A 72,089-nucleotide genomic window follows, 5' to 3' on the forward strand; every position below is an offset into this window, starting at 1 on the left:
TGAACATAACCCAAAACCCGGAAATAATAAATCAAACACCCTTCCCGAACCACATAAAACAAATACCCTCTGCCACGTCCTGACCAAACTACAATACAAATAACCCCTATTACTGGTCAGGACGTGACATTGTGTTTAATATGTATTTTATATTGTATTATATAGGGCACATTTGGAAAAGAGACCTAGGTCTCAATATGTCTTCCCTGTCAAAATAAACATTAAATCAAAATCATTAGTATTCCACAGCTCTGTATCAGCATCACCAGACATGAGAACTATGTCCTGACACAGATTTGGAGGAGTAATCTGCTTAGTAATGGTCTCTGAATGGATATCTGCAGGTCACCATAACAGAGCCTACAGTGCGGTAGCATACAGAGCTCCATTCTCAGGGCTCTCCAAGCTGTGGTCTGTGAAGCAGCTTTAGAAAATATATACAACAGTCAGCCAACCTAAATACATTTGAACCAATTCTTCACAATCTGTTAAAGAGTAAACACAGTAACTGAACCAAGTTCGTATCTTAGACCGAATTGGAGCACAATAGAATATCTGTCAGAAAGGTGTTAAAAGATTACATATCGTAAAATGGAGATTAACGCGCCACTGGCATAGATAGGGTCAAATGGGGTAGAAAACAAGCTCTTTGCATATGTGGGGTACACTATCCTGAATAATCTATCAGTGAAAGCAACTGCTCCCTTCAAGCCTGTGCTATGTTGAGTATTTGCAGAGCACGCCTCCATCAAATGAGATAGGTTACCATTACAGCTTTCTCTGGGACCCCCTGTGATGATGTTTTTGCGAATCCTCTTTCCTTTTGGGTCCAGTGGCATCCATCTTGTGTCTCTCTAACTAGAGGGGGTGAGTGGAGGAGTGTCGTAGTCTACAGCACTCCTCCAGGGGTGTTTGATCGTGGCAGAACTTTTCATGACCAAACCCAAGGTAGACTTTCCACTTGAATAGTAAAATATTCAAATTTAGTTGTGAATATTTAGAGCCAGACTAAATTGTCAGTTAGGGTCTATATCTGTATGTTACTCAGGCCCATTACATCCTGTGTATGGTTAGCCAGAGAGGTACCAGATGTTGACAGGGCCAGAGTGCACCCTCACTGGAGACAGGATACAGCTCTTTCCCAGGTCACCTCCCTGGCTCCTTCAATAACGGGACTGATTCATGGGAATTAAGACCTTTGTGAATCTCCCCTGTTGCTCACATTCTTCACATGTGGCCAGTAATAGCAGAGATGGCAGAAATTATTCATAGTAAATCCCACACACCAGAGTATGATTCCTCCTTGTTTGTTGGCCCAGTTTAAGTAAAGTCCAAGTGTTGATTTGGGGGTCACCCGAGCTTGTGTGTATCTCCATTAAGCCTTGGCAGGGGTCCAAGAGGAGGGGGGTCCCCTAATCCCACTTTGCCCTCAAGAGAAAGCCACAGGGGTCTGTCCCCGAATACAAACCCCCTAATCCAAAAAAAACAGTCAAAAAACGAATAGTAAGGTTAATGTTCATCACTTTGCCTGTTGGATGGCCATAGAAGATTTAGGAGGTTGGTAAATGAATGCCTCATTTGCCTACATGCTTGGTCCATATCATAGGTAGCTTCATCCTTAATGTATTAAGGCTGGTGGAGTTAGGTTTCAGATGGGAATATATTGGATCACTTGCTTAATATGCTTAGTGAGGGATCATGAAAAACAACTGATCCATCATATTGTACTGTACAGAATAAACTGTATCTGAACAAATGAAACAAAACCACAGTAGGCATAAAGTATCTCTGGACCGCAACATTGTCAGTCCTCTGTCAGCACTTTGGGAGTGGAGGAGTGTCTTGCTCAGTGGTTCCTGGGGGCTGGTTCCCCTTGTGGGTGCGTCTCCCAGCTCAAGCCTAGCATATCCTGGAACATGACACTCTAGAGCGTCTCTCCTGTCGGACCCTGGGCCCACGAGTCAGCTGGATCTGCTGGAGCGCTCCTCTCTTAGCTGAGGGAAGTTGAATCTCTTCCCTCTGTCTGTCAGCACCTCTACGACCACAAGTCTAACAGTGTGAGCTCTGTCTGCTGCACTAGTCATATTAAATGGTGTTGTGCTAGTCAGCTGATTTTGTGTGGTAAAGCCCATTGTGAAATGTAATGTAGTTCTTGTAACAACACCAAGGAAGGAAACAGTTTCATACATGGAAGCACCTATAGTCCTTACCTGTCATCACCACAGCATTTGTCCCCATAATGCATGTTCCCTAACATGCATGCCTGACCATGTAATTCCACTTGATTTTTCCTATGTTGGGAAATCCAGACTGTTTGGTTTTATCCCTGTCTCCCAGTGGGTCAGGTGTCCAGCTCTCTGGGATCCCCCAGGAATCCCCTATCCCACCCCTGTCTGTCTGCCTGTCAGCTCTGGAGAGGAGAGGGACCCTGGTGGCAGAGGGCTGTCTTCAGTCTTCCCCTTCCCTTATTCGGTTAATATTTCCCTCCATCATACCCCATCATGTGTGTGTTACATTATCCATATATTTTAGAGGCTATTTATACAGACAATTGGTATAAAACCAATAAACTGCATTTATGATTACAGTGCATTCATAAACTATTTAGACCCCTTCTATTTTTGCCACATTTTGTTACATTACAGCCTTATTCTAAAATTGATAAAATAATTTCCCCCCTCATCCATCTACACACAATACCCCATAATGACAAAGAGAAAACAGGTTAAAAAAAAACCTTTGCTATGAGTCTCGAAATTGAGCTCAGGTGCATCCTGTTTCCATTGATCATCCTTGAGAAGTTTCTACAACTTGATTGGAGTCCAGCTGTGGTAAATTCAATTTATTGGACATGATTTGGAAAGGTACACACCTGTCTATATAAGGTCCCACAGTTGACAGTGCATGTCAGAGCAAAAACCAAGCCATGAGGTCGAAGGAAATGTCCATAGAGCTCCGCAACAGGATTATGTCGAGGCACAGATCTGGGGAAGGGCACCAAAACAATGATGCAGCATTAAAGGTCCCCAAGAGCACAGTGGCTTCCATCATTAAATGGAATAAGTTTGGAACCACTAAGACTCTTCCTAGAGCTGGCCATCTGGCCAAACTGAGAAATCGGGGGAGAAGTGCCTTGTTCGGTAGGGTGACCAAGAACCCGATGGTCACTCTGACAGAGCTTCAGAGTTCCTCTGTGGAGATGGGAGAACCTTCCAGAAGGACAACCATCTCTGCAGCACTCCACCAATCAGGCCTTTATGGTAGTGGCCAGACGGATGCCAGTCCTCAGTAAAAGGCACATGACAGCCCGCTTGGAGGCACCTAAAAGACTCTCAGACCATGAGAAACAAGATTATCTGGTCTGATGAAACCGAGATTGAACACTTTGGCCTGAATGCCAAGCATCACATCTGGAGGAAACCTGGCACCATCCCTCTAGTGAAGCATGGTGGTGGTAGCAGCATCATGCTGTGGGGATGTTTTTTAGCGGCAGGGACTGGGAGACTAGTCAGGATCGAGGGAAAGATGAACGGAGCAAAGTACAGAGAGATCCTTGATGAAAACCTGCTTCAGAGTGCTCAGGACCTGGGGCGAAGGTTCACCTTCCAATAGGACAATGACCCCTAAGCACACAGCTGAGACAACGCAGGAGTGGCTTCGGGACAAGTCTCTGAACGTCCATGAGTGGCCCAGTCAGAGCCCGGACTTGAACACGATTTCACATCTCTGGAGAGATCTGAAAATAGCTGTGCAGCAACACTCCCCATCCAACCTGAAAGAGCTTCAGAGGATCTGTAGAGAAGAACGGGAGAAACTCCCCAAATACAGGCTTGCAAAGCTTGTAGAGTCATACCCAAGACAACTCGAGGCTGTAATCGCTGCCTAAGGTCTTCAACAAAGTACTGAGTAAAGGGTCTGACTGCTTATGTAAATGTAGTATTTCAGTTTTGTATTTTGAATACATTAGAATTTGTTTTCTAAAAACCTGTTTTGGCTCTGTCATTATGGGGTACTGTGTGTAGATTTGACGAGGGAAAAAAAACAATTTAATCAATTTCAGAATAATGCTGTAACGTATCAAAGTATGGAAAAAGTCAAGGAGTCTGAATACTTTCCGAATGCACTGTATATGGCAATATTTTAGGTTGATAATAATTATGTTTCACTATTTCTGATATTTCACATGCCTTTGTTTTTTCCCCCTGCATAAGTACAATTAGGATAATGCCTCTACTGCCTTTCCAATTAGACTGGTTTGGATGTCTCCCTGACTAATATAGCTGCCATTTTCACTGCATGCTGGACATTCAAAGGTTTATGACATAGCCCCTCTAGTAATTATTATGATCTCTATAAGCTTTTAAAAATGCAAAATTATCTCAGCCTCATTGCAAAATGTGCAGAGTAGCTATAAATGAGATTAGCTATAAAACTGCACATTTTCCTCTATGTACCTATGCAATATGTGTAGAATTGCAGGAAATTAGCTTTAAAAATTCAGAATTACTATGGAAATGCTGTCAGCTATGGAGGAATAAACAGTCATGACTGGTGAAGTGCAGAAATGTTCCAACATTAAATCTGCAAAGATGAGCCTGGTTTAAATCTAAGATGCTCCATTGATAGCCTGATGTGCCTTGCCTACGCCTAGCTGACAATAAGCTACATTTCCCGGCCTATCTTTTTTTTGCGTTAGAGGAATTCTGGCCAATATCAAATCCACTGTCTAACCACACCACTTGCAAATTGCAAAGTGGTTTGACTTTCTATGCTTCCAATGATGTGAGGCTTTATGCTAGATAAATAGAACATGTGCTCTTGAAGAACTGAAACCATGGTATGAATGAAACAATCTGTAGACATAGTTACAGTTAAAGGGCTTTTGTGTTCCTTACCTGTAATTAGGAGAGTCCCTCTCACAATAGATTAGCTTCTCCTTTATTGTCCTCTGTAAGTACAACATGGAACGGCATTGAGATCCAGCTTCTGCTGGTCTATGGGAAAACTAGGCTCTGCTTCCTGTTCTTTGAGAGAAAATGGCAGGAAACATCCAGGGCCTTTTGATGTTTGCTAAGTGAGTTTTGTACATAAGTGTTTACAGTGTGCATATGTCAGGGACATCTCAATCTATACCAAGGATCTTTGCCCTTTGGTGAACATAATTCAAGGGAAGTCTAACCCACATAGATATGAGTTATTACACGTTATTTATTGCTTGTAAATATTACGTAGAAGTACAATTTATGTTGCATTTCTCCAAGTTTGAGATGGCCCTTGAAAGGGGAAATGTTCCAGACCTTGTATGTGTGGCCAGAAAGACCCCTGAAGGTAATACTATTTCCTCTCCCAGCGTTCAGTTCTGCTGTGGGATAAGAAGTTGGCAGTGGTCCTCAAAGGGTTGGTACCCAGGAATGCCAGAATGGAGATAGAATGTTCTTGACTTTCAGGAAAGGTCACCCATAATCTGACCTCTCTTCAATGTACTCTGACAACGTACGATGTCAACCACTTCTTTTTCCATCCTCTTTTCTCTTATTCATGCCTCCCTCTTATATCACACAGCCACCAGGGGGCGCTGTTAGCTCATCCTCCCCCAGTTTCAAGTTGTATTAGACATACAGTATGTACAGGATACACATGGTATACACCTTCCAACCAAATGCTTACTTGCAGCTTCCTTCTCGACAATGCAACAACAAAAATAAAATATAACAATATGAACATAAAGTAAATGGCTCAGTAGAATATAATAAACATTCTAGCATAAGTATAATACAGGAAGGCACAAGTTATAGTCCAATATTTACACATGTATCAGGGAACAGGGGATCGGGGGGCAAGTGTTTCAATTGTGCAGTGTTTAGCAATAATTATAAGAGTTTAGTAGCAGCATTTGTGATGTGTGTGTAACATGAATGTACAGTATATGTGTGTGTGTGTGTGTGTGTGTGTGTGTGTGTGTGTGTGTGTGTGTGTGTGTGTGTGTGTGTGTGTGTGTGTGCTACATTTTCCGATGTCTACCATTACAACTCTCAAACCAGCTGCTGTGTGGAAAAGCAGACTCAAACTTTTTCCATGTCAGCACTCTGTGGTTTGCTTTGTGTTGACAACCAACATTGTGCAATATTGATGACAGGGCGTCACTCAGTGAGTACCAAATGGTCCAGTAGTCTTTGTAATGTTTACCAACACACAATCAGCCCTTTCTCCGGACTGTTTGATTACTACACATTGATTGGATTCCCCCCCATCTATCAGTGAAAGCTAGAAGGTCTCTCAGAGATGATCTCACAATGCTATTTACTAGAAGGCCCCAAAAACACCCCTCAACCAGACGCGGTGATCACGGTGCGCCGGAGTGAAAATTTGATTAGGGAAATGAAATTAAGAGCAGTAAAAGTGCCATTCCACAGAGGTGGGTCGGGTTAATGAAGCAGGGGGAGGCTCTCTGGCTGGTAGGCTAATCAGGTCATTCCTGGTACAGGCCCCAGCCCCCAGAGCCCTGGTCCCCACAGATTGGATTATAACAGCCTGAGGCTGTGCTGTGCTCTGTACGAAGGTGTGATGGATGGGATGGATTTAAGTTTTTTTTTTTTCATGTGATGATGGATGATTGTTATTAGGTTTTTGTTTCTGTTTGCAGAATCAGGCAGCTAAACCATCAACAACAACACGTAGGCCTACTGTAAGTTCGGACTCAGACCCTGTTACAAAGGAGAGCTGGACTTTTTTCTGGTGTGCTTGTGCATGTTGTGTACTGTTAGCTAAAAGGTTGATATAGCTTTCCAGTAAGAATGAACACATTAGCTTTGATATGGTGGTTGCAGATTTTCTGCCAACCCATTAGCCATGATTGTAAGTGTTAGATTAGTGAGCTTTTTTGTCTCTCATGTCCTGTGGAACTAGGCTGTGGTGGGGTCAGTTGATCCTCAGTGGACACTAGTCTGCTGGACCTTGGGGTTTGGGGTTACCCCAGTATTGGGGACCAGTAGCTCTTAAGTGCCCAGACTCTATTAGTGCCCTAATCACGTTCTCTTTAAAGCACTCTCAGGGTGACCTTCAATATCCTGCTGACCACAGAAGGTCAAGGGTCGGGGTTCAGCCAGAGTACACATTTGCATGCAGGTGGAGGCTGAGGGGATGATTGGCAAGGATCAATGTTTCTGGAGCGTGCCTCCTATCTTGCTCGTTGAGAGACAATGAACCCAACAGACTGTTTTTATCGTCAGTATGAGTGACCTCGCTCTTTGTTCCTCCTCAGCATTTTTAATGCACGCTCTTTGTAATCAATGCACACGCAGGTCAGAGCACGTGTGACATATTCTTCTACGTCAGATGACCATAAAATGGAAAACAGGAGTCATTGGGTGTGAGAGGGGAAACAATTGAAAATCAAGCTAGACAAAGAAAAGGGGTTTCAAAACTAGAAATGTCTGCCCCTCATTAAACAATTATTTTTTTATTTGATTTGATTAGGTTTTCACTTTGTCTTAAATGACCACTTACAGTGAGCTAGGGCCATGTGGTTATGTAATGGAGATGGTCAGGGATGATGACATGGCCTGTGCCTGATCCCTATGTTCTAATTGAGTGACCCCTGGGTCATGTTTTCACTCCTTTACCCCTCCATGTAACCCTCATGGAGGTTTTGTAAGAGCTCTATCGATTTGTAATCCCTTATTATCAGGTCTTCTAAGAGCTGTTAGCTTGACAGCTCAATCAATTCTGGAAAACCAACTGGTCATCATGTAAAGATTCATCAGTGATCTAACCGAGCAATTGCTCTCTGTTTACTGTCCATGAGAATGTACACATTCATGTTGTACTGTATTCCTGTTGTACTAGCCCTTTTAGTGTCCTGTTTTGACTTTAGAACAGATGCATAAAGGTACTAAATACTAGAAAAAAACTCTCATATTTTAGTGTAGTGCGTTTATATTGCTTTTAGTAGGTACATTTAGCAGTGTTGTAAAGTACTGAAGTAGAAATACTTCAAAGTACTACTTAAGTCGTTTTTTGGGGGTATCTGTACTTTACTTGACTATTTATATTTTTGACAACTTTTACTTTTACTTCACTACATTCCTAAAGAAAGGAATGTACTTTTTACTCCATACATTTTTCCTGACACCCAAAAGTACTTGTTACATTTTGAATGCTTAGCAGGACAGGAAAATGGTCAAATTCATGCACTTATCAAGATAATACGTGGTCATCCCTACTGCTTCTCATCTGGAGGACTCACTAAACTGAAATGCATCGTTTGTAAATTATGTCTGAATATTGGAGTGGGCCTCTGGCTATACATACATTTTAAAAACAAGAAAATGGTGCCATCTGCTTTGCTTAATATAAGGAATTTGAAATGATTTATACTTTTACTTTTGATACTTAAGTATATTTAGAACCAAATGCTTTTAGACCTTTACTCAAGTAGTATTTTAATTATTTATTTAATTTTTTCTTACCCCTTTTTTGTGGTATCCAATTGGTAGTTACAGTCTTGTCTCATTGCTGCAAGTCCCGTACGGACTCGGGAGAGGCAAAGGTTGAGAGCCGTGCATCCTCCATAACACAACCCAACCAAGCCGCACTGCTTCTTGACACAATGCCCACTTAACCCGGAAGCCAGCCGTACCAATGTGTCGGAGGAAACACTGTACACTTGGCTACCGTGTCAGCGTGCACTGCACCTGGCTTATGCACTAGTCGCTAGTGCACAATGGGACAAGGACATCCCTGCCAGCCAAACCCTCCCCTAACCCAGACAACGCTGGGCCAATTGTGCATCACCCCATGGGTCACTCGGTCGTGGAAGGCTACAATAGAGCCTGGACTCGAACCCAGAATCTCCAGTGGCACAGCTAGCACTGTGATGCAGTGCCTTAGACCACTGCACCACTCAGGAGGCCTACATAAGTAGTATTTTACTGGGTAACTTTCACTTTTACTTGAGTAACTTTCTATTAAAGTATCTATACTTTTACTCAAGTATGACAATTGGGTACTTTTTTCACCACTGCATATTAGTAGAACATGAGTAGGTTATTGAGTACAGAAGTAGGTTATTGAGGACACATTATATTTTACAATAACAACATGGAAGTATCACATACGTCCAGGTTTTCAAACTGCTTATTTTATTTCCAAAGCCAATTGAAGTGTTTTGACTACAGAGGGTATTTTCAAAACAGTTTAGAACTATGGTGGGGATTTATGAGTCAACTCGACTGCATTTTGCACTTAGTAAATGGAGCCCAAATGGTTTTCATGTCATGCTTCGTTCTTTCCTGAGTCATCTGATAGTTATGCCTTATGATTGAAAATAGTGCAGAGGATTTCATACTCTGATATGAATATGCTGTTGGCCTCTGTTTTGAAGTGTGTAGGCCTATTGGTACGCAGAGGGGTCCAGTCACATAAGGTCTCATCAGACGCTGCTTCTGACTGAGTTTCCATTCGTCCAATTCTTCATACAGGCCTATACTTAAGCAATAAGGTCCAAGGGGGTGTGGTATATGGCCAATATAACACAGCTAAGGGCTGTTCTTATGCACAACGCATCGTGGAGTGCCTGGATACAGCCCTTAGCCGTGGTATATTGGCCATATACCACAAACCACCGAGGTACCTTATTGCTATTATAAACTGGTTACCAATGTAATTAGAGCAGTAAAAATAAATGTTTTGTCATACCAGTGGTACACGGTCTGATATATCACGGCTGTAAGCCAATCAGCATTCAGCACTCGAACCACCCAGTTTATAATTCCATTTATACTATCTTAACTGCCTTTGCCTTTCCTAGAAGAGAGCACATTTTTTACGGCTCTAACCTTTCACCCAGTTAGAGAGGGCTTTCTTGGAATCTGGACCAGAGTGCCACTGAAGGCGCTCAGCCCAAAATGTATATGTACTGCCAAGACCTCTCTCTGTTGGGTGTGCACGTGTTCTCACAAAATGATCAAACTCCACATGCAGGGAAAGGGAACCCCATCTGCCCCCTGTGTCTCACTCTCAACACACAGACAGCACTTCTCATGTGAGTGAGTGTAGTGACTCTCCCAGGAACAGAATGTACTGACTGACACTGCCGGCATGGTGTGTATTTGTATAGCACCCTGGTAGCCACTGACACCTCACAATGCTAGAGCATATGAAAAAGGGCAGGTCTGTTTTGGTAACAGTAATACTGTGCTCCAAATGTTAAAGCTACAGTCTGTGATCTGGGAATCTGGACAGTGGGCTTTTCAATTCTTGATATACACACTGATTCTTGGAGAATATACTGTAACTTATAAATCCCTCATGCGCTTACCCTATTATATTATTACTCTGTTGTTCCTCCATGCAGTTTGACTTTGTTGTGCCTTGTGGGTTTGATTGAATGAAGTCCAAAGGCACTCTAATGGACCTGTGAGCTTACTATTTCCTGGAATTATAGAAATAAAAAATACCTCACGTTTCTCTCCTTTCCTACAGAATAGTCTAGACCAGGGCTCTCCAAGCCTGTCCCTGGAGTGCCACCCTCCTGTAGGTTTTCAGTCTAACCCCAATTGTAACTAACCTGATTCAGCTTATCAATTTGCTAATTATTAGAATCAGGTGCACTACATCATGGTTGGAGCGAAAACCTACAGGTCGGTAGCTCTCCAAGAACAGGGTTGGAGAGCCCTGGTCTAGACCGTTGACAACTGCGTGTATATCTGCATATGGCCAAGTTATATAAAAGCGTGCTAGGGTAAAAGAGTTTATGAGCTTTGGCACATAACCAGGAAACATACTCTTGAGGAATTCATAAACCTTTAGGCATTGGGATGCCTTTATATATTGAAAATCAGGAGAGAAAAATAGATTATTTCTAACCCAACCCACTATCCCTTTAACAGCACATGATCTACATAGTTGGAATAGATTTTAAATAAGCAGCCTTTACCATTAGAATGAAACACGTGAGACACAATCACATACTCATACTGAATTGGAAAGAACCAGGGTGTCTTGGTAAGAATTCAAGTTCAATGCTATTTAGTTCAGTTGATTGAAAAACAAAAGCATAAAAAAATCCCTGTTCCTTCAACAACAAAGGCAAATAGACTTCATATAGAAATAGAAAGGCTACAGTATATACAATACATTGAGCAATGCAATAATCTTATTTCCACACAAGGTAAGTATTTGCATGACTCATCTATAACAAAACCCGTTTTTAAAGTCAGACCAGAAACAGGTAAAGGTTAAATATTCTGTTTTTTATTAATATTTTCTTCAATCAGCCAGCCTCTGTCTTCATAGTAAGAAGCCCTAGGAGTAACGTTACGGCAACGCACGTATGATTAACTTCTGCTTTGTAATCAAAGTATACATTAAAGCTGCAATATGTAGCTTTTTGGGTGACCCAACCAAATTCACATAGAAATGTGACTTATAGATCTGTCATTCTCATTGAAAGAAAGTCTAAGAAGCGGTAGATCTTTTCTATGTGCGCTATTTCTATGCTTCCCGATCTTAAGTTGAGTTTTTGCGTCTTGTACTTTAGGTTTGTACACCAGCTTCAAACAGCTGAAAATACAATATTTTTGGTTAATGAAAAGATATTTCACTGTGGCTTAGATGGTACAATGATTCTCTACACTATACTGTACATCGCTTGCTTTGTCACCTAAACTAAAATTAGACGAACTGAAAAATAGGGGTAGGATTGTAAAGAATCAAAGAACCATGAATGTAATAAGAAATCTTAGGTGCTGGCTTATTAAGTCCAGGAGCAATCACTACAGAATGTCCGGTCAGGACAAGGATGAGGCAGATGTTCAGCTTAAGGTGAGTTTATTTATATGTCAAAACTATGAAATAGCATATGGAATCATGTAGTAACCAAAAAAGTGTTAAACAAATAAAAATATATTTGAGATTTGAGATTCTTCAAAGTAGCCACCCTTTGCCTTGATGACAACTTTGCACACTCTTGGCATTCTCTCAACCAGCTTCTCTTGGAATGCTTTTCCAACATTCTTGAAGGAGTCCCCACATATACTGAGCATTTGTTGGCTGCTTTTCCTTCACTCTGCGGTTCAACTCATCCCAAACCATCTAAATTGGATTGAGGTCGGGTGATTGTGGAGGCTAGGTAATCTGATGCAGCACTCCATCACTCTCATTCTTGGTCAAATAGCCCATACAAAGCCTGAAGGTGTTTTGGGTCATTGTCCTGTTGAAAAACAAATGATAGTCCCACTAAGCGCAATCCAGATGGGATGGCGTATTGCTGCAGAATGCTGTGGTAGCCATGTTTATTAAGTGTGCCTTGAATTCTAAATAAATCACTGACAGTGTCACCAGCAAAGCACCCCCACACCATCACACCTCCTCCTCCATGCTTCACGGTGGGAATGGAGAGATCATCCGTTCACCCACACCGCGTTTCACAAAGACACAGAGGTTGGAAACAAAAATCTCCAATTTGGACTCCAGACCAAAGGACACATTTCCACCGGTCTAAAGTCCATTGCTCTTGTTTCTTGGCCCAAGCAAGTCTCTTCTTATTATTGGTGTCCTTTAGTAGTGGTTTCTTTGCAGCAATTTGAACATGAAGGCCTGATTCACACAGTCTCCTCTGAACAGTTAATGTTGAGATGTGTCTGTTACTTGAACTCTGTGAAGCATTTATTTGGGCTGCAATTTCTGAGGCTGGTAACTCTAATGAACTTATCCTCTGCAGCAGAGGTAACTCTGGGTCTTCCTTTCCTGTGGCAGTCCTCATGAGAGCCAGTTTCATCATAGCGCTTGTTGGTTTTTGTGTCTGCACTTGAAGAAACTTTAAAGACCTTGAAATTTTCCATATTGACTGATCTTCATGTCTTAAAGTAATGATGGACTATAATTTCTCTTTGCTTATATGAGCTGTTCTTGCCATAATATGGACTTGGTCTTTTACCAAATAGGACACTTCTTCTGTATACCACCCCTACCTTGTCATAACACAACTACTGGCTCAAACGCATTAAGAAGGAAAGAAATTCAACAAATTAACTTTTAAGAAGAAACACCAGTTCATTGAAATGCATTCCAGGTGACTACCTCATGAAGCTGGTTGATAGAATGCCAGTGTGTGCAAAGCTGTCATCAAGGCAAAGGGTGGCTGCTTTGAAGAATCTCAAATATAAAATATATTTTGATTTGTTTAACACTTTTTTGGTTACTACATGATTCCATATGTGCTATTTCATAATTTTGATGTCTTCAGTATTATTTTACAATGTAGAAAATAGTAAAAATACAGAAAAACCCTAGAATGAGGTGTGTCCAAACTTTTGACTGGTACTGTGTATTGAATAGAAAATAGCCTACCACCATAAATGAGCAATGGTAATAAATGGCTAATCGCTAACAGTCATGCTTCAGGAAACAGCAGAGGGAGCACCCCCCTATCCACATCGATGGGACCGCAGTGGAGAAGGTGGAAAGCTTCAAGTTCCTCGGTGTACACATCACTGACAAATTGAAATGGTTCACCCACACAGACAGTGTGGTGAAGAAGGCGCAACAGCGCCTCTTCAACCTCGGGAGGCTGAAGAAATTTGGCCTGGCACCTAAAACCCTTACACATCCTACAGATGCACATTTGAGAGCATCCTGTCGGGATGTATCACTGCCTGGTACGGCAACTGCACCGCCTGCAACCGCAGGGCTCTGCAGAGGATGGTGCGGTCTGCCCAACACATCACCGTGGGCAAACTACCTGCCCACCAGGACACCTTCAGCACCTGATGTCACAGAAAGGCCAAAAAGATCATCAAGGACAACAACCACCCGAGCCACTGCCTGTTCACCCCACTATCCTCCAGAAGGCGAGGTCAGTACAGGTACATCAAAGCTGGGACCGAGAGACTGAAAAACAGCTTCTATCTCAAGGCCATCAGACTGCTAAATAGCCATCACTAGCACATTAGAGGCTGCTGCCCTATATACATAGACTTGAATTCACTGGCCACTTTCATAATGGAACTCTAGTCACTTTAATAATGTTTTGCATTACTCATCTTAGATGTATATACTGTATTCTATGCTATTCTACTGTATCTTAGTCTATGGCACTCTGACATTGCTCGTCCAAATATTTATATATTCTTAATTCCTTTACTTTAGATTTGTGTGTATTGTGTGTAGTGTGAATTGTTAGATATTACTTGTTAGATATTACTGCACTGTTGGAGCTAGAAACACAAGCATTTCGCTACACCCACAGTAACATCTGCTAAACATGTGTTTGTAACAAAAAAAAGTGATTTGATTTAAAATGTCATGCATTCCAATGCAAAATGCTAACGGTAGTGCTAACGCTAGCGGGAGCACGAGCTAGCTCACAAGCTCAACACACAGTAAATTATAAACAAGAAGGCCACAATATCTCAAATCCTCCTACAGTGTCACATGCCGGTAAGAGCACATTATGAGGTTTCCATTGCCAAATAACACTTAAAATTTAAGAGATGCGCTCTATTTAAAATTATAAACTGGGTGGTTTGAGCCCTGAATGCTGATTGGTTGACAGCCGTGGTATATCAGACCGTATACCACGGGTCTGACAAAACATTTATTTTTACTGTTGTAATTACATTGGTAACCAGTTTATAATAGCAATAAGGCACCTCGTGGTTTGTGGTATATGGCCAATATAACACGACTAAGGGCTGTATCCAGGCCTTAAGAACAGCCCTTAGGCATGGTATATTGGCCATATACCACAACCACTCGGGCCTTATTGCTTAAATAACCACTGTTTCATGAGCTCCACAATTGAGCATGAGACAACAGATAGCCTACAGTAACACAAACTAATGAAAATGCTATTTTGTTATTTTATATAATGACTTTTTCATATTCTAATGTTACCCAGGACCTTCATTAACACAACCAAAATATGATTTATTCTTCTGATACCATATATGAAATAGATTTATTAGACAGTTTGAATGTTTACACACCTTGTAGAGAAGCATACTGAAACCTTGATTCGAATCTCATTGCCCTTTCAGTTTAAAAAAATGTCAATGTCATGAGCGTTCATTGACAATGGACAACAAAAACAGTGATCATGACATGTTGACCCTTTTTGTGAGGTGGAGTGACTCTCACTGTCTTCACATTGTCATTGTCTTCACGTTGTTCACATTAGCAAGTAACGTAGCGAGTGTCGTAAGGATCGAGTGTCGTATTGGTGGTCAGATGTGAGTATCCCTGGCCCTGGTAGTTCAGATGACCAGAGCCAGGGCGGCTGCCTCTATGGAGAAGAGATGGTCATCCTCTACCTCGGGACAGTACAGCCTCATGAACTCAGCCAGGCGAAGGAGGTACTCTATGTTGTGGCCCGTGTTGCCTCTGCAGATGGCAATCTGAGCAGCTATCTCTGTGGGAGTGGCAGGCCCGAGGTATATGGGGTTGTCAGAGGTGGCAATGTAGACCAGGGCGAGCAGAGACCCTTGGCACTTCTCTCTGGGAGTGAACTCCAACATCTTGGTGACGTAGCCCCCCAGCACAGCCTCTCTCACATTCAGGTACTGCAGAGACTCCTCCATCTGGGAGTCAGTGACCTCGTAGGCTACCCCCCAGGTGCAAGCCTGCAGCGAGAAGAAGAGGTGGATGTTAGACTGGGACAGGAGTTCAACTTCAAAGAGCAAGTCAATAGTCATCAAAGTTCTGTTTATCAACATGATGGACTATACCAGTGTCAATGTATTTTGCAACATACAGTACAGAACTTATTCGTGGTAGACAGGATCAAATCAAATGTGAGATGTAGGTGTGTTCTGGGTTGTTTTGAAATAAGGCCACTCACATCATGATCTTCCACCAAAGTTACCACTCTACCTGGCTGTGGACAGAGAGAGTAAATGAGGATAAATGCAGTCAGCATTTTTAACCATTTCATTTCCAGTTAGACTACACTGACATTTCCATATCCAAAATGTTTGACTTACAAATCAAACTTTTTAATTTGACTTTTCATTGGACTTCCCACTTTCTGAAGCTCCACAGTTTGATCTGAGATAAGATAATATTTTGACAATCTACAGCAGCAGCAAATACATGAATTGCATTTCTGAACGAAAAGACTTACCGTGTCTTTGTCTCCTCGATGAAAATTGTCCCCATGCCAGAAGCGTCGACTATATCCTTCGATATAACCGACTTTGCTCCTCTTGTATTTGAAGTCTGGTTTCCAGACTAAGGAGCCATATCCGAATATCCACAGGCTGGGTTTTTCTGATGTGGTAATGACCAGGAGCTTCATTATGGTTAGTTAGGGTTGAGGTAAGATGTAAGAGTAGATGTAAAGTGTTGCCTATATTCTTCTGTCAATAAATAACTGCTCTAAGATGTTACCGATGCAGCTCACATTTTTTTGTAGATGCATTCCGAAGCATGAGACTTTTCAAACCTATTCTCTATAAAAGCCTATCATCGCCTTTGACGTTTTTTCTTAGGAGTCTTGACTAGTCTTGCTGATGCGTGATAAACCTATTATAGCCTACCCAAAGGTGTCGATAACATGTGAAAGAAGTGATGCATAGACCTAGCATCTCTCACTGTGCAACTTCTATTAGTAGGCCCACAATACGTTTTGGTGTGTCAGACAATGTAAAGTACTAGCCTACTGCTACATTATTTTGGTTTACTGACACGTGTATTTGTTGTGTCCGGACGTCAGACCAAGTCGTTTCTGACCAATGATATCATATAATAGAGTACAAACCGACCAATCCGAATCCTTTTCGGGAGCAAAATATTTTCAGGAATCCAACTTTCGGATTAACTTTACAACGTTGCGACATTGTATCTCACGATTGAACAGACTCTGACTACCACAACCACCACTTGAAGTAATATACAATATGAGGGATCTGTACTGTCTGAACATAGGCCAACTTTGATTTTGAGCATCAACTGTTCTGATAAGAACGGGGATTTATTAAGTGTGTCATTTAGTCTTCACTTGAGGTGCCACTTGAAGTCATGTACAATGTACTGTAAATGCAATCTTGAAGGTATTTGATTTACTGAAAATGGTGTCTAATAATCATGGGTCACATAAAATAAACCGAAAAATAGATTCATTCATTCCTTCATTCATTCCTTCTTCCATCCATTCATTGTATGTCAGAAGATATTGTATGTAACACATGATCAGAAACGGCAAGTTATTTTTGCCCCATTCACAGGATGTTGAAACCTTATGTTCGCTGGTTAGACGTAGATTGACAGTTACACTGGCTGTCCAATGTCCAAACTTGTGAGTTGAATTAAGTATATCCTTTAAAAATGCTTTGCTTGAGATCTTGCAATTCCTCCATGGACGTTGTTAGTGATACTAGTATGTGCGAAAAATTAGTGTTTATTCACTTTGAAGTAGTGTTGGTATATCCCTTTTTTTTGCCTTGTTGCTCTGCACAGTTCAGGAAAGTAAGGAAAGCAGCAATCCTGTCTATTTTTAATCCTGTGTGAAAATGGATCTCCCTTTATAGCTGCAGCAGCAGCTAACGAAATTAGATATAAATAGAAGCATTCGTTTTCAGAGTAAGATCCAAGCATTGTATTTTTTTAAGTAATATTTTTATTCATTTTTTTTCTTACTCCATATACAAACGTATACATACGAGCAACAATTTACAGACGCACACACAATGACAACATCTCATCTGCCCAGGCCCGCATGCTCACACCCCCATCTTCAGTGCCTGCATTATCGTTTTCCACTTGGCCTTCATTTTTTATCAATTTGTTTTTCTCGGTCTTTATTTTTTTATGTGACCTTTATTGCATTTTATTATTTAACCTTTATTTAACTAGGCCGCCCATGCTATTTCAATATTTCAATAATAAATCATTAGATTTTTCCATTGTGTTAATGATGGCGGATTGATTGATTTCCACGTTTTTAGTGTACTTTTTTTCAAGATGAGAAGAGACTCGATCGGCTGGACGATTATCTCACTACAACACCATATGCCTTGAAATATGCAGACAGACGGATTAAAAGTACATTTACATTGTTATACTTCTGACAGCCAATTTTATTGCTCCGCCCACAAATTACGGGCTTTATAGTGCCCCCAAGTGGACTTTATTGGGTTGTCATAAAGATCCAAGTGTCGTAAAGCCCATTAAATGTCTGTTCTCTTCGTAGGTGCCTCTAGCACCCTATACATTTGTATCATACATGGTCAATGAATGACTCTTACTCTTAAGCAGGCGATTTACCTTCAGCCTCATTGGCCTCTGGCTAGGACAATTATGTTTTGGTCCTATGACGACACAGTCTGATAATGGTATTCCATATACTATATTTGATATCATCACAAAATCATAAAATATAGAATACTCCCTTCCCATGCTTTGCAGATGCCATTATTATTTTACAAAATTGTTTGTTATAACATTGTGATTCTTAAAGTCTCTAGTTATCCAATTGTCATTGTAAGTATTTAAAGACATTTTGGAAGTAACTTTAAATGTTTTAAGTGTGTGAAAAATGTCTCATTTTGAATTTCCTTCCATGTATGGTGTACTGCCCCCAAGTGTTAATTAAGAACATTACAAAAAGAAAAGAAACTGGCTTGTATTTTTTTACACACTTGAATGTTTCATTTAGATTTCATTCTCATTGTTTGAGCTTTGTAAAGCAGTCATTCACTATGTTTGTTCTTTATAGGCCTTCTAAGATTTTTTTGATGAATAAATACATTTTACAGTCAAGCATCGGATACTTGTGAAATACATAGAGCAATTGATCATGATGTTTGTAACCGTGAAGACTTTTCATAACAGATGCATGAGAAAAGTTGTTTGCCGTTGTCCTGTGCATTATAATCCGACGGGAAGCAGGAAATGATGTCACTTGGCCACGAACAGGATGCTTTTATTATAACACAATGAAAATACATGACTATGTGGTAGATGTCTGAAAAGGTTGTAAAATGGGACAGAATATGTGGAAAAGACAAACGTGTGGGTGTTAGTTGTTGTGACAAAATAATTAATCAAACTAATAAATATAATACTAGAAATGGATAATCAGGTGTTTTTCCAGCGGAGATATGTTATAGTCATTTAATTTGTGTGTGTGTGTGTGTGTGTGTAAAGGAAAGCATGTGATAGCCTACATGTCGTTGTTGGGAGATCAGGACTGGCCAAGGTGTTGTGTTGACTTTAACACCCCTTCAAGTCTGCTGGTAATTTGCCACTAGACTCTTGGGGTCTTCTTTTCTGTATTCATGCTTACAGTAGTTAGAGAGGAGGCATATGCTGATTTTCCCAGTGGTGTAGGGTCACACCCTAAAGCATCTGCCTGGTTTGTTAAGTAGCCTCTTTTCTAGATTGTGCCCCCTCCTTGTCTCAGTATTTTAGCTTATGGGGCAGACATCCAAGGAAACAGCTTGACATTTGAAGCCAGTTGAAAGCGACACGAATGCTTAACGACAAGGGGCATAGCGAGATTGGTGTTCTTTTTGAGGAAAAAACCCCCACTTGCATACAAATACTGACCAATTTGTGTACCGTACTTTAACATTACATGTTTTAATATATAACTTTGTCCATATTTCACACATTGCTGTCACATACAAAACTGTCCACTGAATGATTGCGAGCACATTGATTTAACATCACATTGACACACATGCCTCTCACCTCTGTGATTATTATAACTGCTACAAGGTCATACATCATCTAGACAATGAAGCCATTTCCACAACAGGTGGTGGATTTCAACTGAAGGTTCTTGATCATTCCAATATCTAGGCAAATTTATAGCTTTATAGTTGACCAATTATACTCAACATGAAACCAACAAACAACAGTGTACCAGATATTTTTTCATTGTTTTAAAAAACAACAATCACAACATTAAAAAATGTATTCAACTTTTTGGGCATCAAATAAAAAAACAGTTGTACAGAGACTTCTACATTTATAAATATACATTATATACAAAATAATCTTATAAAACATAGAAAGACCAGTGCTTCGAAATATTTAAATAACTAGTGAAATACTAATCTTAAAAATAACATTATTGGTTCAGTGAAGTCAATTCTAATTAAAGGCGTCCTTGGTATGATAGTCACTTTTGTTTTTCTTTGTCTTCATTTCTGGGCAATGTTGCATAATAACAAGTCAATATTTCTTCTTGAACACCCCTGGCACTGCATCGTGTATTGCATCAGTTGTTTTCTCTTAAGTATTTTCCCTTCATTTTTGTTGTGCACTGGATCCAAGAAGAAGCTGGGCACCAATTTAGCTCTTTAACCCACACTTAAGGCTCTATGATTCGTGATGCATACATGATTTATCAAAGTTTTTAATTAAAAAAAACCCCAATTCATTTACAAAATTGACATAGGCCTGGGTCTCAAATATTCTCATAAAATGAACCGTTTCCAGACGTTTTTATTCTCTCCTTGAAGGTTTATTAAACAAAGTCTGCCTTATTATATAGCACTTCACCAGGGTAGAGAAATGGAAGTAGCTGGCTCCTTCCATAGGCTTGTTGGGCAGTAAGTTGATTGGTTGGTTGCTGATTATCACAATAAGGTGGAGTATCTCCAGACAGAGCCCTCTCATCCTGCTGATGGGCATGCTGGCATTAACACAGGCCTGTTTCCCTTGGATATAGTGGGACGTTCTGTCAAGGGGCTGAATCTGTCAGTACACACTGCGGGTGAAATGTCCAAAAGCCCACATTATTTCTCTATTACAGTGTGTTCAGTCCTTACATTTTATTGCATTCATAGAGCACACAGGATCGGTCCAGTTATCAAGTTTTCAAGAGCAGCACTTTGCGGTTAAATAAACCCCATCTATTTCTACACCTGTAAACAGTCCAGAAGATATCCATTCTTCAGAATGTCTGATACCATCCATGTATTATACCTAGGAGAAGAAAAAAAGGAAACCAGTTTAATCACTGGAGCAATGTAATGGAAACCTTGATCAACTTTTGCATTGCTGATTGATAACTGTTAATGACATGGTGTCAAGAGTTGCAGGAACATGTTCAGAGGAAATGTGAAAATAAAAGCTTACCTCAGTTGCTATGACGCATTCATTCTTCTCCTCTGCTATCACAAACACAGACTGGTACATTGAATCTCTTGGAGAACATATCGTTGATATCCTACACTCCGGCCTTTCGCTGTAAATGAAAAGTAAAACATGTCAACACTCAACCACTATCATTTATCAAACACTGGAGGACAGGAAGTAGGTCCAAATATCTCCAGGTTGTCATCTGCAAGCAGCATTTCAACCCACGGGGCACACACTGGTTTGAATCAATGTTGTTTCCATGTCATTTCAGTACCAACGTGGAATAGACATTGAATTGTCGTCTGTCCCCAATGGGAACTTACCTGTACTTTGTAGTCAATGGCATTTTCTCCTCTATCATCTTTTTACAGTTGTCATCTTTATCCTCTTCTGATGGTTCATCCTTGTACTCCTTGGAGGTTTTGTAGTCCAAGTGGTAGTTGATGTGTTTATGGTTTTGGGAGTTCTCCCTGAGACAATCCACTTCCAGGTCCAGGTCCAGCTTTTTGTTGATGTTCTTCAGCTGCAGGTCAGATATGAGGTTCTCCTTCTGGACGTCTGATAGGTTGTTCATGGACTCTGAGTCCTTCTTCCTTTTCCTCTGCTGCTGGATGTGGCGCAGGACCATGGCCGCCATGCAGATCAGCACCAGGAGCACCACCATGCCCACACCCAGACAGATGGCTGCCCAGTGGAGCCTGTCTAGGGGCTCTCTGACACGGCTGGGGCTGGGGCTGGGGGGGATGAGTAAAGGCACATCGTAGTACTGGCACTGGGGGCCGCTGAAGTGGGCTGGGCAGGTGCAGGCAGCAGGCTGGCCTTTGGCCCCGTCGGTACAGGTCCCACCGTTCAGGCAGGGTTTGGGGGCACAGCGGTCAGTGGGCTTGTCACAGTTGCGGCCGGTGTAGCCCAGGGGGCAGATACAGGTGTAGTCGTTGATGCGGTCCATGCAGGTGGCTCCGTTGGCGCAGGGGTTCATGGAACACTCGTTGATGTTGATCTCGCAGCGTGGGCCAGTAAAGCCTGAGCGGCAGCTGCACCAGCGTGTGGTGCCGTGAATAACACAACGTCCACCTGAATAGAGCAGACCAGTGTTATCAGCGCACATCACAATCACTTTAAGTTAGCTCTAATGCAGATGTCTCTAGAGAGAACATTCCAAATGGATCTGTTTGAGTAAGTGCTTTTAACTGACAGTGTACAAAATAAATCAGACAGTTCTTGTTATTGAGATGTAGAAAGAGTGGAAACGATCACATACCGTTTGTACAGGGCAGGGAGGTGCATTTGTCCACTTTCTTCTCACAATTGAGTCCAGTGAAGCCCCCTGGGCACTCGCACATGTAGCTCCGCCCTTTGTCCCTTTCTCTGCAATTCCCATGGAAGCAGGGTGAATCGGCACAAGTCAGCATTCTGTGCTCGCAGTGCGTCCCCTCGTACCCCTGCGTGCATGCACACCTATAGCCGTTCTCAAGGTCCTGTGGGCCACAGAGAGTCAGAGGTTATCACAGCCCACTGTCATAGGAAACAATTCCAGCAAAGATCACTGTACTGTAGGTTTGTTGCTGTGCTTCTCATTTCGATGCCTTTGCGACTCCACATTATTATCTCATCATGCCTCCTTTGCCCCAGTTTGAATGACATTCATTAACAGGAGAGAGAGTCTGAACTGGGTCAACGATCTGGCTGTTGCTCTGTCTGTTGCATTTTTCTATACTGGCCCAGAGACATGGATAGAGGAAAAACAAAAACAGGAAAGCCTGTGTGTGCTGTGTGTTGTGGGAAATGGATAGGCTTTCCGGGCTTACCAAGCATAGGCCTCCATTCCGACAGGGCTGGCTGTCGCACTCCCTGACCTCGCTGTCACACGTGTCCCCTGTGAAGCCCGGCTGGCAGGTACAGGTGTAGCTCCCCTGGCCCGTGTTCATACAGGTGGCCCCGTTATGACACGGCTTGTGATGGGTACAATAGTTCAGATCTGTGAACAAATGCAGTGATGGAAAAAGTACCCAATTGTCATACTTGAGTAAAAGTAAAGATACCTTAATAAAAAATGACTGAAGTAAAAGTGAAAGTCACCCAGCAAAATACTACTTGGTTTTAAACATACTTAAGTATCACAAGTAAATGGAATTGCTAAAATGTGCTTACGTATCAAAAGTAAACGTAAAAGTATAAACCATTTCAAATTCCTTATATTAAGCAAACCAGAGAGCACATTCAAAAAAATAATGTATTGGCGGATAGCCAGGGGTACACTGCAACACTCAGACATAATTTACAAACGATGCATTTGTGTTTAGTGAGTCCGCCAGATCAGAGGCAGTAGGGATGACCAGGGATGTTCTCTTGATAAGTGTATGAAATTGACCATTTTCCTGTCCTGCTAAGCATTCAAAATGTAACAAGTACTTTTGGGTGTCAGGGAAAATGTATGGATGAAAAAATACAATATTTTCTTTAGGAATGTAGTGAAGTAAAAGTAAAACGTTGTCAAAAATATAAATATTAAAGTAAAGTACAGATACCCCAAAGAACTACTTAAGTAGTACTTTAAAGTATTTTTACTTAAGTACTTTACACCACTGGACAAATGTTTATATGAAAAACAGTTACTCCCCGCCACTCTTCTCCTTTCATAATCAGAACGCCTGATGACTCTTGTTCTTGCAATATCATAGGAACATGGCATATTTCTACTGTCATATAGGATGTCCTGTGTTTTCTGCTGTACTTCTGTATTGTTTCACAGCAGGACCCAGAGGAGCCTGAGACACTGACCTTGGTCACAGAGGAGGCCTCCCCAGCCCTCTTTGCAGGTGCACTGCCAGGGCTGCTGACAGGTACCGTGTTTACAGGACGGATGTCTCTTACACTCATCACAGAAGGTTCCCTGCCAGCCCTCTCTGCATCTGTCACAGAAAAAACACAACACTTTTAGCACTGTGTGCATACACACATGCAGGCATATACACATGCAGGCAAGCATGCATGTAAACACACACACTAAAATGACTATTGTATACTTACACACAGTCTCCTGGCCTTGAGCAATTTCCATTATTTTTGCTGCACCCTTTGAGGCATATTGCTGCATATAAAATTGAGACAAAACATGAACTTCGTTTTTTGTCAACTCATTCAACAATACATCATAAACTTCTGGTTTGGATTAGGAATCACATTTCCACTGTTGTAGCATCAAACCTGTTACCTGTCTATTTATAAAGAAACATTCATTTGCTGCTTCTGTGTTGTGTTGTATGTGACATTGATTTTGCATGGTTACAAGACTAGTGTTTAACGGCTGGTTAAGCCTGAGCAGATGCTTGCTCTCAAAAGAGGACAGCTGCCCCATTGTTGTCCGTAGGCTGTTAGAACCCTGTTTGCAGCTGCTGCCCTCCCGCTCAACAAAATAGACCTCAATTTAGTGGCGCGTGGCAGATAATAATGCTGCGATTAACTCGGCGCGTGCTGCTTTTCCACAACGCTACCCAGGATTATTCTACCCACGTGGCCAAAATTGTAAAATATCTAGGGATGGAGGGGTTGGGTTGGGAGGGAGCTACAGTTTTTAGTCGCTCATCCTTGTCACTCCAAAATACAAATATGATCCAAGCCGTTCTACAGCAGCAGCATCTTCACACGATAGAACCCATTTTGCAAATAGGCCTAATTTGAGAAATATCATTTTACTACATAATGTGAAAAAGCTTCAGAAACCCAGAACATATCACTCTTGATTGCTTACATTCTTCGCAGTATTGTCCCTTCCAGCCCGGTAGACATGATATTTGCCCTTCAGGGTTGCAGGTGTAGTGGCCAAAACGGTCGTCTCTTGGAGCACATATTTTGGAACAACTGTCCCCGTAGTAATTTTCAATGCAGATGAACCGGTATGAGTACCTTAACTCCGTCTGCCCCCCACTCTGCACATCCTGGGACCACTCATCCCCTACTTCCAACTTTCTTTGGATGGAAAAATAACTAATCAATGAGGCAGGGTTGTTTGTATCTGCGGGGATAGAGAACAAAACAAATCCGTCAAGATAGTGTGGACTAACATTCTTTTTTCATTGCCTTATCAAATAGGTGTCATTGCATGCATACAGTCTATGCTTGTTAAAAAGGTCAAAACAAACAATGCACATTGTTGTCTTGGATTATTTATCTCTATAGGATATACAGAAAGTAAATTTAATGCAAGTTTTCAGTTTATGATATACACTACATGACCAAAAGTATGTGGACACATGCTCCTCAAACATCTCATTCCAAAATCATGGGCCTTGAAGTTGGTCCCCTCTTTGCTGCTATAACAACCTCCACTCTTCTGGGAAGGCTTTCCACTAGATGTTGGAACATTGCTGCGGGGACTTGCTTCCATTAAGCCACGAGCATTACTGAGGTCGAGCACTGATGTTTGGCAATTAGGCCTGGCTCGCAGTCAGCGTTCCAATTTATCCCAAAGGTGCTAGATGGGGTTGAGGTCATAGCTCTGGGCAGGCCAGTCAAGTTCTTCCACACCGATCTCAACAAACCATTTCTGTATGGACCTCGCTTTGTGCACGGGGGCATTGTCATGCTGGAACAGGAAAGGGCCTTCCCCAAACTGTTGCCACAGAGCTGGAAGCACAGAATCGTCTAGAATGTCATTGTATGCTGTAGCGTTAAAATTTCCCTTCACTGGAACTAAGGGGCCTAGCCCGAACCATGAAAAACAGCCCCAGACCATTATTCCTCCTCCATCAGACTTTACAGTTGGCATTATGCATTGGTGCAGGTAGCGTTCTAATGGCATGCACCGAACCCAGATTCGTCCGTTGGACTGCCAGGTGGTGAAGCATGATTCATCACTCCAGAGAACAGGTTTCCACTGCTCCAGAGACCAATGGCAGCGAACTTTACACCACTACAGCCGACGCTTGGCATTGCGCATGGTGATCTTAGGCTTGTGTGTGGCTGCTCGGCAATGGAAACCCATTCCATGAAGCTCCTGACGAACAGTTCTTGTACTGACGTTGCTTCCAGAGGCAGTTTGGGACTCGGTAGTGAGTGTTGCAACCGAGGACAGGCGGTCCCGTTCTGTGAGCTTGCGTGACCTACCATTCCGCAGCTGAGCCATTGTTGCTTCTCGATGTTTCCACTTCACAATAACAGCACTTGCAGTTGACTGGGGCAACTCTAGCAGGGCAGAAATCTGACGAACTGACTTGTTGGAAAGGTGGCATCCCATGACGGTGTCATGTTGAAGGTCACTGAGCTCTTCAGTAAGGCCATTTCTATGCCAATGTTTGTCTATGGAGACTGCATGGCTGTGTGCTTGATTGTATACACCTGTCAGCAACGGGTATGGCTGAAATAGCCGAATCCACTAATTTGAAGGGGTGTCCACATACTTTTGTATATATGGTTCATCAAGGCCTGTGCGCTATTCTTTCAAATAGTTTAAGTGTACTGTGATTGAAATGTCCTATTCCTTTTTGTCAGCAAAACATTTTCAACCCATTATTCTCCTTCCAAAGGGAGCAAAAAGGTGTAAAATACAGGAAAGGCCGTCAGAGGCTTTTGGCAAGGTTTAGATATCCTCACTTAAGACTTGCACACTTTCCCACGCTTAAAATAAACCAAAGGAAGTGCGATTGTGTTGAAGACAGAGCATAAAAGAAGTGCTCTGTTGCACGTAACTCATCCTGACACATGGACATCAACACGTTCACATTTCCAAGTTTTATGTAACTGCAAAATGTCTGTATAAATTGCATGTATTTATACTACTTAATTATATAATTCTAGTGCGTAGGGCAGGGGTAGGCAACTAGATCCAGCCGTGGGGCAATTTTTGTCGGTCTCAGTCCAAAAAGAGATTGTATTTGATAATAACAATCATTTTATACCTTGATTACATTGAGACACTATCACATATTTCTTTTTTTAATTTGTGGGAATACTTGGGAACATATTTCCTAAATTAAACTAATTCTAGCTGAATTGCTGGTGATTTTACAGTATTTTTTTAACCAAAAACTAAAATACTAGTCCTATTTTTTTTTTACAAAAACTTTGGGGAGCAAAACAAATTGATTAGCGGGCTGGTTTTGGCACGCAGGTCGCCTGTTGTCGACCCACGGCATAGGGAGCATTTTTCAAACATCTGTAACAGTGCAACCTAGCGGTGGTCATGTATGGTGCGCACTACTCACCTTCAGGTAGATCCGCTGAAGGAGAATACCATGCTTCAATGATTAGAGAAAACGAACCCTAGAAGGACATGTGGAAAAAAAATAAGGGTCTACCATTTAAACTATTTAATTTGTACAGATGCACATATTTTTGTTACTTAAAAAAAAATATATATATTGAACGATATGTGTAGACTAGGCTAATAACATGTTATGAAATCTAATACACTCTTATTTCATAATATATACATCCATATAGGCTAGTGCAGTCCTTGGATGTATGCTTATGGACGCTCTTCACCACCTGCTCTTCACCACCTATCTCATTGCAAACACCGTTGTTCCATGCATCAATAGGCAGATACAGTATATTCTCAACCACTTCAATTATAGGCAGTGCATAACGTCTTACCGGCCATGCAAAGTGGGTGAGTGGCAGGCGAATAGGTTTAGTGAACGTGCCGTCCTCCATGACGCTGAACGAGTTGTTGCCTAGTACAGGTGTAACGACACTGCCGAAGTAGCAGTCACCTGGTGACACTATCGTCTGGTAGTTCTTCAAGCAAACTCGGAAAAAAGTTCTACAGGCTGGACTGCAAGCTATGCCGTTTGCCAGCAAACTTCTATTATTCTGAAATTGATGAAGATCAAGCTCGAATACACCAGATCCCAGAACCTAAAGGAGGATAATCAATTAATGCATATAAAACAATATTGCTTTGCAAACATTTACATTATTAATTATTCTAGGCGTATTAAATGCCATTTTATTGTGCATTACAACACTATTGCTGTGTCAACATTCAGGCATGAAGGATTCCAAAAATAGTTTAACTGTAAAATTACCTGCGTAAAAATCGTTATAACAATTGCGATGATAAAGGTAAACCAAGTTGCCATTCTTTTCCACAGATCGGTTCGTAGCCTTTGAAAAATAACCTGTTCTCATCAGAGAGCTGCTATTCCAAGCAGTGATGGGATGATGAGGAAATATGAAATTAGGGAAAGGGAAATAAATCCTTCTTCAAAACCCTTTAGGACTAAACCCAGCTCCGCAATCCAATACGCGCAGAAGTTGAGAATCCTTTTTATCCAGACAGTGAGATGCAGGTTAAACGCATAACTGTAACGTCAATATCCACAGTTTAGTCATCCTTCTGTCTTTACCATGACCTTCCATCATGATCCTGCTGAAAAAGTGCTTTCTCTTGGCGTGTTGATGCAACTCTTGCGCTTTGCTTATACAGAAACACGGTTCTGGTGGCGCCAATATTGTTGTGAAAATGTGGCAGTACATCAGTCACAAAGCAGACTGTTTCTTAATGAAGGGTGTTTGATGTCTCGCTTACATTATATACTTGTGTACTTATTATGAATACTGTTAATCAATAAACACCGCCCCTTTCCATCCGAGCCTATTGCAACGAACCCGCATGTCACATTTTGCAACATCATATCATAGGAAAACGTCATCATGACAAGTTTTTCCCAAATATATTTCAATTGGTCATGCTCCCAGCAGGCATTGCGGTGCCAATGGGAAAAGATGAGCATCTACTAATTGACACTTATTTCAATACATGGCATTCAATGGGAAAATCTGTGTCACATGGTTGATGCTTTTGTCAATACATTGAGGTCAATGGGAAAAGATGAGTGTCAACCAATGAACGCTTATGTCAATACATTTCAAGTCAATTGGAAAAGATGAGCATTAACAAATTGATGCTTATGTCAATACATTGCATTCAATTTGAAAATACAAGTGTCACATGGTTGACGCTTTTGTCAATACATTGCACTCAATGGGAAAACCGTTTTTACATTTATAAAGGTACAGACTCAGAGCTTCAAAATTGTATATCATACACTGCAGTTGGGGGAAACATGGGGGAATTATGTTTCTTTGAAATTTGATAAACTTGTTATCCCACTTTGGAGAAAAGTAGGATAAAATGCCCTTGAATGATTTTCACACTTTCTAGAGAGCTCTTCTTTGTTTACACCCCTATTCATTATTGTTCACAACGTCTTATGCCTCAGCCACACCAACCTCTTTAAGAATTTGCATGTGGACTACCGTTCAAAAGTTTTGGGTCACTTTGAAATGTCTTTGTTTTTGGAAGAAAAGCAATTTTTTGTGCGTTAAAATAACATCAAATTGATCAGAAATACAGTGTAGACATTGTTAATGTTGTAAATGACCATTATAGCTGGAAACTGATGATTTTTAATGGAATATCTACATAGGCGTACAGAGGCACATTATCAGCAACCATCACTCCTGTGTTCCAATGGCACACTGTGTTAGCTAATCCAAGTTTATCATTTTAAAAGGCGAATTGATCATTAGAAAACCCTTTAACAATTATGTTAGCACAGCTGAAAACTGTTGTTCTGATTAAAGAAGCAATAAAACTGGCCTTTTTTAGACTAGTTGAGTATCTGGAGCATCAGCATATGTGGGTTCGATTACAGACTCAAAATGGCCAGAAACAAAGATCTTTCTTCTGAAACTCGTCAGTCTATTCTTGTTCTGAGAAATTAAGGCTATTCCATGTGAGAAATATTTTAATGGACAAAAAGTGTGCTTTTCTTTCAAAAACAAGGACATTTCTAAGTGACCCCAAACTTTTGAACGGTGGTGTATATATATACTGCTCAAAAAAATAAAGTGAACACTTAAACAACACATCCTAGATCTGAATGAAATAAATAATCTTATTAAATACTTTTTTCTTTACATAGTTGAATGTGCTGACAACAAAATCACACAAAAATAATCAATGGAAATCCAATTTATCAACCCATGGAGGTCTGGATTTGGAGTCACACTCAAAATTAAAGTGGAAAACCACACTACAGGCTGATCCAACTTTGATGTAATGTCTTTAAAACAAGTCAAAATGAGGCTCAGTAGTGTGTGTGGCCTCCACGTGCCTGTATGACCTCCCTACAATGCCTAGGCATGCTCCTGATGAGGTGGCGGATGGTCTCCTGAGGGATCTCCTCTCAGACCTGGACTAAAGCATCCGCCAACTCCTGGACAGTCTGTGGTGCAACGTGGCGTTGGTGGATGGAGCGAGACATGATGTCCCAGATGTGCTCAATTGGATTCAGGTCTGGGGAACGGGCGGGCCAGTCCATAGCATCAATGCCTTCCTCTTGCAGGAACTGCTGACACACTCCAGGCACATGAGGTCTAGCATTGTCTTGCATTAGGAGGAACCCAGGGCCAACCGCACCAGCATATGGTCTCACAAGGGGTCTGAGGATCTCACCTCGGTACCTAATGGCAGTCAGGCTACCTCTGGCGAGCACATGGAGGGCTGTGCGGCCCCCCAAAGAAATACCACCCCACACCATGACTGACCCACCGCCAAACCGGTCATGCTGGAGGATGTTGCAGGCAGCAGAACGTTCTCCACGGCATCTCCAGACTCTGTCACGTCTGTCACGTGCTCAGTGTGAACCTTCTTTCATCTGTGAAGAGCACAGGGTGCCAGTGGCGAATTTGCCAATCTTGGTGTTCTCTGGCAAATGCCAAACGTCCTGCACGGTGTTGGGCTGTAAGCACAACCCCCACCTGTGGACGTCGGGCCCTCATACCACCCTCATGGAGTCTGTTTCTGACCGTTTGAGCAGACACATGCACATTTGTGGCCTGCTGGAGGTCATTTTGCAGGGCTCTGGCAGTGCTTCTCCTCCTCCTCCTTGCACAAAGGCGGAGGTAGCGGTCCTGCTGCTGGGTTGTTGCCCTCCTACGGCCTCCTCCACGTCTCCTGATGTACTGGCCTGTCTCCTGGTAGCGCCTCCATGCTCTGGACACTACGCTGACAGACACAGCAAACCTTCTTGCCACAGCTCGCATTGATGTGCCATCCTGGATGAGCTCCACTACCTGAGCCACTTGTGTGGGTTGTAGACTCCGTCTCATGCTACCACTAGAGTGAAAGCACCGCCAGCATTCAAAAGTGACCAAAACATCAGCCAGGAAGCATAGGAACTGAGAAGTGGTCTGTGGTCCCCACCTGCAGAACCACTCCTTTATTGGGGGTGTCTTGCTAATTGCCTATAATTTCCACCTGTTGTCTATTCCATTTGCACAACAGCATGTGACATTTATTGTCAATCAGTGTTGCTTCCTAAGTGGACAGTTTGATTTCACAGAAGTGTGATTGACTTGGAGTTACATTGTGTTGTTTAAGTGTTCCCTTTATTTTTTTGAGCAGTGTATATATATATATATATATATTGTTATTTTAGTGTGTAGAGGGAACATCAGTTACTCTTAAAGTATTTGGTTGTCCATATTTGCAGAATTTGGACGGAAAACAGTCTCTCTAACTTGTCTATCAATATATGAATGTGGCTCAAGGTCTCAGTTTGTCAACCCTTTAAGCTCAATGTTATGTTTTTGCAACACTTACAAAACTACCTCTAGCTCTGACACAGAATATTTGTTTCTCAATTAAATTTTTCTACATTTTAAAGAAGACAGGAAAAAATATTTACTTGTATGGATGGCCTACAACAAATGCTTGTGTAGGTGACCAGTATGGTCTCGGTGGACAAGTTTAGCTTTCAGAGGCTACTGATGCCACAATAATCATACCAACACACTACAAATACTACTGAGAGATACAGTGCATCTGGAGCTAAAGAGATGCATTATGTAGTGTTGGACATTACTTTTGAGTTTAGGACCTGTACAGGATGCAATTTAGGAAGTGTTGCATTTTTCCAATGTTGGGTTAAAAATCTCCAGGAAGATGGGGCTCCTTATGGGCCCCGTAGGTGCGTGGGCCCTAGGGCGGTCGCACCCACAGCCCTCGTGCTACCTGTGCTTATCTCTATCGCTAACCCTAGCTTCATGTCCACTTCCGGCTCAACCCTAAAATGAGTCTAAACCTTGCTTCATTTGCACATCTTGGCTCAACCCTAGCCATAACCCTAGCCCTAACTTCTTGTCCACATCCCAGCTCAACCTTAACTCCAACCTCCACCCTAACCTTTAGGCTAGGGTTAGAGTTAGGGTTGAGCTGAGCCAAGATGTTGAAGGTTAGGGTTGAGCCAAGATGTGGAAACAAAGTTAGGGTTATGGCTAGGGTTGAGGTTAGAGTAAAGTTTGAGCCAGGATGTGGCCGTTAAGCTGGGTTAGGGTTAGGTTTGAGCCAGGAGTGGAAATAAAGCCAGGGTTAGGGTTAAAATTGGGGTTGGGTTAGGGGTTGAGGCTAGGTTTATATAGTTGTGCTGGGATGTGGACATGAATTCGGGAAAGTATTCAGATCCCTTAATTTTTTACACAATTTGTTACGTTACAGCCTTATTCTAAAATGGATTATATTCTTTTTTCCCCTCATCAATCTACACACAATACCCCATAATGACAAAATCCAAAATAAGTTTTAAGACATTTTTGCAAAAAAACAAAAAATAAAACAGAAATATCCTATTTACATAAGTATTCAGACCCTTTAATCAGTACTTTGTTGAAGCACCTTTGTCAGCAATTACATCCTCGAGTCTTCTTGGGTATGACGCTACAAGCTTGGCACACATGTATTTGGGTAGTTAATCCTATTCTTCTCTGCAGATCCTCACAAGCGCTGTCAGGTCTCTCCAGAGATGTTCGATCGGGTTCAAGTCCAAGCTCTGGCTGGGTCACTCAAGGACATTCAGAGACTTGTCCCGAAGCCACTCCTGTGTTTTCTTGGCTCAGGGTCGTTGTCCTGTAGGAAGGTGAACCTTTGCCCAAGTCTGAGGTCCTGAGTGCTCTGGAGCAGGTTTTTATCAAGGAACTCTCTGTACTTTGCTCCATTCATCTTTCCCTCAATCCTGACTAGTCTCCAAGTCCCTGCCACAGCATTATGCTGCCACCACCATGCTTCACCAGGTTTCCTCCAGACAAGACACTTGGAATTCATGTGCCTTTTACTGAGGAGTGGCTTCCATTTGGCCACTCTACCATGAAGGCCTGATTGGTGGAGTGCTGCAGAGATGGTTGTCCTTCTGGAAGGTTCTGCCATCTCCACAGAGGAACTCTGGAGCTCTGTCAGAGTGACCATTGGGTTCTTGGTCACCTCCCTGACCAAGGCCCTTCTCCTCCGATTGCTCAGTTTGGCCAGGCGGCCATCTTTAGGATGAGTCTTGGTGGTTCCAAACTTCTTCCATTTAAGAATGATGGAGGCCACTGTGTTCTTGGGGACCTTCAATGCTGCAGAAATGTTTTGGTACCCTTCTCCAGATCTGTGCTTCGACACAATCCTGTCTTGGAGCTCTACGGACAATTCCTTCGACCTCATGGCTTCGTTTTTGCTATGACATGCATTGTCAACTGTGGGACCTTATATAGACAGGTGTGTACCTTTCCTAATCATGTCCAATAAATTGAATTTACCACACATGGTAACCACACAAGTTGTAGAAACATCTCAAGGATGATCAATTGAAACAGGATTTACCTGAGCTCAATTTCAAGTCTCATATCAAAGGGTCTGAATACTTATTCACATTAGTTATTTTTTTTCTTTATTTTTAATAAATTAGCAAAAAAAACACGAGCAATGGACATTAGACCGGTGGAAATTTGTCCTTTGGTCTGATGAGTCCAAATGTGAGATTTTTGGTTCCAACCGGTGTGTCTTTGTGAGATGCAGACAAGGTGAACGGATGATCTCCGCATATATAGTTCCCACCGTGAAGCATGGAGGAGGAGGTGTGTTGGTGTGGGGGTGCTTTTCTGGTGACACTGTCTGTGATTTACTTAAAATTTAAGGCACACTTAACCAGCATCGCTACCACAGCATTCTGCAGCAATACGCCATCCCATCTGGTTTACGCTTAGTGGGACTATCATTTGTTTTTCAACAGGACAATGACCCCACACATCTCCAGGCTGTGTATGGGCTATTTGACCAAGATGGAGAGTGATGGAGTGCTGCATCAGATGACCTGGCCTCCACAACCACAATTGAGATGGTTTGGGATGAGTTGGACCGCAGAGTGAAGGAAAAGCATCCAACAAGTGCTCAGCATATGTGGGAACTCCTTCAAGACTGTTGGGAAAGCATTCCAGGTGAAGCTGGTTGAGAGAATGCCAAGAGTGTGCAAAGCTGTCATCAAGGAAAAGCGTGGATACTTTGAAGAATCTGAAGTATAAATATATTTTGATTTGTTTAACACTTGGCTACTGCATGCGTTTTGATGTCTTCACTATTATTCTACAATGTATAAAATAGCAAAAAAATCTAGAAAAACCCTAGAATGAGTAGCTGTGTCCAAACTTTTGACTGGTCCTGTATATATATTTTTTTACTTTACTCATGTTTTTGTTTTTGCATTTGATTATGGTTGTGTTTCATGTAAACTAAGTGTTAATTACCCTGTTCATGTTTTGTTTATTTCTATGAAATAAATGCCCTGTAAAATACCACAGCCACCTGCTCAACCATCCAATAGCCCCATTACATGACCTTCACTGGAAGACAGCCAATTCTGGAAATTGAAGTGGAGGTAAACTGTAGCCCTACTCACTGTATATTAGTTTAACCTAAACAGCTATGTTTATTGATCATATAGTATCCACACAAGCTATTAAATAACTTTCTCTCTTTCGTTTTTAAGATCAAATGATTGTCCAGAGACGGAAACTAAAATGAACCCAATAAAGTAAATGTAGGACTTAATTGAAACCCTTTATACAGTTTTATCACACATAGACTAATGCTGGGTGACAGAATTGTTGGCTTTATCACTTATTGAGCAGATTGCCTTGTCCAGCAGGATTTCCCTTACAAATAAGTCCTACAGGAATCCTGCAGGAATTCAACTTTTTGGGTCCTGTAGTAATCCTGTAGCATTGACACAACCCTGCAGGAAAAGTCCCCGATGTTCCTGCAGGATTGTCCTGCAGAAATGTTGAAAATCCTGCACAAACATGACAATTACTGCAGGAATCCTGCAGGACCGAAACCTGCAGGATTTTTACATTTCTGCAAGATATGGCAATTCCTGCAGGACCAAGTAAATTCCAGGTCGAATTCTGCAGGACCATAACCTGCAGAATTTTGATATTCCTGCCAGATGGCGTCTCACGGCAGAACACTCCTGCAGAGATGACCTCATCTACACCCCCCACCTTTGACTAGTGGATGGCGATTCTGTTGAGCACAGGGACAATGTACTATTGAGTCTGAAACGCCATGTGCATAATCCTGCACATCTCACATCTCCACTGCACTGGAGCCCTTTTCCCACCATTCACCGTGGCACACTGGACTGGTCCTGTGGAGAATCGCTGGAGTCCCTCAAACTGGTTGGTGTGGAGGACAGGTTAACTCAACACGTACGTACAGTATTAGTGATGCTCAGAATGCAATGAGATCCGAGTCTTAGTCCCTGAGCTCAGCCTGACTACTGTAGCATTATGTTACTTATTTCTAACTACAGTAATAGCATTTGGATGCAATCAGTAAAAAGCCTGTTGATTCTGACTGAATGAAGGAAACTGGTGAGCTTCAGTATTGTGCTAACAAGTCTTACCCAAGGCCCCATACACATTTCCAAACATCTATACACATGAATAATTGAAGAGGTGGTAAATTAATATCTCTGGATTTACCTGCCATCCCTTTGCGATCCATTGTAAAGGCATAGCAGTACAAGTTAAGCTGCCTGGATTTGTAACCTACATCCTCTAAATATCACAAACAAAAACAGACAGCATCAGATATGGAGCTGAATCTCCAGTATTTACACATTCTCAATATTTACCCATCACCTCCTACCCCAATCCCATTTTATCACTCTTTCTGTGCCCTTATTTATTTCTGCATTTTAAGATTCAAAACCGAGCCTGAAATAATATGACATTTCAGCCTCCGCCCCTAGTTGTATTTACACTCGGCCAATGCAAACAATAACCTAACTGGCTCTATTCTCTTCCCTCATTGCAGGCCTTGTGTAAACACAGCTTTGGAAATGAGACATAGGCCGTCCATAATTCCATCTGCAGTAACCCTTTATTGCACGTCATTTTTCTTTGTGGCAGTGTTTTGTAAAGCTGCTCCCCTCTTGGATCTGAAACCCTTAGAAATAACATTTTCATTGGGAAACAGAAGGTATGAAAGTGCATTTGGATTTAGCTTTAAGCGCTGCTGCTACTAATAGTTTCTACTAATGATAAATTTCCTGATGTAATCTTTTCTTTGGCCAGACTATCTTATATAGCCTTTAGGTCAGAATGGGCAGTGTATCATGTCTACATGAGCAGAATTCATCATTAATTAACATAACTCCCTTGACATCTCATTACAAATATCTAACCTAAATCATCATCTTCCCACTGGGCACAGACAACAGTTCAACATCTATTCCACGTTGGTTCAACTTAATTTCATTGAGATGACGTGGAAACAATGTTGATTCAACCAGTATGGGCCCAGTGGGTTATTACATTGATAAGTTTTATATGATTCTTAACTGTCATGTGAGTGTACCAGCACAACACTGACATTACACGTCTCTATAAGCCTCTATCGATGCTAATATATTTACAAAACATATTCAAGATGAAGGTACCCTTCAACACCTGTCAAGTCAAGGGGGATCAACAAATTTTCATAACTGCATTTCTTTCATCTGTGTCCACTTCTTTTTTTCCTTTTTTACTGTAAATCTGTATTTGGCAAATACAATGACATGGGACATGGCTCAAATGACTAGGGTACTCAAATTACTTTTTAAATGTCAGATTATGACAGGCAGCTGCTCAAAGCAAATAACGGCGGCCACAGGTAAAGGACAAATAACCAATATATCTTGCTGCTCAATATTGCTGTTTTTTATGTAAGCTTGTAGTTTGAGGACATAGTGGGTTTACATAGAAAATCCAATATAAATTAATTAATAAACAGGGCGTTTACATTATTGTGGTGTCTTTGAAATAGATTTTTTAAATTATATAGCCCTTGATTGTATCTCCTTCTTCAATTGTCTCATTGCCAATGTCAGTACTGTGTCATGTGTGATGTGTGCCTATTAGATTCACTGTTCCAACAGAATCAACACACTGGGCATATGCAATGGGAAATTAGCTACTGTGTTAACAGGTGGCCCCTTTTGTCCAAAAACCTGCCCTTGTTTGAGGCACATCAGTTTAACACTTCTTAACAGCACATTTGATCTCTATGCTCCAATCCAACGAATCAATTGAGCTTTTGATGTGCTCTGCCAATGGTTCTGAGGTATCTTACCATTTCGCCCTATACGAAGAGAAATCACCTGCTGTCACGACTAGAGAACCCAGTGCTGTTTGTCTCTACTGCCTTGTTTCATCTGAAACTGGAGCTACACGTGGAGCTATTCAATGCTGCAAATGCAAATCCTCTGCAGAGTAGAGTTTTAATGTTGGTGTTGTTTGTATAAAATATTTCAATCCAGAAGTCAACCTCAATTAGTTTGAATTTTCAAAGTAGTAATGGCAGTATTTTTAAGAACATAGCGTATTTGCAAGTGAATATGAATGCAGTGCAGACTCCATTGATTGACAGGTTTACAGCACCAAGCACAGTTTCCTGATAAACCCTTAAACTGGACAGGCAGCAGGGTTTATACCTACAGTATATCAGGGAGCGGTGGGTGAGATAAACTAACACATGGATGTGCTACAGCATAATGGAATCAGATGATGGATTATTCTCCACTTGGTTCCAAGGGAGCATGTGGAGATGCACTGAAGATGCAGTTATAGAAATACACAAATGTACAGTTTCAATTCTATTCTACAGTAATTTCCATTTTGTTTGTCACTCTCCCGTCCTGAGATTTGTAATCTTGATCTTTATCAACTTCATAGTAAACCATAAACTTAGACTATCCCGTAGGTGAGTTCAGAGCACCTTCAAATGGCTGCTGGCTCAGTCAGACATATTACAAATTAGAGCCCAAGGCTGTTTTGGAACTCTCCAACCACCCTATTGGTGTAGTGTTGACTAAACAGTGTCCTGCCAGCACTCTGCTACCCCTACGACAGCACTGACAACACTCTCTAATCACTAGTGCTGTTTAGTTCTGCCTGGGCTGCCTGGGATTTAGATGACACTGGAACAAAGAGGATATGGCCTATTAAGTAACTAAATGTTGTCTGGACACACTTTAAAAGCCAGTTGGTTAGCATGTTGAGTCATGTTTACAATGTGATACATGAGGATTGAGCCATTCGGAGCTGTTAGTAATAATAATAACACAAAATGTGTACAGTGACGTATGAAAGGTTGATGCATAAACAGTACTGGGGTTAAAACTAGAAAGTGTCCTTTTCTTAAAGCAATGTTTGTAAGGTCGGAGCCTTTTGGGGCCCTCAGCAAGGTTTGGTTGGGGGGCACCCCACCTCGCGGGCAAAACATTCTAGAGGCTCCCTTGATGGCAGAGAGAAAAAAAGGTACATTTTAAAGTTCATTTCCTGCATTTCTACACATTTTGCTATGGGGCGTAGAGCAAATGTTGCAGTTTTAAAGCAAGTTTTTTGCTATTCTACACATTTTGCAATGGGGTGAAGAGAAAATGTTGGAATTTTAAAACAAATGTCCTGCAATTCTACTCATTTTGCCATGGGGCAGAGAGAAAAATGTGGTGTTTTACAGTTAATTTCCTGAAATTCTACACATGTCATAACTTATGCTGTGGTAATATGATATCTGAGTGAGAGTGACTAACAAAATCAATGGGGGCCCCTTGGAGGTTAGGGCCCCTGGGCACGTGCCCTTCGTGCCCGGTCGGTAATTCGGCCATTTAGATAGCTGGTTAGACTAATTTACCAATCAATTTTTTTTAACCTCAAATGTTCTAATTGAATGACTGTCAGTGACTGACATAACAAGAGGAAAACTGCTGATGCATGACCAAATTTCGAAATTGCACTTTGTGTATTCTACTATTCTAACTCTCAACATTAAGTTGAGAACCTGACTGAGCCCCCCCACCACCACCAAATAAGTGACCACTTATGCCCAGGGCTGGCCTAAGTGACCGGCCCTGGGATGGAGAAGGTAAATCTGTTTGTTGTGTCTGAGACCAGTGGGTGTGTGACAGCTGCATGTGTGCCAGCCCACAGAGCCCCATGGCCCAGGGCCAGCCTGGGAAGAGTGATCCATCCACAAGGACAACAGGACAGGGACAGCACACATCACTCCTACCTCCCACCTAGGGACCATTGCCCCAGCCAGCAGTTCCAGGGCAGGGCCCTTCAATGAACCCTATTGATCACCCCAACTCTGCTCTGTTCAGCTCTGCTCCAGGTTTTACACATGGTGGGGCAGCAGGGGCGGACATACGGCCATCAGGACATCTGTCACTGTAGGGCCATGTCTCCTCCTACTCATTTAGAGGAAGTATATTTCTGTGTCAAGTTGAAAAAAGTCAAATATAGTATGTGTATTGGTCACTGTCATCCAATTGCAGGTGTTACTACATGTGTATTTATTTCTGCCACTGTTTGTGTCGAAGTGACACTTGAAGGACCACTATGAAAGCTGCATGTGTTATTTTTGAGTCACGATAATGTTTTTGGTGTGATGTCTGACTGCAGAGCTAATTGTGTGGAAGTTGTGGACCTTGAGGAAATCCTCCCCACAGAGGTCAAGGCATCGCCTAACAGAAGACAAAACCCTCCGACAGGAAAAGGAAATAGAAAAACGGAGGACAGGGAAGAAGTCTGACTGTGTGAAGAGGGCCATTAAAGATGTCCTCCAGTGATTTTGGACTTTTACTTTTGAAAAGCGATATCCCAAGTATACCTCAATATATTGTTTGGCAAAATAGTGTTTTGTAGACACAAGTGAAAACTTAGCGGAGTTCTTTGCAGAGGGATAGAGTTTTAACAAGAACCGCTTTGATCTGAAGAACCCCTTTTGGAAGACAATGGTTATTTTTAAGGCAAAGGGATAAACCTTTGGAAGAAAGGGTTATTTGATTACTCTTAGGAAGGCAAGAAGGGTTCTATATTGAACCATATATCATATTGCCCAGCATGCTCTATTGCAAGGGGATTTTCAGAATTGTTTATTTTAATTTGTTTTGATTGATACATTTTATGCTACACAAAGATAAATAGCATACATTAACTAAACTAATCCAATCTGTTAGTAGGTTGTTCCTGAATGCAGGTTGTGGGTGATAAGTAAATCCTATTGTTGGATATCCTAACTCTGGCTGGATTCCAATAGGAATTAAACATCCCTTTGCTAGCCAGGATAAGTCATTTTTCCAACAATTGTTTACAGACATTATTTCACTTATAACTCACTGTATCACAATTTCAGTTTGTAAGAAGTTTACATACATTAAGTTGACTGTGCCTTTAAACAGCTTGGAAAATTCCAGAAAAAGTTGTCATGGCTTTAGAAGCTTCTGATAGGCTAATTGACATCATTTAAGTCAATTGGAGGTGTACCTGTGGATGTACATATTTCAAGGCCTACCTTCAAACTCAGTGCCTCTTTGCTTGACATCATGTGAAAATCTAAAGAAATCAGCCAAGATCTCAGAAAAAATTGGAGACCTCCACAAGTCTGGTTCATCCTTGGGAGCAATATCCAAACACCTGAAGGTACCACGTTCATCTGTACAAACAATAGTACGCAAGTATAAACACCATGGGACCACGCAGCCGTCATACTGTTCAGGAAGGAGACGCGTTCTGTCTCCTAGAGATGAACGTACTTTGTTGCGAAAAGTGCAAATCAATCCCAGAACAACAACAAAGAACCTTGTGAATATGCTGGAGGAAACCGGTACAAAATTATCTATATCCACAGTAAAACCGAGTCCTATATCGATATACCCTAAAAGGCCGCTCAGCAAGGAAGAAGCCACTGCTCCAAAACCACCATAAAAAAGCCAGACTACGGTTTGCAACTGTACACGGGGACAAAGATTGTACTTTTTGGAGAAATGTCCTCTGGTCTGATGAAACAAAAATAGAACTGTTTGGCCATAATGACCATCATTATGTTTGGAGGAAAAAGGGGGAGGCTTGCAAGCCAAAGAACACCATCCCAACCGTGAAGCAGAGGGGTGGCAACATCATGTTGTGGGGGTGCTTTGCTGCAGGAGGGACTGGTGCACTTCAGAAAATAGATGGCATCATGAGGATGGAAAATTATGTGGATATATTGAAGCAACATCTCAAGACATCAGTCAAGAAGTTAAAGCTTGGTCTCAAATGGGTTTTCCAAATGGACAATGACCCCAAGCATACTTCCAAAGTTGTGACAAAATCGCTTAAGGACAACAAAGTCAAGGTATTGGAGTGGCCATCACAAAGCCCTGACCTCAATCCTATAGAAAATTTGTGGACAGAACTGAAAAACCGTGTGCGAGCAAGCAGGCCTACAAATCTGACTCAGTTACACCAGCTCTGTCATGAGGAATGGGCCAAAATTCACCCAACTTATTGTGGGAAGTTTGTGGAAGGCTAACCGAAACGTTTTACCCAAGTTAAACAATTTGAAGGCAATGCTTCCAAATACTAATTGAGTGTATGTAAACTTCTGACCCACTGGGAAAGTGATGAAAGAAATTAAAGCTGAAATGAATCATTCTCTCTACTACTATTCTTACATTTCACATTCTTAAAATAAAGTGGTGATCCTAACTGACCTAAGACAGCGAATTTGTACTAGGATTAAATGTCAGGAATTGTGAAAAACTGAGTTTAAGTGTATTTGGCTAAGGTGTATATGTCACGTCCTGACCATAGTAAGTTGTTATTTTCTATGGTAGAGTAGGTCAGGGCGTGACAAGGGGTGTTTGTCTGTTGTATTTCTATGTTCAGTTTCTAGTTTTGTATTTCTATGTTGGTGTTGTTTGGGTTGATCTCCAATTGGAGGCAGCTGATCCTCGTTACCTCTAATTGGAGGTCATATTTATGTTGATGTTTGTCCCACCTGTGTTTGTGGGTGATTATATTTTGAGTAGTGTGTTTTCTCTCTGCGTCACGGTTTGTTGTTTTTGTGAGTTCAAGTATTTAATGTAGTGCATTACGTTTCACAAATAAATAAAGATGTGGAACTACGAACACGCTGCATTTTGGTCTGATCCTTCAGACAGCTGTGACAGAATCACCCACCAAAAAAGGACCAAGCAGCGTGGTAAGGAGTATCTGGAGGAATGGATTTGGGAGGAGATTTTGGATGGTAAAGGAGCCTGGAGGCAGGCTGGGGAGTATCGTCGCCCAAGGTAGTAAATCGAAGCAGCAAAAAGGGAGCGACGATACTACGAGGCTCTATATGCACCGAGAGGCAAAGCTGAGAGGCAACACCCAATTATTTGGGGGGGGGCACACGGGGAGTTTGGCGATGTCAGGGGGAGACCTGATCTAACTTCCCGTGCTTATCGGAGAGAGCCGTGGAGTGAACCGGAGCCAGTCAAGGAGTCAAGCGCGGAGCTCGACGCAAGATTCCGGTGAGAGGTACTGGCATCGAGAGCACTGCGGGCGTGCTGAGGAGAGAGTGGATGAACGAGCAATGGGTTATGGTGTGATGCGCACTATATCGCCCATACACACTCACAGCCCGGTGCGGTCGGTGCAAGCTCCTCACCGGTGTAGGGCGAAGATGGTCATTCAGCCAGGAAGGAGTAGAACTGCTCAGCATGCCTGGTCTCCAGTTCACCTTCATAGTCCGGTACATCCTGTGCCTCCTTCCCGCACTCGCCCTGAGGTGCGTGTTACCAGTCTGGCGCCACCTAGGCCAGTTCCACGCATCAGACCTCCAGTGCGCATGCCCGGTCCGGAGTGTCCTGTTCCTGCTCCCCACACTCGCCCTGAGGTGCGTGTTACCAGTCTGGCGCCACCTAGGCCAGTTCCACGCATCAGACCTCCAGTGCGCATGCCCAGTCCGGAGTGTCCTGTTCCTGCTCCCCGCACTCGCTCTGAGGTGCGTGTTACCAGTCTGGCGCCACCCATGCCAGTCCCACGCATCAGACCTCCAGTGCGCATGCCCAATCCGGTGTGTCCTGTTCCTGCTCCCTGTACTCGTCCTGAGGTGGGGGTTACCAGTCTGGCGCCACCCATGCCAGTACCACGCATCAGGATTCCAGTGCACATTCCCCGTCCAGAGCTTCCGGTGACAGTTCCCCGTCCAGAGCTTCCGGCGACAGTTCCCCGTCCAGAGCTTCCGGCGACAGTTCCCCGTCCAGAGCTTATGGCGACAGTTCCCCGTCCAGAGCTGACGGCGATAGTTCCCCGTCCAGAGCTTCCTGCGATGTTTTTCAGTCCGGAACCTACTGAGACGGCCTACAGTCCGGAACCTACTGAGACGGCCTACAGTCCGAAACCTACTGAGATGGCATACAGTCCGGAGCCTATTGAGACGGATCTCAGCCCGGAACCTCCAGCGACGCTCATCAGTCCGGAGCCTCCAGCGACGCCTCCCAGTCCGGAGCCTCCAGCAACGCCTCTCAGTCCGGAGCCTCCAGAGTCTCCAGCGGCGGCCTGCTGCCCAGAACCTCCAGCGGTGGCCCGCAGCCCAGAACCTCCAGCGGTGGCCCGCAGCCCAGAACCTCCAGCGGTGGCCCGCAGCCCAGAACCTCCAGCGGCGGCCCGCAGCCCAGAACCTCCAGCGGCGGCCCGCAGCCCAGAAACTCCAGCAATGATCTACAGTCCGGTTCCTTCAACGACGATCCACGGTCAGGTGGTAAAGAAGCAGAGGGATCAGTGGGTGTAGTGGGGGTTACGCCCCGAACCTGAGCCGACTCCATGGGGGGAGGCGCTGGATAAGAAAGTTCTGAGCCGCCATAGACATTAGTCGCCCACCCTACCCTCCCTTTGTGTTTTGTTGTTGGGGGGGGGTTGTTGTGTGGGGGGGTTGTTGTTGGGGGGTTTTTGTTGTTGTTTTTGGTGCAGTCGGAGTCCGCAACTTTGGGGGGGGGGTACTGTCACGTCCTGACCATAGTAAGTTGTTATTTTCTATGGTAGAGTAGGTCAGGGCGTGACAGGGGGTGTTTGTCTGTTTTTGTATTTCTATGTTCAGTTTCTCATTTTGTATTTCTATGTTGATGTTGTTTGGGTTGATCTCCAATTGGAGGCAGCTGATCCTCGTTACCTCTAATTGGAGGTAATATTTATGTTGATGTTTGTCCCACCTGTGTTTGTGGGTGATTATATTTTGAGTAGTGTGTTTTCTCTCTGCGTCACGGTTTGTTGTTTTTGTGAGTTCAAGTATTTAGTGTAGTGCATTACGTTTCACGAATAAATAAAGATGTGGAACTACAAACACGCTGCATTTTGGTCCGATCCTTCAGACAGCCGTGACAGTATATAAACTTTCGACTTCAACTGTATGTCATGTATTGTCATAATTAATTTTAAAGGCTAATAAGGCTGATGGAACGGTTCACAGAAGGCTCTACGAAGAACCCTCCAAAGATAAAAGGGTTCTCGGTAGAACCATTCATAGATGGTTCTAGGAAGAACCTTTATGTGATCAAATGTTCATTGGTAGAACCCTTCCTAGAGGGTTCTAGGGTGAACCCTCTGCATAGGGTTCTACCTAGCACCAAAAAGGTTTCCCCTATGTGGACAAACCGAAGAAAAAATATATATGGTTCTACTTTTCTTCTATGAGTGTATGGTTGGTCTGAAGTGAATCTGATGTCATCTGCCTCCCCCTTGCTTTAGGAACAATAGAGGTACAATAGAGAATAAAAGAGGAAAGGCCCACCCCCCTACTTGACCCCTCCTGTCTCAGCCTCCAGTATTTATGCTGCAGTAGTTTATGTTTCGGGGGGCTATGGTCAATCTGTTATATCTGGAGTATTTCTCCTGTCTTATCCGGTGTCCTGTGTGAATTTACGTATGCTCTCTCTAATTCTCTCTCTCTTTTTCACTCTTTCTTTCTCTCTTTCTCTCTTTCTTTCTTTCTCTCTCTCGGAGGACCTGAGCCCTAGGATCATGCCTCAGGACTACCTGGCATGATGACTCCTTGCTGTCCCCAGTCCACCTGGCCGTGCTGCTGCTCCAGTTTCAACTGTTCAGCCTGCGGCTATGAAACCCAGACCTTTTCACCGGATGTGCTACCTGTCCGAGACCTGCTCTTTTCAACTCTCTAGAGACAGCAGGAGCGGTAGAGATACTCTGAATGATCGGCTATGAAAAGCCAACTGACATTTACTCCTGAGGTGCTGACCTGTTGCACTCTCGACAACCACTGTGAGTATTTTTATTTGACCCTGCTGGTCATCTATGAACATTTGAACATCTAGGCCATGTTCTGTTATAATCTCCACCCGGCACAGCCAGAAGTGGACTGGCCACCCCTCATAGCCTGGTTCCTCTCTAGGTTTGTTCATAGGTTCGGGCCTTTCTAGGGAGTTTTTCCTAGCCACCGTGCTTCTACACCTGCATTGCTTGCTGTTTGGGGATTTAGGCTGGGTTTCTGTACAGCACTTTGTGAGGGCTTTATAAATAAATTTGATTTAATTTGATTGATTGTACTATGTCATGACTTACCCTGACCACGGTGTTAAAGTTTTTTTGGGTGAAAAGGAGACTGGAGTGTCACTTTTAAGATGAGCCCAGGCAGCTTCTCAGATTTACATCCTGACAGAACACAGGCCCCTCAGGCTTGCTGGACTGCAGGTTACACTCAAACGGACCAGTTTATGTGATACTGAAACAGGTGTGTTCCCTTCATGTGCTGCAGGGTAGAGGTCTCTCTGTCCCCAAGTTGCCATGTTCCATTGGCAGTAAGGCTGTGTAGATACATACTGAGTGTACAAAACATTAGGAACACTAATTTTGAGTTGCATCCCCTTTTGTTCTCAGAACAGCCTCAATTCGTCAGGGCTACAAAGTGTTGAATGCTGGGCCATGTTAACTCCAATGCTTCCCACAGTTGTGTTAAGTTGGCTGGATGTCCTTTGGGTGGGGGACCATTCTTGATACACACGGGAAACTCTTGAGCATGAAAAACCCAGCAGTGTTGCAGTTCTTGACACACTCAAACCAGTGTGCATGGCACCATACCCTGTTCCTAATGTTTTGTACACTCAGTGTATATTGCTAGGAATGTGAGTATGGTGACTCCCCTAGTGGATCTCTAACCCAGGCCACCAATACCAATGACCAACACCCTAACCACTGTGCCAATAAGGGATATCTCTAGGGCATGTGCTTATTGGCCCAGGATAGTTAGGCCCTGTCCAGCAGAAACCTTAATCCTCCTCCATCAGCACTTGTGTTGATCTGAAACAACTTGATAGGTGTAAGCAATAGGGTGCATGCACTTTGAAGTAAATCTCAGCTCTGTTAAATCAAATCAAATCCAATCAAATGTTATTTGTCTCATGCACCAAATACAATGGGTGTAGACTTTACTGTGAAAGGCTTGCTTACGAGCCCTTCCCAACAATGCAGAGTTAAATAATAAATACAAAATAATAAATACACTCAAGAAAAACCTTTATGGATCATAGTGATTCAGGAGTATCATTAAAACAGGTTAATATGCCCCACTAACATTAGACAACTATACAGAAAGCCCTTAAATGGTTGAAATAAGTCAATCAAATCAATGATGAGAGAATAGTCACATTAACTATTAACTGACAAAGACATGGTAGCGTAGCAGGAAGATCTGAATGATGTGCGAGGTTGTTAGTTCCAATCCCAGGTGAAGACATGTTGAATAATAATTACTGTATAAATGAACATGCATAAAGCAATCATGTGCTGTGTGTCAAATATGTATGTTAAAAGTACTGTGTGTGTGAGCATCCCTAACCTTGCCAACAGATAAAAAGAGTTGTGAATGGATAAGTCGTTCACCAAGTACGTTTTTGGAGAATGTTTCTTTGGGATCATCAGGCAACTTCCTGACCACTGATTCCCAGAAATGTTCTTGCAACACTCTCATGAATCGTATCTAGAACATTAGTATCTTGTATTCTGCATGGCAACCATGTTCTGTGTCTGTTTGATGTGAAGTAGATGGAATATTCTCCTAACCCTCAGAAAACTGGACACATGAATGTTCTCGCAGCGTCCCATAAAACACGTCCAGAACATTAATGTTGTATGTTCTGAGAAAATTGTAACCACATAAGTTTTGCTTGACATTAAGGGAATGTTCTCTAAACTTTAACATCAAAACATGCTAAAAAGGTTCTCAAAAGGTTTTTCTAACATATATAGTGTCACGTCCTGACCAGTAAAGGGGGTTATTTGTTATTGTAGTTTGGTCAGGGCATGGCAGGGGGTGTTTGTTTTATGTGTTTCGGGGTTTTTGGTTTATGTTCTATGTTAGTATATTTCTATGTTTGTTCTAGTGTGTCTATTTCTATGTTTAGTTTCTTGGGTTGACCTTCAATTAGAGGCAGCTGTTCCTCATTGCCTCTAATTGAAGGTCCTATTTATTAGGGGTGTTTTTTCCTGTGTTTTGTGGGTGGTTGTTTCCTGTTTTGTGTATGTTGCACCTGACGGGACTGTTTATGGTTGTTTTGTTGTTTGAGAGTTAAATAAAGGTAATTATGAGCACGTCACACGCCACGTCTTGGTCCCCATTAGACGACAAACGTTACATATAGAATGATCCCCTAACTAATGGAAAACTGGACACCCAAACATTACAGCAATATTTTGTTATCATTACAAAAATCTCATCTCTCCCTAAAATTGCTAGCTGGGCGGTGTGTATGTTTTTATCGCTTTTCTAAACTGTTGTGTTTTTCGGGCAAGTCTAGAGGATGTACAAGGATACTGACAATCTGTAAGAGTGGACTTGTATCAACAAGCTCATTCTCAATCTCTCTTTATAGGAATCCATCAAAGTACTTAAATACAGATAACACCCACATCATATTTCATCAGTTTACTGTAACTTGTGTTGCGTTGGAGTGTGTGGGTGAACTTGGTTCACGTACATAGAGCCCTAAAAGGAGACATTTGTTGGCCGTGACACATAGTTTCCCACAAGCTCTCTGCCTCTATTCCCTGTCACAGCAGGGCCAGACCACTTTCCCATTATTATGAGGAGGAGAGAGGGAAATAGGAAGGCAAAGGGTTTCCAGGTATTACTTCAATCGCGTTGGAGGCACAGTGAGAGGCAGGCCCATCTGAATTGGAGTGACATGGGACTGTGGGAAAACGGGGAACACAGTGGAAACACAGGGGGAGAGGGAACTGGGACCCAGCAGGGGTGGGCCGTGACAAAATAACATCACACAGAATGAGCTCTTCCTTGCTTTTTCCTGCACGAACACACACGAAGGGACACATGGACTCAAGCATGCACACACGCACACACACGCACTCTCACAAGCACAGGTTGAAGTAAGTCTCAAATGAAGTATATGTGTAACTATTTACAATGCCGATGTAATTGCCATAAAATGGAAATAAAGAATTGTTCCCATTAAAATGTAATAGTGATCTTAAATTGTAGTCCATTTGGATCTGGTTGTCAGCCAGGGTCACCAATGAGAACAAAGGACATTGTCCAGATGAATTGATTGTGTCATGGTGAACACAGGAGCACAGGCGCTCAGAGATTGGTCAGTGTGTTTCATGTCATGTGGTCCTGTTGGTCAAGGTAGGGGATTTTGTCATCTGACAGAGTTGTGTTACACATCATAACTGGCACCATGGGGAAACAATGATGTGAAAACCTTTGTCATTCAATTCATGATGACATTTGAAATACCAAATAGCTTTAGACAATCAACCAAGCTAACAATGTGAACTGACTTTTGATTTTAAAGTAAGCTGCTTTACTCACCAGTCCATAGAGTGTATGCTCCCACCCTGCACGCTCCTTCTAGCAGCAGACCCACATTGTCTAAGCAGGCACAATGCACTGTCAGAGGACAGCCTTACCGTCTGATGAGGAGCCATGTTGTCTAGTGAAGGTCCCATTCTCCTATAGTACACAATATGTATCCTAATAGGTTTAACAGCAGCACAGAGCCACCTCTCCTCTCCTCTCTTCTTTCACAGGACAAACAGGAACCGATCATAACATGAAGGCGATGCTTATCTCCCCCTCACAAGCCACCCCATGGAGGGAGAGAGAGAGAGCTGTGGTGGGGAATGAAATGAGAGCAGACATAATGCTGTTCCACAGCTCATAATTTAGATGTATAGGCAGTGATAGGAGAAGTGAGTTAGAGCTGATGAGACTACAGTCAAGCTCCATTATAGAGCAAAGGGAAATCATTGCCTGAGAGTGATAGATGGGTGCATTTAAGAAGAGAAATACCACCAGAGGAATTGCAACAAAAAAAGAATATTGCGAATGTATATTTTGGACACTGGTCAAATGAAAGTTAGTTCGTTTGACTTAGTTGAAATTGCCAATATCTTCAAATGGAAATAATTTAAGATGGGCGGATGTTCTCAATCTAAATGGTCAAACCTGGATTTGAAATTGTTATTCTGAAAAAGAACCAAGAAAAAAACTAGCAAAGCTTTTGTTGATGTGATTCTTTCCTCGTCCTTAATTGCCTTGTCTTTTAATGTCCATCCACATTTGCATGTGCAGTGTTTCTGTTATTTGGCCAGATCTGAGGCAGACCGACAACAGTCCACATCACATGCTCAGGCTGTTCAGCATGTACCAACCCAAGCTCACGCTCCCAATTCATTTCAATCTGTTTGTCATCCCCTAGACACACCTGCAGAACAAGGAGAGGAGCCAGAAAACATCTAGAGCTTCCAACATCACACACAAAACAACTCCCCTTTAATATTTTCCTCCTGCCATCATTCCCTCTCCTAAAATATATGGTGCCATGGTAACTGTGCACTCATGGTTCCAATAAGCAGACAGTCGGGAACAATACTGGCAGTAGGAGCCAGGCCTGCTCTTGGGTAGTGGCCATATTCTGCTCTACTCTGCCTTGGCACCCCAATGTAGGACACTGCTCCACTCTTCATCATGAGTACAGTCCCTGTTTACCACAAAGTAGGAGACCTGAGCTAAGGATATTAGATAGGTAAGAGGTGCAGGAACTGAGAGACTCATTGACCCCTCACAGGTATTTATTATGGCAAATGGGAATGTATACTGCTGTACAAAGGCAGGAAGAACAAACCTTGTGTGCTTGACAAAATCTTTGTGAAAAACAACAATGGTTGAGGTCAAAATGAGCCATTGTAATTTATTCAGTCAGATGTATAGATGTATTGTGTTTCAACGTGTCTCAGTTTAGAATTGCCCTGAGTCTGCTTGTGTTTGGCTGTGCTCCTCAGGAAATCAACCAAGAGATGCTTGACTAAACAAATACGCACTCATTCTTAATGACATATACTATTGCTGCAATAAACCAAACAGACATTGTGACATAATTTAAAGCAAACACACGCTTGGCTTTCTATAAACAATCCATGCTAGGAAACAATCCCGTCTCTTATTGGAGAGGAACTTACTTTTGATTTCCTCTACAGTTGCGGGGATACAGACATTTTTATGATGGGGGAAGTTGTTTTCTTAGTGAATCAGTGCCATATTTCATGTTCCTGACATTGGCCAAAGTCCTTTTCCCTGGCACTGCAACATTTCCTTATCAAAGCAATTATAGAAAATGGCTGCTCCAACTGTTATTTATTTGGCCTCAAATCAAAAGTGAGGCAGAGTATTGATGGATGTCCATATATATATCAGAGCCAATCTCAAGGTTTAGGGCTGAACTTAGGCCATTCCCAGCCCTGTTTTACATGGCATGAGGTAGCTAGCAGCAGAGAGAGATCCAGCTGGCTCAGCTCTATAGTGGGCCTGAGCTGGGGCCCACATGTGACCTGTGAGCCCTGTCCAGGGAGTACAGGCCAGGGCCAGTTGGGCCTGCCATAGAGGGAGGGAGGGGGGGGGGGTTCCCATGTCAGAGCCATGCTAATGTTGTTGGCATGCTTTACAGCATGTTCTCCTTTTTGCTACTCTGTCAGGTCCCATAGATGTTCGGAGACCTTTATTTTCTCGTCACATCCTGACTCCCAGGGGTCAGCCCCATCCATGGGAACCCTGGCTGAGATCACATTGGGAACCCAGTGGACGTACACAGCCCAGGGAAGAGAAGAGGCTGACAGAAAAGCAAAGAAAGGCACAGGCTACTTTTCACATGAAGAATGATCTGCAGCAGTCCAGAGAGGACATGTGGGGTGCGGACACTAAACCTGTGCCCCTATATGTCAAGGCCATGTGTTGCTGTTTCTTTAGGAGGAATGGGGAGTTGTGTCTCAGAAGGATGTGCGACCCCCACTCTAAATGGTGTGACAACGGTGTGACCTTCACAGTGAAGGTGAGACTCCCTGCATGCACTGATTAAGGGCCAGGATGTGCGTGGACATCCTCTGATGTTTCAGGAATTCTCTCATTAAAGAAGGTCAACTTGATGGTCAATAGGAATCAGTGACGGAATAAACAGAGGAGAGGTCCTCATTGAAGCTAAGTAAACATGGGACTCATTCATCATGTGACATGGATGACGCCATGACAATGGTAGAAAAAGGTGAGAAATAAACAGTCACCAATCAGAAGTGTAAATTCAAAATACATGAAAGGAATGTTCTGTGAGATGTTTGAGGGAAATAGTAATCAGTCAAAAATGCTTATCATTCAGTAGTAATATGCATTAATTCAAAGTGCCGTTGTAAAAATTGGATTACTATGCAGTATTTCAGCTGGACTGGGCTAGTGTACTGAACAGCAGTTGAAACATGGCATAATTTCAGCCAGTGTCTCAGGGGATGACAAATATAGAAAATGCCAACCATATGGCATTCACAACAAGTAACAGTTTCAAACGTTCTCATTGAGGCATAAAATGAGAAAATTATATCAAATTGGCCTATATTTGGGGGTTCTGGATAATGTTTTTCTTAATGGCCTGAATTGCAGCAATTAGAGAGTACTATTACCATATCTGAGCGGTACGGTTCATCGGCAGGGGTACATCAGGGATCTCACTATGTTGTTTTCTATCTCTCTCCTCAACCCCATTCTCATGTCTGACAAATCCTTTCCAGCTCATTTACAATGCTTAGAGTGCGGGAGAACAACACCCCTCGGACGTAACACAGCGCAAGCTCCACGCCATGTCCCACAGAGGAGAGTGGTGCTCTCAGGAAACACTTGCTGAGATAACAAGATAGTAAGGAAAGCAGGGCCTCTGAAAGGCCATGGAACGCCCCACATAGAGGAAGAGGGAGAGAGGGGTGGGCTAGTGGGAGGGGAAGTGTGCATGCTGAGGGGACTGAGGGGGGGGTCTGTTCGTGACAGTATGCTCAGCTGTGTTCCGTACTGGCTACAGAGGGGCTATGTGAGCAGCTGTAATGTAGACCAATCATAAGGACAGTTTATCTGCCTATCAGCCTGACATTAGATTTGACAAAGCTAGTGCAGCCTAAATGGGGTTAGGATAAGGAAAGGTACAGTAGGTACAGTACAGAGGATGCAGGCCCTCCGCGTTGGACATGCGCTGCGAGCAAGCGTCATCTCGGGTCTCGTGACATCACTGGCTCTCTGGCCCTGCCAGGATAAATAGATCTCCTCTGACATGTAGGGCAGAGCAGGACCCTCGCAAGCAAGCACACTCACAGATACTGTATTCTCGCTCTCTCACACACACGCACGCACGCACGCACGCACGCACGCACGCACGCACGCACACACACACACACACACACACACACACACACACACACACACACACACACACACACACACACACACACACACACAAACACTAAAGGAGACACATGCAAATCCCAATGCACATTTATATGCACATAGTCAGCTGCACTATACAAATACACACAGTATCACATCTGCAGAGGTTGCTTTACATAGTTAAAGATTTTTGGCTCCTGATTTCCTTGATCCTTTTTCCAATTACCAGCGGCACCTGTAATCTACATGAGAGACAACAATCAGCAATTTTCCATCATCAAGTACACTAAAGGGATTACAACACTGACTAACAGCTCTATAAATACTATTCAATTACCTTTCCCATAAATGGTGCTACTACTGTTCATTGAGAGAAAATAGACATCAGACATCAATTGTATTACTACTGCCACGAAACCATTCAGATTTTGGGACACAAAGCCTCATCGCTGTTTAAATCACTGCAACTGGGTAAGGGTTGAGCAATACAGATGACAAGTGGAGGCACACAGAGATCAGGGCTATCAGTCAGTCTGATTGATTGTTTTCACTGAGCCCAAGTATAGGGAAGAGGCGGAAAAGGGAAGCCGTCCTTAAGGCCATTGTGTTTACTTTCTGAGGACAGAGGCGAGAGGTCGCGTGGGGCTTTGGGAGATGAGCAGGGATCCATTAGCCAGTGGAAAGAGAGCCAAGGGATGTGGAGAGGAGGTGTAGGGGCACCTCTTCTACTCTCTCTCTAAACCTCTCTCCCTACAGTCAGTACGGTGGGAAAGGAGAAGCAGGGAAGTGCAGAACTCTCTTAAGATCAATGAATGTGGTGGGAAAAGGAGTGGCCCAGGGCAGCCAATGAGGGCTGGGCCACTGGCAGCGGGAGGGAGGGAGGGGGGGGGGGGCTAACGTAAACAAAGAAACCCCCTGATGTGAGTGGGGTCAGATAAACGCACAGGCTGCCACACAGACAGGTGCTTCCTGAGTCCTGCACTCTCAATCAGTTCAACCTCTCTCTGTCTCTGTCTCTCTGTCTCTCTCGTATCTGTAGCTCCTCTATCACTCTCTCACCAGAATTTCCAGGAGAAGGCCTACCCTCCTCTGTGTAAGGGCACGTTACAATCAAATTCCTAGTGTTCTCAGGCAAACAATAACCTGCATCCACTTATTGTTTTTCAACTTTCTATCATTGATGTAAACTTTTCTAAACAGCAGGAGGATGTTGAAAACATTGGGTTACTATGAAAAGCAAAGTGCATCAGCCAGTTGGTTGGAGGTGAAGGGGTGAGAATTCTGGAAGGCAAATTGTGATAGCTATACAATCCTCTGAGCATTGACATCATGTGGTGTGTTTTCCTACCACCAATAGAGATAAGAACCGCTTGCCGCTGCCTGCTGGTCACTAGGGTTGCTTGCAGCACTAAAATGGAACACAGTGTTTGTTGGGGTCTGTGCTGACTGATAAAGGGCTAATTCCCCTTTGTGGTGTCAGTATCAGGTGGATCCAATAGATTACAGAGGTGCTTTGTGTGTTTTCAGCTACTGATAAACTGCCTGCCCAAACTGATAGCAAACATCTCTATCTCTCCACCTCTGTCTCTATCCCTCCACCTCTCTTTCTCTCTCTCTCTCTGCTCGGTTGGACAGTCTGGGATTGTTTTGTGCTGTCCAATGAGGAAGGAAGCCGGTGTGAGAAAGTGGCTGTTTTTTTTGGGACCAACAGGAATTGGCCTCATCACAAGCGGTTCCTTTTTGCTGCTCGAACAATGCAGCGGCGTCACACCCCTCCACTGGACCTCGGCATTTCACATGGAAAAATGTTCCCAGAATTCCGCTCCCAGGCTCGGGGTAAGGCTGAGGATGGGGTGAGGGCGAGGGGGGGGGACGGGGGTTGGTTGGTTGGTAGGGGAGAGAGTGACACGAGCTTACCAATGAACACTTGTTACCACTTGTTACCACAAGTACTGTGTTGTGTCTACGGAAACACATTTACCCTAAACAACATTTTTAGAGGGCAAATTCGAACTTTTAGTGAACATCTTAACGCACTGGAGATATTAAAGTTATGAATCCCTAGTAAAGCCTTTATAGTTTTTTTATTAGAGTTTAATGTTGAGGAGCTGACACACCTGTAGGGCCTTCATGTTCTCACTGCTGTGTACTGTATATGGGGAACTCATAGAAGTGACTCACTATGACATAGTGATGATTGAAGGAACTAAAGCAGTACAGTGACTACAAACACTAGTTCCATGCCATGTCAGTTGTACAGTTCTGCATGTACCACTGTGGAACTAGCCATGTTCTGGCCAGCCAGCCTGACCAGATGAAAGAGTGTTTGAGTGGAGCAGTCCGTGTGCAACAGCTGGGATTACATAATCGGCGCATTGCTCTGTGATTGTAATTACCGTGAGAGGGTAGGCACTGCTGTTCTCTCAGAGCCTTATCAGCACCAACATATCATACAAAGTTTGAACTGCAGCACACAGCTCTGCCCACAGCTCACGCTTGTTTGTTCTAACAAACACTCCCAGGACATCACAGTGCAGCACCCAAATTACACTGCTACATTTGGACAGAGCAAAATGCATTCTTCCACAACAAAGGAGACATTATGCTAATTATGCATTCTGTTGATGGTGGGTGTATGTTAGGGCAGAGGGAAGTGCTGGTGTCGAAGTGACCTGAAGAAAAAATATGAGAAGAAAAACAGTAAATAAATGTCATAAGGGCCCTTGGTTATGGAACTAATATTGACGTACCGATTGTAAAATAAAAACACTGCACTAAACACACTGCACTGCACAGGCAATTCTATGACTTCCAAGGAGACTTCCAGAACACCTCCTTTGCAGACCCTTTTTATTTTTTTATTTCACCTTCATTTAACCAGGTAGGCCAGTTGAGAACGAGTTCTCATTTAAAACTGCGACCTGGCCAAGATAAAGCAAGAGGTGCGATAAAAACAACAACACAGAGTTACACATAAACACCACACAAATGGTTAGGGACATCCAGCCAACTTGACACAACTGTGGGAAGCATTGGAGTCAAAATGGGCCAGCATCCCTGTGGAACACTTTTGGTAGCTTGTAGAGTCCATGCCCTGACAAATTCTGGTTGTTCTGAGGGCAAAAGGGGGTGAAGCTCAATATTAGGGAGGTGTTCCTAATTGTTTGTACACTCAGTCTATGTCAATGTCATTATTTGGCAACAGTTACAATACACCTATCTTATACAATTTAAATTTGTTTCTCATTGAAAGATGGCAATCGGTAGAATTCTAGATAGCTGAGCATCGCCTTTTTGAAATCCACATCACATATACCATGCCGGTGCGTAAAAGTTGATGTTCGTGTGTTTGTGTTTGGGCAAGTGTAATGTTTTACCTTGCACCATTCATTATTCTGAGTAAAGTTATGTTGCTCCCAATTCTCTGCTCTCCTGTGCCTGACTGCATACACCAGCAACACCCAGCATTATGACAGAATCCCGCACCCATGAGGATATGGAGTCAGCAGGAGCAGACAACCCCGTATTAGGGGTCGAGGAGTGCGTCCAGCAGCATGCGGCCAAGCTGCAACATCTCGGCATCGCCATGGATCGCGTCCTGCAGACGATGGATCGCTGGGAGAGGAGTGCCTCCAGCGCCTCCGCCTACACCACCAATGGCACCACTACCCACCCCTCCTTCACCTGGTCCCAGTGGGATTCGGCTCGCTCTTCCGTGGGATTATGATGGGATGGCTTCGTGATGTCAGGGGTTCCTACTCCAGCTGGCGCTTTACCTGGCAACTATTCACCCGGCTCCCTCGGGCCGTGAAAGCGTGTCCGCCCTTGTCTCCTGCCTCTCAGGGAAGGCCCTGGAGTGGGCCAACGCCGTATGGGGGGAAGGAGAAGCGGTGTTGGACCAATTCGAGGAGTTCTTCCGCCGCTTCCGGGCAGTTTTCGACCACCCACCTGAGGGTAGAGCGGCGGGTGAATGGCTTTTTCACCTTAGTCAGGAGACGAGGAGCGCACAGGAGTTTGCGTTGGACTTTCGGACCCTGGCCGCCAGCGCGGGATGGAACGACAGAGCCCTGATCGAGCACTACCGTTGTAGTTTGTGTGAGGATGTCCGTAGGGAGTTGGCCTGCAGGGACACCACACTCACCTTTGACCAGCTGGTGGACATGTCCATCCGGTTGGATAACCTGCTGGCTACCCGCAGACATCCAGATCGGAGTCTGTTGGTTCCATCCCCCAGCACCACCGCTGCAACGTCTATGGAGCTGGGAGGTGCTGCACTTAGGGCGACCGGAGGAGGGGCCGTTCCATGCACCATCTGTGGCCACAGAGGGCACACTGCCGGTCGGTGCTGGGGAGGTTCCTCTGGGAGTCGAGGCAGCAGGCAGGGCACTCTCGTGTCACCCCAGGTGAGTCCGCACCAGGCTCACCCAGAGCCCCCTGTTGCTCACATGTTTTTGTTTATTAATTTTCCTGATTTTTCCCCGCATAAGGCGCTCGTAGATTCAGGCGCAGCTGGGAATTTTATTGACAGATCATTTGCCCATAGTTTAGGAATCCCCATTGTTCCTGTGGACATGCCCTTCCCTGTACACGCCCTAGATAGTCGACCATTAGGGTCAGGGCTAATTAGGGGGGCCACCGCTCCACTGGGCATGGTTACGCAGGAGGGTCACAAAGAGAGAATCAGTCTCTTCCTTATTGATTCTTCTGCCTTTCCCGTGGTGCTGGGCTTACCCTGGTTGGCCTGTCATGACCCCACTATTTCGTGGCAAGAGAGGGCTCTCACGGGGTGGTCACGAAAGTGCTCGGGGAGGTGTTTAGGGGTTTCCGTCGGTGCTACTACAGTGGAAAGTCCAGACCAGGTCTCCACCGTGTGCATCCCCTCTGAATATGCCGATTTGGCTCTCGCCTTCTGTAAAAAGAAGGCGACTCAATTACCACCCAATCGATGGGGGGATTGTGCGATAAATCTCCTGGTAGACGCAGCACCTCCCAGGAGTCACGTGTATCCCCTGTCGCAAGAGAAGATGGCGGCTATGGAAACATATGTCTCCGAATCTCTGGGGCAGAGGTACATTCGGCCCTCCACTTCACCTGCCTCCTCGAGTTTCTTTTTTGTGAAGAAGAAGGATGGAAGTCTGCACCCGTGCATTGACTATCGAGGTCTCAATCAAATCACGGTGAGGTACAGTTACCTGCTGCCTCTTATCGCCACAGCGATTGAGTCAATCCACGGGGCGCGCTTCTTCACTAAACTGGATCTCAGGAGCGCGTACAACCTGGTGTGTATCTGGGAGTGAGACGAGTGGAAGACGGTGTTGAGTACCACATCAGGCCATTATGAGTACTTCGTACGGGTTGATGAATGCTCCATCACTCTTCCAATCCTTTGTAGACGAGATTTTCAGGGACCTGCACGGGCAGGGTGTTGTGGTGTATATCGATGACATTCTGATATACTCCGCTACACGCGCCGAGCATGTGTCCTTGGTGCGCAGGGTACTTGGACGGCTGTTGGAGCATGACCTGTACGTCAAGGCTGAGAAATGCCTGTTCTTTCAGCAGGCCGTCTCCTTCCTAGGGTATCGCATTTCCACATCAGCGGTGGAGATGGAGAGTGACCGCATTTCAGCCGTGCGTAATTGGCCGACTCCCACTACGGTAAAGGAAGTGCAGTGGTTTCTAGGGTTTGCCAACTACTACCGGAGGTTTATCCGGGGCTTTGGTCAGGTAGCGGCTCCTATTACCACACTGCGTTTGCAGTGGTCGGCTGAGGCGGACAGGGCTTTTGGTCACCTGAGGGTTCTGTTTACCTCAGCTCCCGTGCAGGTGCATCCGGATCCCTCTTTGGCATTCATAGTGGAGGTGGACGCGTCCGAGGCTGGGATAGGAGCTGTGCTCTCTCAGCGCTCGGGTACGCCACCAAAGCTCCGCCCCTGTGCCTTCTTTTCGAAGAAGCTCAGCCTGGCGGAGCGAAACTAAGAGCAAAACTATGACATGGAGGACCGGGAGTTGTTGGCTGTTGTCAAGGCCTTGAAGGTGTGGAGACATTGGCTTGAGGGGGCTAAACACCCTTTTCTCTTCTGGACTGACCACCGCAATCTGGAGTACATCAGGGCGGCGAAGAGATAACCCTCGACAGGCAAGGTGGACCATGTTCTTTACCCGTTTTGTCCTCACCCTGTCCTACAGACCAGGTTCCCAGAACGCTAAGGCAGACACACTGTCCCAGATGTATGACACAGAGGAGCGGTCCATGGATCACACTCCCATACTCCCGGCCTCTTGCCTGGTGGTTCCGGTAGTGTGGGAGCTGGACACGGACATCGAGCGGGCGTTACGTGCAGAGCCCACTCCCCTCCAGTGTCCAGCTGGGCGTCTGTACGTTCCGTCTGCTGTCCGCGACCGTTTGATCTATTGGGCCCACACGTCACCCTCCTCTGGCCATCCTGGCATCGGTCGGACAGTGCGCTGTCTTAGTGGGAAGTACTGGTGGCCCACCTTGGCTAAGGACGTGAAGGTTTATGTTTCCTCCTGCTCGGTGTGCGCTCATTGCAAGGGCCCTAGGCACCTGCCCCGAGGGAAGTTACAACCCTTACCCATTCCACAACGGCCGTGGTCGCACCTGTCGGTGGACTTCCTAACGGATCTTCCTCCCTCACAGGTTAACACCACGATCCTGTTCATTGTGGATCGGTTTTCTAAGTCCTGCCGTCTCCTCCCTCTGCCCGGTCTCCCTACAGCCCTACAGACTGCGGAGGCTCTGTTCACACACGTCTTCCGGCACTACGGGGTGCCCGAGGACATAGTATCTGATCGAGGTCCCCAGTTCACGTCAAGGGTCTGGAGGGCGTTCATGAAACGTCTGGAGGCCTCAGTCAGCCTTACCTAAGGTTTTCACCCCGAGGGTAATGGGCAGGTTGAGAGAGTGAACCAGGATGTGGGTAGGTTTCTGCGGTCCTATTGCCAGGACTGGCCGGGGGAGTAGGCGGTGTTCATACCCTGGGCAGAGATGGCCCAAAACTCGCTCCGCCACTCCTCCACTAACCTCTCCCCCTTCCAGTGCGTACTGGGGTACCAGCCGGTTCTGGCGCCGTGGCATCAGAGCCAGATCGAGGCTCCTGCGGTGGACGACTGGTTTAGGCGCTCAGAGGAGACATGGGACGCCGGTCATGTGCACTTTCAGCGGGCCGTGAGACATCAGAAGGCTGGCGCAGACCACCACCGCAGTGAGGCCCCGGTGTTTGCACTGCATACACCAGCTACACCCACCATTATGACAATACATGTCTCTGATAAGGAATCACATCACCTCTCGTCATTGCATTTCTGTCTCTATCATTCCTAATTTGTTTCCGAAACACGGTCCAGGTGTTAGTGTTGCTTCTGATAAAAACATATCCAGAACATTTTTGCTATATTCTCAGAATATCAGAAATATATACAGTATATTTATGCCTGTACTTTCTCACTTTTGCCATTTAAGCAATGAGGATGCCAGGTATACCAAAACAATACACAACACATAGCTACAAGTTGTAATGTGGAAATATAGACGAATTGCAACAGAATCATTCGGGACCAGTGATATATTACAGTAAAATATTACTTGTATGAGTAACAGAGTAATATAAAGAGTTACTGTCTTCAAATATTGTAATATCATTAGTTACTTTTTCAAGAAACTGTACATTACTTTCAGAATCAAGAGCTTAGGACTATAAGGTTCTGTATTTTTGTCAAAATGTGCCTTGTTCTGATCAATGTTCTCTCTATATACAGTTGAAGTCAGAAGTTTACATTCCCCTTAGCCAAATACATTTAAACTCAGTTTTCACAATTCCTGACATTTAATCCTAGTAAAAATTCCCTGTCTTAGGTCAGTTAGGATCACCAATTTGTTTTAAAAATGTGAAATGTCAGAATAATAGTAGAGAGAATTATTTATTTCAGTTTTTATCTCTTTCATCACATTCCCAGTGGTTCAGAAGTTTACATACACTCAATTAGTATTTGGTAGCATTGCCTTTAAATTGTTTAACTTGGGTAAAACGTTTCGGGTAGCCTTCCACAAGCTTCCCACAATAAGTTGGGTGAATTTTGGCCCATTCCCCCTGACAGAGCTGGTGTAACTGAGTCAGGTTTGTAGGGCTCATTGCTCGCACATGCTTTTTCAGTTCTGCCCACAAATGCTCTATTGGATTGAGGTCAGGGCTTTGTGATGGCCACTCCAATACTTTGACTTGGTTGTCCTTAAGCCATTTTGCTACAACTTTGGAAGTATGCTTGGGGTCATTGTCCATTTGGAAGACCCATTTGCGACCAAGCTTTAACTTCCTGACTGATGTCTTGAGATGTTGCTTCAATATATCCACATAATTTTCCTACCTGATGATGCCATCTATTTTGTGAAGTGCACCAGTCCCTCCTGCAGCAAAGCACCCCCACAACATGATGCTGCCACCCTCGTGCTTCACAGTTGGGATGGTGTTCTTCAGCTTGCGAGCGTCCCCCTTTTTCCTCCAAACATAACGATGGTCATCGTGGCCAAACAGTTATATTTTGATTTCATCAGACCAGAGAACATTTCTCCAAAAAGTACGATCTTTGTTTTCATGTGCAGTTGCAAACCGTAGTCTGGCTTTTTTTATGGTGGTTTTGTAGCAGTTGCTACTTCCTTGCTGAGCGGCCTTTCAGGTTATGTCGATATAGGACTCGTTTTACTGTGGATATAGATACTTTTGTACCTGTTTCCTCCAGCATCTTCACAAGGTCCTTTGCTGTTGTTCTGGGATTGATTTGCACTTTTCGCACAAAAGTACATTCATCTCTAGGAGACAGAATGTGTCTTCTTCCTGAGCGGTATGACGGCTGTGTGGTCCCATGGTGTTTGTACTTGAGTACTATTGTTTGTACAGATGAACGGGGTACCTTCAGGCATTTGGAAATTGCTCCCAAGGATGAACCAGACTTGTGGAGGTCTCCAATTTTTTCTGAGGTCTTGGCTGATTTCTTTTGATTTTCACATGATGTCAAGCAAATAGGCACTGAGTTTGAAGGTTTGAAATACATCCACAGGTACACCTGAAATTGACTCAAATGATGTCAATTAGCCTATCAGAAGCTTCTAAATCCATGACATCATTTTCGGGAATTTTCCAAGCTGTTTAAAGGCACAGTGAACTTAGTGTATGTAAACTTCTGACCCACTGGAATTGATACAGTGAAATAATCTGTCTGTAAACAATTGTTGGCAAAATGACTTGTGTCATGCACAAAGTAGATGTCCTAACTGACTTGCCAAAACTATAGTTTGTTAACAAGAAATTTGTGGAGTGGTTGAAAAACGAGTTTTAATGACTCCAACCTAAGTCTATGTAAACTTCCGACTTCAACTGTATATATAGTACTCTAATTACCCCATTCATGTGGTTAAGTTCAATATAATATAAGATACAAATTGCTGACACCTTTCAAACCGGAACTTTATTAACTTTATTAAACCCAATTATCTCAGAATAATCTTTTTGCAGATAGAACCTTTTAGTCCCAATGTGTGTCAAATATGTACGTTGAAAACACTATGTTAAAGCACTATGTGTGTGACAGTGGAGGCTCCTCGATGTGGAAGGGGAGGACCATCCTTCTCAGTGAATTTCATTCAAATTTAAATGGTAAAACATGTAAAAAAACTATACTAAATATAATCACGCAACCAAATAATTGATTAAAACACACTATCTTGCAAAGAAGCTCTATAGTAGCCTCAACAGCACTCTGTAGAGTAGCACCATGGTGTAGCCGGAGGACAGCTAGCCTCCGTCCTCTTCTGGGTACATTGACTTCAATACAAAACCTAGGAGGCTCATGGTTCTCACCCCCTTCCATAGACCTACACAGTAATTATGACAACTTCGGGAGGATCTCCTTGTCACGATTCCCACCGACCGTGGCGCCCCCTCCTGCTCGGGTGGCGCTCGGCGGTCGTCGTCACCGGCCTATTAGCTGCCACCGATTCCCTTTTGCTTTTCCCTTTTTTTATTTTAGACACCTGTGGTCAATTAGCCATTAGAGGGGCTATTTTGTTTAGCTGGCCCGCTCCTTGTCGTGCGGGATTAATTGTTATATTCGACTGTCTAGTTTGTGTCGGCTTGGCATTGTCGTACCTTGTATTTATTCCCCTGTGTTTGGGAACTTTGTTTTCTTCTTTCAAAGTGTTATTAAAAAACAACACTCCCTGTGCTCGTTGCTTCCTGCACCTCATTCCTAACAACACGACTACCAACGCCGTTACAGAATCCCGCACCACTCTAAAGGAATGGAATCAGCGGAAGCAGCGGGCACTCCTCTGCCCTCGATGGAGGAACGCGTGCTCCACCACACGACAGTCCTACATCGCATCGGATCGGCAATGGACCAGATGATGGAGAGGATGGACCGATGGGAGAGAAGTGGCATCCTCTCTCCACCTCCACCTCCCCCGATACAGCCATCTTCGCCTCCCATGACGTCTGGCTCTGGCGCGCTTCGTTTGGCGCTCCCGAGGGAGTACGATGGGCGGCGGCTGGGTGCCAGGGTTTTTTGCTCCAGCTTGAGCTGTACCTGGCCACCGTCAGACCTGCTCCCACGGGGGAGGAGAGCGTGAGTGCCCTCGTTTCCTGCCTGACGGGCCGAGCTCTGGAGTGGGCTAATGCGGTCTGGAACGGTCCAGACTCGGCGAGGGACCACTACCCAGAGTTCACCCGCCGCTTTCGGGCCGTGTTCGACCACCCTCCGGAAGGAAGAGCGGTGGGTGAACGGCTGTTCCACCTCAGGCAGGAGACGAGGAGTGCTCAGGACTTCGCGCTGGAGTTCAGGACCTTGGCTGCTGGGGCGGGGTGGAATGACAGGGCCCTCATAGACCACTACCGCTGCAGTCTCCGGGCGGACGTCCGCAGGGAGCTGGCCTGTCGGGACACAGCTCTGTCCCTGGACGAGCTGATAGATATGTCCATACGTCTGGACAATTTGCTGGCTGCCCGCGGGCGTTCGAAGAGGGTCCTGCCCGTTCCACCCCCGTGCACCCCCGCCCCTACCCCTATGGAGGTGGGGGGGGCCGTGCCAAGGGGCACCGGAGGAGGTGGCTCCTCCTGCACCAGCTGTGGTCGGAGAGGACACACGGCCGACCGGTGCTGGAGGAGCCAGTCTGGGAGTCGAGATGGCAGGCAGAACACTTCTCGGTCACCTCAGGTGAGTCAGCACCAGATTCACCCAGAACCCCCTATTGGTCACGTGTTTTTACCTGTTTTGTTTACAATTTTTTTTCCCTCTTCCCAGCATAGGGCGCTAGTCGATTCAGGCGCAGCTGGGAATTTTATGGACCGTGGACTTGCCATTAAGCTGGGCATTCCGCGGGTTCCGATAGATTCCCCTTTCCCCGTGCACTCCCTAGATAGCCGACCATTAGGGTCAGGGCTAGTCAGGGAGTCTACGGTGCCACTGGACATGGTAACGCAGGGGAATCATATGGAACACATTAGTTTTTTCCTTATTGATTCGCCTGCGTTTCCGGTGGTGCTGGGGGTCCCCTGGCTGGCTGGTCACAATCCCCGTATTTCGCTGAAACAGGGGGTTCTCCAGGGGTGGTCAGAGGAGTGTTCAGGGAGGTGTCTAGGAGTTTCCATAGGTGCCACGTCGGTGGAAAGTCCAGACCAGGTGTCCACCGTGCGCATTCCCCCTGAATACGCCGATTTGGCGATCGCTTTTTGTAAAAAGAGGGCGACTAAATTACCACCTCATCAACAGGGGGATTGTGCGATAGATCTCCAGGTTAACGCTGCGCTTCGCAAGAGTCACGTGTATCCCTTGTCACAGGAGGAGACGGCGGCTATGGAGACATATGTCACGGAATCCCTGGGACAGGGGTACATTCGGCCCTCCATCTCACCCGCTTCCTCGAGTTTCTTTTTTGTGAAGAAAAAGGAGGGAGGTCTGCGTCCGTGCATTGATTACCGAGGTCTAAACACTATCACGGTGGGGTTTAGTTACCCACTACCTCTCATCGCTACGGCGGTGGAATCATTTCACGGAGCACAGTTCTTTACAAAACTGGATCTCAGGAGCGCGTATAACCTGGTGTGTATCAAGAAGGGAGACGAGTGGAAAACCGCCTTTAGTACCACATCAGGCCATTATGAGTACCTCGTCATGCCGTATGGATTGAAAAATGCTCCAGCCGTCTTTCAATCCTTTGTTGACGAAATTCTCAGGGACCTGCACGGGCAGGGCGTGATTGTCTATATCGATGACATTCTGATATATTCCGCCACCCGCTCCGCGCATGTGTCCCTGGTGCGCAAGGTGCTTGGTAGACTGCTGGAGCATGACCTATACGTTAAGGCTGAGAAGTGTGAGTTTTCCAAACGAGCCGTCTCCTTTCTGGGTTATCGCATTTCTACCACGGGGGTGGTGATGGTGTGACCGCGTTAAGGCCGTGCGTAATTGGCCAACTCCAACCACGGTGAAGGAGGTGCAGCGGTTCTTAGGCTTTGCCAATTACTACCGGAGGTTTATCCGGGGTTTTGGCCAGGTAGCGGCTCCCATTACCTCACTGCTGAAGGGGGGGCCGGTGCGTTTGCGATGGTCGACGGAGGCGGACGGAGCCTTCAAGAAGTTGAAGACGCTGTTCACCGACGCACCCGTGTTGGCGCACCCGGACCCGTCTTTAGCGTTCGTGGTGGAGGTGGACGCATCCGAGGCTGGGGTGGGTGCCGTGCTATCACAGCGCTCGGGTACGCCATCGAAACTCCGCCCCTGCGCTTTCTTTTCGAAGAAGCTCAGTTCGGCGCAGCGTAACTACGATGTGGGGGACAGGGAGTTGCTTGCGGTGGTCAAAGCTCTGAGGGTGTGGCTTGAGGGGGCTAAACACCCCTTTCTCATCTGGACCGATCACCGAAACCTGGAGTACATCCGGGCAGCGAGGAGACTGAATCCACGTCAGGCGAGGTGAGCCATGTTCTTCGCCCGGTTTAGGTTTACCATCTCCTATAGACCGGGTTCCCTGAATACTAAGGCTGACGCGCTGTCCCGTCTCTATGACACGGAGGACCGGCCCATCGATCCAACTCCCATCATTCCAGCGTCTAGGCTGGTGGCACCAGTGGTATGGGAGGTGGACGCGGACATTGAGCGGACATTGGTGTTGGAATCTGCGCCTGCGCAGGTGCCCATGGGGCGCATGTATGTGCCGCTCGGTGTTCGTGATCGTTTGATTCGGTGGGCGCACACGCTACCTACTGCGGGTCATCCTGGTGAGGCGAGGACAGTGCGGAGTCTAAGGGGGAAGTACTGGTGGCCCACCTTGGCTAAGGACGTGAGGTCCTATGTCTCTTCCTGTTTGGTGTGTGCCCAGAGTAAGGCTCCTAGGCATCTACCGAGAGGGAAGTTACAGCCCCTCCCCGTTCCACAACGACCATGGTCGCACCTGTCCACTGACTTCTTGACAGATCTTCCCCCCTCTCAGGGGAACACGGCGATTCTGGTGGTTGTGGATCGGTTCTCTAAGTCCTGCCGTCTCCTCCCATTGCCCGGTCTCCCTACGGCCCTGCAGACTGCGGAGGCCCTATTTACCCACGTCTTCCGGCACTACGGGGTGCCGGAGGACATTGTCTCTGATCGAGGTTCCCAGTTCACATCCAGGGTCTGGAGAGCGTTTATGGAGCGGCTGGGGGTCTCGGTCAGTTTGCACTCCGGTTATCACCCCGAGAGCAATGGGCAGGCGGAGAGGGCGAACCAGGAGTTGGGCAGGTTCCTGAGGTCGTATTGCCAGGACCGGCCAGGGGAGTGGGCGAGGTATATTCCCTGGGCTGAATTAGCCCAGAACTCACTTCGCTACTCCTCTACTAACATATCACCCTTTCAGTGTGTGTTAGGTTACCAGCCGGTCCTGGCACCATGGCACCGGAGCCAGACCGAGGCTCCTGCGGTGGAGGACTGGGTCCAGCACTCCAAGGAGACCTGGAGAGCCGTCCAGGACTCACTAAAGGAGGCCAGTGCGCGGCAGAAGAGGAGTGCTGACCGCCACCGCAGTGAGGCGCCCGTGTTCGCACCGGGAGACAGGGTCTGGCTCTCAACCCGGAACCTGCCCCTCCACGTGCCCTGCCGGAAGCTGGGGCCGCAGTGTATGGGCCCCTTCAAAGTCCTGAGGAGGATAAACGAGGTGTGTTATCGGTTGCAACTCCCTTCCTATTACCGTATTAACCCCTTGTTTCATGTGTCTCTCCTCAGGCCGGTGGTAGCTGGTCCCCTTCACGAAGATGAGGTGCCGGAGGTCCCTCCGCCCCCTCTGGACATCGGGGGGTACAGCATACGGGCCATTCTGGACTCGAGATGCCGGGCGAGGGGCCTGCAGTACCTCGTGGACTGGGAGGGGTACGACCCGGAGGAGAGGTGCTGGGTGCCGGCGGAGGACGTCCTGGACCCATCTATGTTGAGGGATTTCCACCATCTCCGTCCGGATCGCCCTGCGCCTCGCCCTCCTGGTCGACCTCGAGGCTGGTGTCGGCGCGCTGCGGGAGCCGCGCGTCAGGAGGGGGGTACTGTCACGATTCCCACCGACCGTGGCGCCCCCTCCTGCTCGGGTGGCACTCGGCGGTCGTCGTCACCGGCCTATTAGCTGCCACCGATTCCCTTTTGCTTTTCCCTTTTTTTATTTTAGACACCTGTGGTCAATTAGCCATTAGAGGGGCTATTTAGTTTAGCTGGCCCGCTCCTTGTCGTGCGGGATTAATTGTTGTATTCGACTGTCTAGTTCGTGTTGGCTTGGCATTGTCGTACCTTGTATTTATTCCCCTGTGTTTGGGAACTTTGTTTTCTTCTTTCAAAGTGTTATTAAAAAACAACACTCCCTGTGCTCGTTGCTTCCTGCGCCTCATTCCTAACAACACGACTACCAACGCCGTTACACTCCTCCAGCCCATCAGAGCTCTTGCAGCATGAACTGACTTGTTGTCCACCCAAACAAAGGATCAGGGAAGTAATCTAGTACTGCAGTGTATAAAATGTGTTGATTGGTTGACTCAAAGAGAAAGAAAGACAATAGTTGAACAGTTTTGAACAAATACATTTCTTCCAAAATTAAGGAGAAGCAAGACAGAAAGAGAGAGAGATTTCTTCATTTTTTTCCCAATTTCAGTTTCACTTACATAGCTAGCAAATGCAGCTAGCTATTCTAGCCTACTGAAACACCCTGCTCAAACAGAGGGATTGTCACGGAACCCTCCGAAACTTTCATTACGTACACCTGGCCCCTATTCCCACTGATTGTATTTGTATATGTGCCCTTTGGTTTCTATTGGGCGGTCGATTATTGTTACTCTGTCCGTTGGTGCATGTGAGTACCTGTGCTGTGTGTTTTGGCTTTCGTGCCATTGTGTATTGCGCAGATGATTACGGGTCTCGTCCCGTGTGTTAATCATTGTGCGCGTGTGTTATTTTTTCGAGGTTCTCCTCACTCTTTTGTTTTGGGTTTCTACCCTGTGTTTTGTTACATGTTTATTTGGTCTTCATCCTGTGCCTTTACATGACACGCCGTAATTTGTGCTTAATAAAAAAAACGATTACACATTCCTGTGTCTGTCTCCCGAATCATATATACCAGCATGACAGAATAATCAACCATTAAGGGAGACAGTGGGAATGGCCCGTCCGACGACGCTGCGACTGGTCCGGCGCCGCCGCAACTTCGGCAGCTGCAACTGGGTCGTCTGACGTTGCCACAATGGGTCCGTCTGACGCCACTGCTACTGGTCCGTCCAATGCCGCCGCAACTTCGGCAGCTACATCGGGTCCTGATCGACCCGTACTGCGTTCCTGTGATCGTCCTCGAGGCCAGTGTCGTTGCACGTGGGGGGGTACTGTCACAGATCCCTCCGGAACTTTCATTACTCACACCTGGCCCTTATTCCCACTGATTGTATTTGTATATATGTGCCCTTTGGTTTCTATTGGGCGGTCGATTATTGTTACTCTGTCCGTTGGTGCGTGTGAGTACCTGTGCTGTGTGTTTTGGGCTTTCGTGCCATTGTGGATTGCGCAGATGCTTACGGGTCTCGTCCCGTGGGTTAATCATTGTGCGGGTGTTATTTATTCGATGTACTCCTCACTCTTTTGTTTTGGGTTTCTACCCTGTTGTTTTGTATAGTGTTTGTTTGGTCTTCGTCCCCGTGCCTCTACACGGCACGCCGTAATTTGTGCTTAATAAAAACCCTATTACGCATTCCTCCATCTGTCTCCCGAGTCATATATAACAGCGTGACAGTGATGCTATGTTAGCTAGCTGGCTATGACTTTCCAACACAACACTGGAACTCTTCCAAGTCAAGGTAAGCTTTTGGTATTACTCATTTATTGCCACCGGAGCCTGCTGGCGTAACTGCTTACTGGCTGTCCACTGTAATGTTACTGCATGATTGTAGCAGGTTTACTAACACGTTAGGTCTATTAGCTATGCTGACTATGACGTTACTTTAGCTAATATGGTGACAACGATGTAGGCTGTGTGTAGTGGTTTGGCTTGGAAAGTTTTTTTTGCCAGGTCACATACAGCTGATGTGTTGTGCATTGAAGTTCACAAGCGAAGGGAAGAGGAGGAGAGCACATAGATGCGAGAAGGAATACAACCTGGGGAGTATTCAGGGGAGTCAGGGGAGTATTCATTCTGCTGATTCTGTTGAAAAAAAAAAATCTTAAATGGAAACTAACGGAACAAAACCTGGATAAACATACCTGCATTTGTCCAATAGAAACTCTTGTTTGCAACTGTTGGACTAATGATTACAACCTATATCAGCTAGATGCAGGCAAGAGTGTGCAAGGCGGTATTGAATGTCACTCTCTGTCCATCTGTCACTGTCTGTCACCTCAAATTTGTCTCTTGACCTGTGTGCGCCTACTTTGTAAACTTTCATTCATAGGCTAGGTTGTAGCATCCTCATGATGGGGATAAGGAACATTTGAGTATACTGTAGTAGCCTAAACCTATCACTGTTACATTTAACTGGGTGAATGGAATATGAATGACAGTCATCCAATATGCTGTAATATAAATAAGGCCATGCTCATGAAAAAAAAAGTCCTCCCTCATCTTAAACGGCACTGACCGCAACTGGTGTGTGTGTATCCCTATCCTTGCCAACAGAAAAAGAGCTATGAATGCATCAGTGGTTCACCAATCAGGGCCTAGATTGGCTCGGCAACAGTAACAAGTCATGATGTGTAATGACTTTTTTGGGGATGCATAAGTGTTCTTGCATTATTCCCATGAAACGTGTCTAGAACATTAATATCTTCAGTTCTGAGAACATGGTAACCACTTTCTTGGGAACATTCATATGAAATCACTAGTTAATGACCTAATGAGACTCTTAAGGGAACGTTCTTTAAAGTTGTGGTAACTTTTGTTGTTAGCTGGGTGCTGCCATAACAAAAGAGGGCTTATTCAAACCTGTTTTCACACTGGGAAGGCTGGCATGTTAACGCACATGTTGGCACATTTGGGCATAAGGGCTTCAGTCTGGCAGGTGCATTAGGTGAAGAGACATGGTTGGCACCTGGAGCCCAAGGGAACTAAGAGTGAGAAGTCAATTCAAAACTCTATGGGGTTTGCAATTACAACTTCCCATATTTCTAAAAAAAAGTTGTGTTTAGTGTGCCGTTAGTGAGTAGTACATGAACCTATTCAAAGATGTTTATGTGGAACTTTCTCCGGAAACCCTTGTGTATGCCAAGCTTGAATAACAGAGGCAACCAGTCCTCCAAATCAGCACTACTGAATTTAGTTTTGACTGGGCATTAGTACAGTAATCACCCATAGATCAATGTGGATCAGGAGACTATCTGCTGATTACAGCTCCATGGATTTCCTCCGTAATCAACTAGCAGAGATCATGTTCTGTGGTTAGGGGCGGGGGAATGGAACCCTGTTTAAACCCAGGAGAACTTTAGAGTCATTACAGTGGGGCCAGATGCAATCCATCACAGATTTGAACAAAACAACGTTCTTCTGGGCTTGTAACAACTCATACAGCTCAGTTAACCTGATTTGCATTTGCTGTGAGGCTGCCTGTGTGTGGTTGGCTTTGGAAACTCCTCTGAGCTCCAATACTGAGGATGTTATCCTCCCACCTGAGAGACAGGGCTTCAGCTGTGGTAGAGAGAGAGGAGGACACAGGGAATAATTAGAGAGTAACTCCCACACACCACTTCTTCCTCCTCAGTGATCAGGCTAATGTTTCAGCCACACTGTCCCTCATCAAAGTGAATTGTGTAAAACAAAGCACTGTAGTTTCACCAACCTGTGATTTTACAGCTGGTGTAGTATTGTTTGCGGCCAGACATAGTCTCAGGGCTGGTGGTGGGGGCAGACCGCAAGCGTCAGATAAAGGCTAGCACCAGCTTGAGAAAATAAATAGTCAGCCATTTTCCACAGGCTTACACACCTCTGCAAATGGTGATGGACTATCCTTGGACGTTTATTGCAGTGATAAGAATACCCTATCCGTCTGTGTTAATTAATGTTTTCTTAACGAGCAGATCACACTCTCAAAGCATCTCCTATATGTGCTCAATCTGTTCTGCTGACATCACTGTAGCCTGTAGTATGCATTCATCTTGCATTCAGTGCATTCATATTAAAATAGCCAGGAGGGACAACCACATATCACAGTCATAGTAAGTACATTAGCTATCAGCAAAGTCAGAGCAATTAAAAGGAAAAAGTGTAAATTGTAGGTGTTAATTCACCAAGGGGGGGGTGTGTGGGATTATTTAAGATACTCTTTGAAGAAGTAGGATTTCAGATGTTTTCTGAAGATGGGCAGTTATAGCCACAGGGGAAAGCTGGGTTGACATAGGAGAATTTGGGAAGGTTGAACACCAGGCAGCGTTCAGAATAAGTTGCAGGTGAGTTGCAGTAGTCCAGACGGGAGATGACAAGTGCCTGGATTAGTACCTGCGCTGCTTCCTGTGTGATGTAGGGTCGTACTCTACGGATGTTGTAAAGTATGAACCTGCTTTGATGTTTGCAGAGAACGACAGGGTGTTGTCCGGGGTCACACTAAGGTTCTTTGCACTCTGGGATGAGGACACTGTGGAGTTGTCAACTGTGATGGAGAGGTCTTGGAGC

At 44.5% G+C, this 72,089-nt stretch overlaps 2 protein-coding genes across 2 annotated transcripts; both read right to left on the reverse strand.

The window, feature by feature from the left end:
* Positions 1-14,940: 14,940 nt before the first annotated feature.
* LOC106611099 (glutathione-specific gamma-glutamylcyclotransferase 1) lies at positions 14,941-16,718 on the reverse strand. Its single transcript, XM_014210967.2, has 3 exons — positions 16,121-16,718; positions 15,839-15,874; positions 14,941-15,620 (listed from the first exon to the last, which is right to left on the reverse strand). The coding sequence occupies exons 1-3, from the start codon at positions 16,292-16,294 to the stop codon at positions 15,255-15,257; spliced, it is 576 nt and encodes a 191-aa protein (XP_014066442.1). The 5' UTR covers positions 16,295-16,718; the 3' UTR covers positions 14,941-15,254.
* A 2,844-nt stretch (positions 16,719-19,562) lies between these two features.
* LOC106611070 (delta-like protein 4) lies at positions 19,563-28,733 on the reverse strand. Its single transcript, XM_014210929.2, has 11 exons — positions 28,116-28,733; positions 27,682-27,945; positions 27,291-27,348; positions 24,839-25,102; positions 24,118-24,178; positions 23,869-23,999; positions 22,896-23,065; positions 22,349-22,565; positions 21,411-22,161; positions 21,085-21,193; positions 19,563-20,931 (listed from the first exon to the last, which is right to left on the reverse strand). Exons 1-11 carry the CDS (start codon positions 28,167-28,169, stop codon positions 20,926-20,928), a joined length of 2,085 nt encoding a protein of 694 aa, XP_014066404.1. The 5' UTR covers positions 28,170-28,733; the 3' UTR covers positions 19,563-20,925.
* Between the last annotated feature and the right edge of the window lie 43,356 nt (positions 28,734-72,089).

Source organism: Salmo salar, chromosome ssa09 (genome assembly GCF_905237065.1).
Source record: "Salmo salar chromosome ssa09, Ssal_v3.1, whole genome shotgun sequence".
NCBI lineage: Eukaryota > Metazoa > Chordata > Actinopteri > Salmoniformes > Salmonidae > Salmo > Salmo salar.

Coding starts and splice junctions, on each gene's coding strand:
- LOC106611099 (XM_014210967.2), bottom strand. CDS start 16,294: ATGAAGCTCCTGGTCATTACCACATCAGAAAAACCCAGCCTGTGGATA. Junction 15,875..16,120: donor ATCGAGGAGACAAAGACACG/GTAAGTCTTTTC, acceptor CTCTGTCCACAG/CCAGGTAGAGTGGTAACTTT. Junction 15,621..15,838: donor CTTTGGTGGAAGATCATGAT/GTGAGTGGCCTT, acceptor TTCTCGCTGCAG/GCTTGCACCTGGGGGGTAGC.
- LOC106611070 (XM_014210929.2), bottom strand. CDS start 28,169: ATGGCAACTTGGTTTACCTTTATCATCGCAATTGTTATAACGATTTTT. Junction 27,349..27,681: donor TCACCCACTTTGCATGGCCG/GTAAGACGTTAT, acceptor ATGTCCTTCTAG/GGTTCGTTTTCTCTAATCAT. Junction 22,566..22,895: donor GGAATGGAGGCCTATGCTTG/GTAAGCCCGGAA, acceptor TGTGGCCCACAG/GACCTTGAGAACGGCTATAG.